At 42.1% G+C, this 71,939-nt stretch overlaps 4 protein-coding genes across 5 annotated transcripts in view; 1 reads left to right on the top strand and 3 right to left on the bottom strand.

Annotated features, from left to right (window-relative positions):
- The window catches only part of ipo4 (importin 4), a 13,755-nt gene extending 9,122 nt beyond the window's left edge, over positions 1–4,633 (top strand). The window contains exons 27-31 of the mRNA XM_017469691.3: positions 30–256; positions 414–546; positions 3,148–3,252; positions 3,350–3,419; positions 3,539–4,633. Of these exons, the coding sequence (XP_017325180.1) occupies positions 30–256; positions 414–546; positions 3,148–3,252; positions 3,350–3,419; positions 3,539–3,669 (666 nt within the window). The 3' untranslated portion in view covers positions 3,670–4,633. The remainder of the gene's footprint in view (positions 1–29; positions 257–413; positions 547–3,147; positions 3,253–3,349; positions 3,420–3,538) is intronic.
- On the bottom strand, positions 3,997–6,142 carry si:ch211-196f5.2 (uncharacterized protein LOC556372 homolog). Its single transcript, XM_047153625.2, has 3 exons — positions 5,339–6,142; positions 4,790–5,019; positions 3,997–4,605 (listed from the first exon to the last, which is right to left on the bottom strand). The coding sequence occupies exons 1-3, from the start codon at positions 5,458–5,460 to the stop codon at positions 4,520–4,522; spliced, it is 438 nt and encodes a 145-aa protein (XP_047009581.1). The 5' UTR covers positions 5,461–6,142; the 3' UTR covers positions 3,997–4,519.
- Positions 6,143–18,844: 12,702 nt separating this feature from the next.
- Positions 18,845–37,267, bottom strand: pdcd6 (programmed cell death 6). Of its 2 annotated transcripts, XM_017466749.3 has the most exons (6): positions 37,049–37,260; positions 35,757–35,818; positions 27,213–27,257; positions 23,188–23,346; positions 19,568–19,677; positions 18,845–19,439 (listed from the first exon to the last, which is right to left on the bottom strand). In XM_017466749.3, the coding sequence occupies exons 1-6, from the start codon at positions 37,123–37,125 to the stop codon at positions 19,341–19,343; spliced, it is 552 nt and encodes a 183-aa protein (XP_017322238.1). In that variant the 5' UTR covers positions 37,126–37,260; the 3' UTR covers positions 18,845–19,340. The 2 variants fall into 2 exon arrangements, with proteins under 2 accessions (XP_017322238.1, XP_017322246.1); XM_017466757.3 differs by lacking the exon at positions 35,757–35,818 and having other exon boundaries at positions 37,049–37,267.
- Positions 37,268–52,626: 15,359 nt separating this feature from the next.
- ciarta (circadian associated repressor of transcription a) lies at positions 52,627–68,002 on the bottom strand. The gene is made up of 6 exons (XM_047153313.2): positions 67,774–68,002; positions 64,373–64,611; positions 62,402–62,477; positions 58,229–58,307; positions 57,606–57,780; positions 52,627–57,337 (listed from the first exon to the last, which is right to left on the bottom strand). The coding sequence occupies exons 2-6, from the start codon at positions 64,607–64,609 to the stop codon at positions 56,840–56,842; spliced, it is 1,065 nt and encodes a 354-aa protein (XP_047009269.1). The 5' UTR covers positions 64,610–64,611; positions 67,774–68,002; the 3' UTR covers positions 52,627–56,839.
- Positions 68,003–71,939: the final 3,937 nt, after the last annotated feature.

Raw genomic sequence — 71,939 nt, 5'->3', positions numbered from 1 at the left:
ATGACTCTTTCTTTACCTCTGGCCTGCAGAAGTCTTCCTGCACGGTGGCAGATCGTTCCTTCTCTGTGGGCACGCTTAGCGAGACACTGCACTCCCTGGCTGGTGTGTCAGGAGGCAGGGCTGTCGCAGGAAAGCTGTCCAATCGGCTGCTGCCCGTGCTCGTGGCTGGTGTTAGAGACAGTGATGCAGAGGTGCGCAATAACAGTGTGTTCGGCTTGGGAGCTCTAGCACAGGCTGCTGGACCGATCGTCTCTTCGTATCCTTGACAGTATAGTATACCGTATAGTGCAGGTTACCGTTCCCCTATATAATATAATATGATTGATATATCTATATAAATGTATAAAAAATTTTACATTTGAAAAATCAGTTTTGGTTCTGTACCACTGGTCTTCCTCAGCATTTTCCTGCAGCGATTACCCAATGATGCTGTCTCTCTTCTCTAACCTGCTGGTCAGAGAGTCGGACAGGAGAGTGATTGATAATCTGTGTGCTGCACTTTGCCGGATGATCATGAGCCACACGGAAGGGGTGCCACTCGAGCAGGTATTGGAGTATGGCATGTTGGCCAGATTCAAAACATCAGTCACAGTGCTTGGTTGAGACCGTGCACATTTAAAGTTATGCACACACTACCGGTCAAAAGTTTGCGGGCACCCGACTGAAATGTTTCTCATGATCTTACAAGCCTTTTGATCTGAAGGTGTGTGAGTCAATGTTTGAAACCGACACATTAATTTCTTTTGTTAAAAAACGAACATTTTATTTACGGAAAAATATTTTTTTTTAAACGGATGACTCTGAGCAAAATATTCCGAAAAGCAGCCGATAAAGAGTCCAGCGTAGGTGGGAACTCCTTTAATACTGTTTAAAAAGCATCTCGGGGAAATTCGTCAAGAAATCCGTCGAGAAAATGCCAAGGCAAAAAGGGGGTCTACTTTGAAGATGATAAAATACAACATTTATTTATGTATTATCACAACATAATTCCCATAGCTCCATTTCTGTTATTCCAGACTTTTGATGACTTTATTATTCTAAAATGTGTCGGGGGGAATAAAATAAAGTCTAAACGTTTGACCGGTAGTGCACATTAGATTCCATTTGCCTTTGTGTGTGTGAGAGAGTGATATGGCCATTTAATAGCGTATAATATTGTGATCAATAACCTCACAGTACACTTTTCTGAATTCTTAAGCCTCAACCGTTTCTAGCAGTAGTGACTCGCACCAGAACTTTGCTTAATGACTTTTGATTTGCAAAGCTAACACGACGACAGAACAATTTATACCAAATACATTAAAACGCCTTTTAAAAGAGCATGGGAAGAACTGCTTTATGTGTCTGATGATGATGGATTGATCTCAGAGGAGTTATCCACTCATTTAACCAGCGACATCAGATTTATGTGACATAGCTTTGCGAAGAAATGGGAACAATCGATTAAATTAACCAGTGACTCCATTATGAGGACGTGGTCATTTACAGTGTAAATCAGTGGTCACCAACAATGTTCATGAACGATCAGCACTTGGATACGAGGTTCAGGCGTCTTGAAGTCTCCGATCATTGAAACAGTAACGAACAGGACTCGTACTTAAACATACCGGTGGCAGTCGGTCAGTCAACTGCAGACTCTGAGTGCTCAGAGGTGCAGTAGAGGTCCAGTCTTCACCCCTGTCCAGTTTTGGCTACCCCATTTAAAAAAAAATAAAATAAAATTATACTGTCTCGTGTGAAATCTTGAGGACGTGCATGAAACGTCAGTAACCGATGAGATGCCAGCCCAGATGAACCGCCATCCGGCATGTTGGTTTGGATCCGAGAACGATAAATTAGGCGAGGTCGCAGGTTGCGAGAGTCGTGACTGGTTAGAGCTACATGGTGCTAACACGGGATTTTAGAACAACCCGAATCAATACGTTCTCTCGGGGCTCTATGGTAACAACTTATTTTGGGAGCACTTATGCTCCTAATTACAAAAATTTACGAACAGAGTTGAAATTTATTTATTTATTTTGTTGTGTGTGTTTGTTTTTTTTTTTTTAATAAAGAGATGGTAACGTTAACGTGCCACAATATAACGCACAAGTAGGCAAGAGAAAACTTGAGCTAGTCAATTATGACAGAATTTAGGAACATAGTGTGAGCCATAACATTATTTTACCTTCTGATAAACTAAATTGAATTTTTTCAGTTCATTTTACAGGCTGAATGCAAAAAAAAAACAAAAAAACAACCGTTAACCTGTTCCACATTGTAAACAAATACAAAAAACCTCAATGTTCAGAGGTCTGCTCTTCTTAAATATATTTAAAGCTACACTATTAGCCATTTTCCAAATTCTCCAAAGCCAGTCCGCTCTGTGTATATTGTGTATACATCTGAATAATCTCATATAGAATGTGATTGGGTGAGCTTATTTACCTGCCAGATGCACAGCGCTTTAGTTTAATGTTCATGACTGATGCTCCGATCAGGATTTTTACAGCCGAAACCGGCTTCTTGTCCTCTCGATCGACCGAAACCGATCCAGATACCAATCTTTTTCTCTTTTTTTTGTTTTTGTTTTTTTGTTTAAGCTTTAATCAGGAGGTCTGTCATAAACAGTTAAATGTAAGCTCTCTGCTCATGGTCACTGTTAATTGAATTAAAAATAATAGCAATGATAAATGCTGTTGGTTAATTGATAAATAAACAAGCGTAAAATATTTCTTTTTAAATATTTTAAACAACAGAGAGTCCTAATTAAAAGTAGGCTAACACAAAAATGATCCATATTAGGAAAAAGGCTAAATGCTTTCTAAGGAAATGGTGAACTAAGATATTCAAATTGATATTAAATGCAACCCATAGTAATTAAACATGATTTCATTTCACTTATATTTTATGAATTTATTATAAAGTCTGTTTTTTATATTGTCCGCTTTAAGAAGCCCAGTGTTCCTGGGCTGTGTTCTGGATCCACCACGACCCTGACCGGGATAAAGTGGTTATTGTAGGTGGATGGATGGATGAAAATGAACGAATAAAACCATTACTGTGTTTGAAATGGTACCAAACTAAAACCCACCGGGTTTTTGCTCCATTTATAGATTCGCCGAATTCACTCAGGCTGAATTAAAATGTTACCACTTCATTCTCCAGGTGCTTCCTGCTCTTCTGGATCGTCTCCCTCTGAAGGAAGACCTTGAGGAAAACAAGACCGTCTACAGTTGCCTGGCTTTCCTCTACTCCCATAACCCAGCACTGGTAACGGCCCGTTCAGTTCTCTAGCCTGCGAGGTTCTCCTCTTTTCTCCTGTAACGTCGTATCAGTGTATTGATCTCTCGTGTATTTATCGCTGTAGGTTGCTAGCTATATGAAGCCGGTCCTGTGTGCTACAGCACAAGTACTAGGAACAAAGGATATCGATGCGGGTGAGGGTGCTAGGATTCTTGTTTCATTCTGCGTTTGTTATTTGCTCTTGTGCTTGTGTGCACATGCAATGGGTATGGTTTTTAACTCCTTATCTACACTGCATGGTTTTTGTTTTTAGACACCCAGAACACCCTCGTCATGCTGCTCAGAGACATCAGCCAACGATACTCCACGGAATTTGAGAGTGCTGTGATGTCACTTCCAGTTGAGCAAAGAACAAAGATGACCAGTTCTGTCGCTCAATCCTAGGGAAGTACCCACTAAGTGAAACGTGGGGTGGTGCGGAGGGGGAGTGTAGCAGACATTTAACAATCAACTAGTCACTATGTTCACTTCAGCACTTCTTTTTACTATTTTGCTTTGCAGTGTTATAATTTATTTCTTTCTTATTTTTGGTCTTTGTAAGAATTTGACATTTCTTTTATTAACCGTTATTTTGGCTTGTTTCGATACTAGTTTGATGTGCTGCATACGTAACAAGCTCGGGAAATCCTATCCTTTTGAGTATGTTCGGAGGTTCACGTCGCGATGAAAGATGCAGTTCTTCTCAAACGCCTAGCATTTTTCTCTAGACGGCCACTCAGCACGTTGAACCCTCACTACAGCGACTCGGGATGGTTATTTAAAGAGAAGACGTATATTTAGGAAATCGTTTAAATGTATAGAGGCTCGTGTTGAGATCGGCAGTTCCACAAAGCATGTTCAGAAGAAGTTGATCTCCTTGCACGTTCCTGGGACACACCGCTTAATCTTCAGTTTTCTATACAAAGAAGAGCAGAGGTGTTTTTTTTTTCTTTTTTCTTCTAAGCCTTACTTGCTTCTGTTAGAAGAAACTCCTTTAAAACACGTTGATCGTGAAGAAACGATCATTACTGTTATATTACTATCTTTCCATGCGGTTATCAGTGGTTAACTGTAACCACATTTGGGGGAAATGTTCGAGTATTTTTACACCTAGACAAGGATTTAATAAAATCCCAGAAATAACAGTCTGTATTTAAGCGGTGTTGCAGTAAGAAGCAGGTTAGAGACCGGTCATATCTTAAAAAGGTCAAATAACAGCATGATGTTAGTGTGTTATGATGATTATGATCTATGTTCATTCCAACTGCTCTTCTGACGTGTCTTTTGTGGTATGGGATTGTGTATCCAAAGCCAGGGTCATTTCCACCATCTCATTGTCAACTGCAAAAAATAAATAAATAAATAAATATTGTTAATTGGTTACAAGGAAAATTCTTCACAACCATACTGATAAATCGCACCACACGGTCTTCCAGTGCGGGGATATCGGTTCTACTGACTGAAATCCCGAGTGTCTGGTGCGTTAGTTCATCTCGCACAAAACGAAACTTCAGGGTTTCCTAACCTGTTTGAGCGCGTGTCCACGGCTGGAAGATGATGCCGCTGCGGCAGTAAGAGCGGTCCGTGTGTGACTCGGTGCTGTAGAGAACCTCCTGGCATTTGGCTTGACCCGGCAGTTGTGCTTTCACTCGTACCTCCAGCACCGACACTTCCTTCTCTTTAAGTCTCCCCGATCTGCTCCTCACCTTTGTGCGCTTGGTGTCCACCCACACCACACGCTCTTTCACTGCCGATCTGCACATCAACACGATATTATTCACACCGACGGAATGACGGAACGTACCCGATGAGCGTTACAGACACCGGGTAGTAAACGAACAAGCAGGCGAGGTGTTTATGTTCGGCTCATCCCGGACATTTCATACATCATCTGCTAATAGTTGCGATCGTGATTCTCCTCGTCATAGCTTAATTTGTCGTTATGCATTGCAATGTTATTAAGCCAGACAACTTTTCATTTAGCAGATACAGTGTATATATAAGATGTATTGCCTGTTAACATTAACGTTGTCCAGAAACATATATGCAAACTAGTAACGACGTAAGGACTCACTCGTCAATGCCCAGATCTGCAAGTGTGGTGTTGAGGAAAGGAAATGCCTGGTCAGGACTCATCACCTCAATAGGCAGGGACACACGCATGGGAATCTCCTTCTCAATTTCAGTCACAATCATTTTCTCTTCTTGGGTGAATCCGGAAGGTTTTTTCACAGTGTCGCCGTTTTCCCGAATGCCACCCTCGTCCTGGGACTGAAGATCCCTCACCCGGCCCGCCAGCTTGAATCTTGCCTTTGTAGAGACGCTTAAATCTTTTCTGGAGTTTCCTGTCGTTCTTTCAGAGCCGTTTTTCTCCCCACGATCAGTCGGGTGTGAAATCGGTGCTCTTTTGTACGTGGAACACGCACGACTTCTGTACAAATGAAGTAGTCGAGCTTTCTTTCTCCTCCTCTTGTTTTTCCTCTTCGGAGCGTGTCAGGGTGTGGAGACGTTCTTGGAGAGATTCTGAAGCATGTGCCAATTTAAATGGCGCGTGCGAATGTGCGCAATGTTGAACTAGCCTGCGAAGTATACCAGGCTGTCAGACACAGATAACTGAAAGTGAAAAATGTTTTTGTTGATGTATGTTGTTGGGCATTTCTAGTTGGCGCCGGGCTCGTGCCCATTCCAGGAGGCTTGCTTCGTAACAAATCGGAGTTGCTGACGTTTTCTAAAGCGACATGCATTCGCTTTTAACAATTGAGATTGGGCTCAACTCATGGGTACATAAAATGGTTTTATTCACGATTACAGCAGTGATATTACCTAAAATGAACGATTAACCCCTCACACTTTTTTTTTTTTTTTTTTTTTTTTTTTTTTTTTGCAGTGATGCCGCTTCCGTTTAAACCGTTACACAGCCCTTCCTCTAGTAAGCAACCCATGCATCAGATTACATACAATATCAAACGCCAAATTTAAGAAAAGCCCGAAATCTAAGCCCATGTCATTTCAAAGCTTAGACGGTTTAATACTTTGGGATTTTAACTGACCAAATTCGGACATTTTAAAACCATCGACACTCTCATAGAGACTTGATAAAAATAAATGAAAGAAGATGAACAGAAAAGATGTTGATTCTTTAACTCCGCCCTTTGTCTAACATGTCATGGTCATGTATGAAATGCCTACAGGCCTTCAATCTTCTTCTCATTTATTATCCCCCCCCCACTTTTCATGTGCTACATAACCGTGTGCATAATTTTGGCTCCTCTGCTTTGTTACAGTACACACCGTGACGACGATAAGTCAAGTCAGTTCGAATAGGTCATCTGACCACTCTGTGGTTTGTGTGAAAATGTCAAAGCTGCATTTTAAAACCGACCTGTGACGAGTAATTTGCTTTGTGGATGCTGTATTTACTAGAAGCATGCATAGTAGAGGGGGCATGGTGGCTTAGTGGTTGGCACGTTTACCTGGCACCCCCAAGGGTTAGGGATTAAATTGCATTTTCTCCTTGTGTGTTGGAGGTCTCCTCCCCCAGGCTGATTGGCATTTCCAAATTGTTTGTGTACAATTGTGCCCTGCCTTGTTACCTAAGTTCCATGGGATAGGCTCCAGGCTTCCTGTGACCCTGGGTAGGATAAGCGGTACAGAAAATGGATGGGTACATACTAGCATCTCTCTGACAGTTATACTGAAAACTGCTTCAGGAATCTGGATGGGAGTTACCACCATAGAACAAACAATTTCAACAAGCAAACCTTTTATGGTTTCCCTTCCAATGAAAGACGAAACGATGATGCTAGAATTCAAAGCGTAGTAAATTATGTACAAGTATCCTTGAAAGTTCTATCTATGGCCAGGTCTGAACCTCCTTTCAGAGACCACTAGGGTTTGGAGTGAAATAACCCTGGTACCAGCCACAAAGCAATAACGATCCACCACGATGGTTAGCGCCACCCTTTCCCACCTGCTTTGAAACAAAAACGAGTCAACTAAATGCATAAAGTGGGGACATGCCACAAACTCTGACCTCAGACCAAGTCAGAACACCTTAAAAGCCCTTTCTATCAGTCTGCATAAATATGTTTTGTTGAACGTACACAACTGCGAAGATAAGAAATGTATTTTATATGGAATATATATTTGATATATTTTATATACAGGTACATAAAATAAATAAATAAATATATATATATATCGTGAAAAAGTGCAAAATTTCAAGCTTTTTTTTTTTTTGTAAGAATGCAGCTTACAGCTCCATCCATCATCTACACCGCTTATCCTTTTCAGGGTCACGGGGAACCTGGAGTCTATCCCAGGGAGCATGGGGCACAAGGCGGGGTACACCCTGGACAGGGTGCCAGTCCATCGCAGGGCACAATCACATACACACTCATACACTATGGACACTTTGGACATGCCGATCATGGACATCAAAGACCATGCATGTCTTTGGACTGGGGGAGGAAACCGGAGTACCCGGAGGAAACCCCCGCAGCACGGGGAGAACATACAAACTCCGCACACACAGGAATCGAACCCCCGACCCTGGAGGTGTGAGGCAAACGTGCTAACCACTACGCCACCGTGCGCCCCGGCTTAATAAAGAACTTATAACGCCGAAATGTTGACCTTGTGAAAAATCTGCACTTAATAATTTATGCACTCAGTGCTTGGTCGGGACTTTAATTCTTTTGCATGAATCAGCCTCGTATGGTTCGAAAAAAACTGAAATACAAGCTGCTGCCTTGTTGTACTGATAAAGATGCTGAAATTGTGAGAGCTGCACTTTCAAAGACAGAAATGCATCATAATACTGAATGCATGTTGTCCAATCCTGGCAAATTACCAACAGGCCAATGTGTGCTTAATGGAATTGTAGCTGCTTATTTGTATTTTTTTTTTCCTTCCTTATTTTTTTTCACTCCTATAGTAAAGGATGTTCTGAACATGCAGTATGTGCAACCTCATATTAATATTGCAACCCTTGGTATAAATGTGAACTTATTACTGAATGAATTTTACGGTTATAGTTTGAACAGAGGAAACAATTATAGCTAAATCACTTTTAAAGTACTTTTTTTTTGTTTTTTCTTTTAAATTGTACAGGCCTGAAGGTGACAGTCTGCAATTTCCACTACTGACGTGATGCTGACAAAGAGCGTTATCGTAGGCTGGTGTTACATTCCTGCAGCATTGTTCATACTCTCTCATTTCACTGTACCCTGAGATCAGACACTCATTTCTGACAGCAAGTCACAGCTCCAGCAGAAAAGCCTGTGTGTGGAAAATGAGGTCACGCTCCATTTGTCTCTTTCTGCTGCTCAGCTGAATTTAATTGCACTACTCGTACCAGTTTCTTCATTCTAATTAAGAACAAGAAAGGGATGGATTGCCCTATGATGGATTGGCACCCTGGCACCCTTGTGCCCGATGCTCCCTGGGATAGGCTCCAGGTTCCCCACGACCCTGAACGACAAGCAGTACGGATGGATGGATGGATGGATGATCATGACTTTCCCAAGCAAGACTATATGGACACTTGACCATCACACCCATAGGTGGTTTCTTCCCCAAACTGTTGCAACAAAGTTGGAAGTCTTTGTAAGCTATAGCATTAAGGGCCCAAACATGTTCCAGCATGACCATGCTCCTGTACGCAAAGCGAGGTCCATGAAGATTTGGTTTGCCAAGACTGGAGCAGAACTTGAGTGGCCCTGACCTCAACCCCACTGAACACCTTTGGGATGAACTCAAACGCTGACTGCACCCCAGGCCTCCTTGCTTGAAATCAGTGGCTGACATCACTAACGCTCTCGTGGGCAAATCCTCACAGCCGGGCTCCACAATCTAGTCCCCAGAAGCCTGGAGGTTATTATAACAGCAAATCCAGAATAGTATGTTCAATAAGCATATCGTTTGGGTGTGACTGATCAGGTGACCTTTGGCCAGATGGAAGCTCTTGACTTGATTTCTTTGACATGGCCCCTTCAACATAATCGTATAACGTAACCTGTCTGTACATCTTTGAACTACAGCCCTTCCTCGTTTTAGCTGGATTGGTCCATTTCGACATGTCAATGGGGGGAGATTCAGTTATCCTGTCAGCTGGCAGATTGGACTGTTGACATCTGTGGCGGAGAGTCAGCATGAGGTATGCAGTAGTAATGGCGAAGTGTGGAGGTTGTGATTTCTGCCAGCATGGCTCACTTTTTCATGGATGTATCCAAGAATGAGAGCGATGACTGACCGTTCTTTGGCAAAATTCCTCGGTCTAAAGTAAATAAATTCTAAAAATCTCAAGGTCTATATCCAATGGATAAAGTTTGTACAGAGGACTAGATCCGTGTGCACACGCCTCTTCTCTCTTCTGCACTGAATGATTATTGCAGATCCATTTATTGTCACAAACAACCTTTGGCTCATCCGTCTGGGACGTGTGGAACGATACAGCTCAAAAGATGTGAACAACCATCCTGTGTTCCAAAAAATATCTTTTGGGATATCTCCATTGGGGAAACGGGAAAAGTGCAAAAGTTAACGTCTTTTCCTGGTACTTATACCTGGTGAAGCTTCTCTAACAGTCATGAAGGCAAAGGGACCTTGACGAAATCGAAGCAGAACACCCATCAGTGCTGGATTTTGCTGATGGAGTCCACTATATTCACCGGTGATTTCCAAAGCTCCAGAGCTATTGGAGCATCCACACCCTTAAGTAGTCCAATGCCAACACTGATGACTTCATAAACTTTTCCTGTTCCGTGGTTTTCAAAACGGTTTCCATTTTGAATGCTACTTTCCTAGATTCAAGCGTAACAGGTTGTGAATGGTTTGGGTAAGGAGGAGGGTTGGGACGACAGGTTTGACAGTTGGCTCGTGTACTTTTTTTCCCAAGCATCCAAAACATAATCCATTCGATTTCTCCTCATTAGATTTGTGCTCAAATGTTTCACAACTCTTCATTGCATGGCCCTTTCCATAAAACAGATCTTTTGTGATGAGTCCCTCTTGCGGTGGATTTGGAGCGAGGAGTTTTGCGACCATTTTGATTTTGAAATACCTTTTGTCTAGTGCGTTTTGGATCTCACTAGACGTTACAATTTCCGTTTGGTTTTTCGAAGAGCTTCAGACTTTGGCTTTCAAAGTAGGTCTTCAAACCTGACTTATGGTTTTCACAAGCAATTTTGCCATTTGTCACAAGGTTTGATTAATTTGGATATGGTGATCTTATAATGGATGGGTTTTCCAGTTCAACGTATTCAGCTTCTTGTCTTGTGTTGTATCAGCTTCCCAATGTTATTTATTCTCATGCTGTCACACTATTTACCCTCTTCACCATACATGACACCACAAATTGTCATTGTGATTGACCGAGAGCATGTCCAACTTTGCAATTTCAGATAGATAGATAGACAGATGGATATACTTGACTGATCCCCAAGGGGAAATGTGGGTGCTACATTAACAACTGACATTCAAGTACTAGACAAAAGTATAACATTCGACATATGTTAACAACACCGTGTAAAGAGACCTCGGTAATTATGTGAAGAATTGACCCCCAATGGGACTTCCTTGAACGTCGTGGCTTAACAGGGCTTAATGTGCTACTGTAAAAAGTTTCATGGAGTGTTCATGACGGTCTCCAGTTTTACTAGAAAGATCCCATGTTCCCACTTCCATCACAGGCTCATCGCTCCTTCTTCCTGACTGTCTTTCCATAAAGAAATGTTGTAATGGAGAGAAGCATCTGCAGTCTTTCTGGAAGGACACCTCTCTGGTGTTCGTTATTCCTGGTTCTGTTGACATCAGCTGTAAAGTACACTTAAGGTATTGAAAACCACTTTTGAATTACTTGATGATTTCTCATTGTTCCAGGTACTGGCACCCTCCACTTAATATTGGCACCCTTGGTAAATATGAGCAAAGAAGGCTGTGAAAAATGATTTATTGGTTAACCTTTTGATGTTTTCTTTTAAAAAAAAAAAAAAAAAAAAAGAAAAGAGAAAAAAAAGAAAAATACTCTCATGGATATCAAACAATTGCAAACAACACAGGTTTATCAAAATAAAAGTCTTTTTTTTTTATCAAAACAATTATCGGCAATTCTATGAATTCATATGAGAAAAATAAATGTATTTGAATATCAGTGATATTTACATTTTGTTTTACTACACCTGGGTGTGTAGGAACAGGAAATTGTTCAACCATGACTTCCTGTTTCACAGGGGTATAAGTATGAGGTAACAGGCAGGCCAAATTCTTCTAGCCATTCATAACAATGAGTTACTCATTAAAATTACTCAACCCCCATTGCAAATCAGGTTTATTTTCAAAATTTACAGACTTTCAGCTGTTTGCACTGAACAAATCTAGCAAAAGTGATTGAAATAGTTCAACACAACGAATGCTTCAAGTGGTTTCCCCAAATTCAACTGAAAATGCAACTTGCAATGATTTCCCAGTTTTACAATTATTCAACCCCTGGATAGAATCCCTCACGACAGCACAAATATGCAAAACGGGTGTTATCTCAAGCACACCCGATGCAACTAATTAAGGGCTTCATTAATTGCACCGGTTGTGCTTGAGCTAGAACACGTGAAATATCTGAACTGGCTAGGGTCAGAAAAAGGAAGCCGTCAACGGCTGTAATCTGATCTCTGAGAAGGCAGGTTGTGGAAAAACCCTTGCATGACTGTAAAAGACCTGCAGCAAGACTCGGTGCAACAGGCTCTGAGGTTTCATTGAGCATAGTAAGGTGTGTACTAAACGCAGAAGGTTTCTATGCCAGAACTCCAACACGTTCACCACTGCTGACCCAAAAGCACAAGAAAATTGTCTACAAATCGTATAAATAAGCCACAGAAGTTTTGAGATTCTGCTCTGTGGAGCGATGAAATAAAACTGGAACGATTTTCGGCACGATGGATCAAGGTCGGAGTCCCGCCGGGGCCATGTGTGTGCGGAGTTTGCATGTTCTCCCCGGTGGTTTCCTCCCCCAGTCCAAACACATGCACGGTAGGCTGATAGGCGTGTCTAAAGTGTCCGTAGTGTATGAATGGGTGTGTGAGTGTGTATGTGCCCTGCGATGGATTGGCACTCTGTCCAGAGTGGATAGGCTCCAGGTTCCCCGTGACCCTGAAACGGAGTAAGCAGTCGAAGATGGATAAGACAGTGCAATTAAAATCAAATTTCCTCACTTTCGGGTTGACTAGCGCTGGTGGGGGACCAGATACAAACCTGAAATTTCGACAGAAATAAGTCCTCTATAGTAGCATTCTTCTGTAAAAAGTGAGAGATCGAGGTCGGAGGTGAACTCTGCAGGACAGTAGACCTCGAGGGCCAGATTTGAAGAACCAGCCTGGTTTATCATGTTGGTTCAGGTGTATAGTTGGCATGCGTGAATAGATTTTTCTCCAAACAGTGTTTTACAAATGAACAGTGTCATAAACAGACCTTTTGTATTGTTTCTATTGTGATAAAAGCAGTAAGTGGCTACAGCTTAGAAGTTGAGACGGAATGACCCATTCGTAGCAATTGTATATAAATTATTTAATTAAGTAACCATTAATTCAATTTATAATAATTCAATTTGGCTTTCACTGCCTACTCCTAAGAGACAGATGAGACGAGCTTGTGTGACCAAATGGTGCAATGTAACTGTTGTATAGTAAGCAGTTAGCTTCAGTACACCAGGGGCCAACACCGTCATATAGCCATTCTGACACTATAGAGAAAATGTTTTGTTGTTTCTTATTGCTCGTTGAATAAAGCACATGACTCGGTGCACAAAGACAAGTGCTCCCGATAAATCCCTTTAGTGGGATTCCAATTCAATTCAATTCAATTTAATTTGTATAGCGCTTTTTACAATAGACATTGTCTCAAAGCAGCTTTACAGAAATATCAACATGGTATACAGATATTAAAGGTGCGAACTTATCCCGACTGAGCAAGCCACTGAGTGGCGACGGTGGCAAGGAAAAACTCCCTAAGATGTTTTAAGAGGGATAAATTTGTCACTCATAGTACTCCATAGTTGAGTGCTACCTGACTGAAATGTGACACACGAGATTACATAGTCCGTCAGTGGTTTGTTAATGAGGGTCGACACAATTTTATCCGTCCATCCATTTTCCGTACCACTTATCCTACACAGGGCTACAGGGGAGCCTGAAGTCTATCCCAGGCAACTCGGGGCACAGGGTAAGGGACACCCTGCATGGGGTGTTTACCCATTGAAGGGCACAATCGCATTCATTACAGACACTTTGGAAATGTCTATCTGTCTTTGGACAGGGGGAGGAAACCGGAGTAACAGGAGTAAAGCCCCAAAGCATGGGGAGAGGTAGGATTTGAACCCCCAACCCCAGGGTTGTGCCCCCACACAAGTTTATATGTTCGAACATAATAGTTACCTAATATTTTCCTTTCAGCCCTTTGTACACGTTGCTATGTGATTTGAGACACAAGGACGTACTCGAGTAGAACTAAACCCCAACTAACAGTTATGCAACGTAATGGTGTCTTGTGCTTAACTTGCAAGGCATTCTGTTCTGTCTTGATTCAACGCACAGGCTGTGCACAGGGGGAGAAAACCACAGGTGCCAGTGCTCTGACATAATGAGTAAAGACGGGCACACAAGAATGTGACAAACAGATTCATTATAGCCCAGGGAGAATTATATAGTAAGGCCCTGGGTGAGGACAATTTCAGTAATATAAGTAGTTTGGATAATATATATATATATATATAAAAAAAAAGTGTGCTTAGTTTCATCCACTATCTTGCTCTCACAGACCGTCACCTCATGGAGTTTTTAATTATTTATTTATTTGCTAAATTTGGACAAGCAAGCATTTGATCCTCTTTGAAACAGTGCTTGTTAATTAAGGTGATGCGCATTGAAAGGACACATAACGGACATTTTGTAGTCACTTCACAATCGAAATTAACAACACATCAGATCAGTCGCATGGGAAAAGTAAGTACACCCCTACATTTATATCACACCTTCAGATGGATAAAATTCTAATCAGGTGTTCAAGATGGGGTGCCAGAGATTAGAAGCTGCTTAGGGAGTGCGGGTGGAACCCGGTCTTATTCATACTCCTGTCATATGTATCAGGCAGTACATGCAAGAAAACTCTCAAAAATCTTGCAACTGAAAGAATATTGCATGGAAGATTGGTCAAAAAAAATTCCAGCAAGCTGATGTCAGAGACTTGTGCAAAATGCCTATAAGAAGTTATTTCTGCTATGGGGCAATATTAGCTTCTGAGGTCAAGGGTGTACTTACTTTTTCCACAGAGGAATATCAAATGTATATTGATATTTTTGTTGAATAAATGATTGAAAAAGCAACTTTATTAATAGGCACCGTGTCAAAGACGATCAAATGTTTGCTTGTCCAAAAAGCCACCAATTTCCACCATGGGGTGTACTTAATTTTTTCAAATGACTGTAAATTTGGATGCCCACAGAAATACACAAGTGTGAAATACACTCTATGACCAAAAGTATATGTGTAAGTATGTAGACACCTGACCATCATATATATATATATATATATATATATATATATATATATATATATATATATATATATATATATATATATATATATATATACACACACACACACACACACACACACACAGGTGTATCTAAAAAAAATTAGAATAGTTCAATTTCTTCCCCATAATTTAATTCAAAAAATGGAACTTTCATAAAGAACATTCTAGACTCGTTACACAGAAAATGAAATATTTCAAGCCTTTGTTGTTGTTGTTTTAGTTTTAATCATCATGATTACAGCTTACAGCTGATAATATTCGAATAAAGAATTTTTAATAGAGAAATGTCGACCTGTGAAGAGCTCTAACTGGCGAATGAACTAAAAACACCTGCAAAGGTTTCCTGAGCCTTTAATCTCTCAGTCTGGTTCCAGTACACAACCACAATCACAGGGAAGATGGAAGTAAATGGTGCGTTTCATTTGGAAATCAAGGTTCCAGAGTCTGGAGGAAGAGTGGAGAGGAACAGAATCCAAGCTGCTTGAAGTCCAGTGTGAAGTTTCCACAGTCGGTGATGATTTGGGTTGCCATGTCATCTGCTGGTGTTGGTCCAGTGTGTTTTCTCAAGTCGAGAGTCGATGCAGCGTCTACCAGGAGATTTTAGAGCACTTCATGCTTCCATCTGCTGAAGAGCTTTATGGAGATGCTGATTTCCTTTTCCAGCAGGACTCGGCACCTGCCCACAGTGCCAAAACTATTAGTAACTGGTTTGCTCACCGTGGTATTACTGTGCTCGATCGTCCAGCCGACCCGAACTCGATAGAGAATCTACGAGAGACACCAGACCCAACAATACAGAACACGCCGAAGTCCGCTATCAACGCGACCTGGCCTTCCAGAACAAACACCTCAGCGGTGCTACAGTCCGATCGCCTCCGTGCCACGCCGCATCGATGCAATAATTCCTGCAAACGTTTTGAGCGCATACATTAACAAACGTTTCAAAACGTCGACATTTCTCTATTGTAAATTCTTTCTTCTAATATTTTGAGATGCTGGTTATTTGATTTCCCTGAGCTGTACGCCGTAATCCTAAAGATTAAAACAAAGACGGCTTGAAATATTTCACTCTATGTGTAACGAATCTAGAATATATGAAAGTTCCACTTTTTGAATTAAACTATGGGGGGGGAATGAAGATGCACCTTCATTTTTAGATGCACCTGTATATGTGCTCGTTCTATCTAATCCCATTCCAAAGTTGGCTTCCTCTACGCTGCTAGAACAGCATTCTTCTGGGAATGCGACTGTGGGTGTTTGTGCTCATTCAGCCACAAGAGCATTAGCGTGGTTATGCACCGATGTTAAGCCAGAAGGCCTGGTGCACAGCCGGCGTTTAAATTAATCCCAAACCTATTTGTTCTTCCACACCAACATGGCATTGTCGTTTGGGAACAGGTTTCTTAATACCACTGCAGGGAAATCTTAAAGCTAGTGCATACCAGACCATTCTACACGATCGTATGCTTTCAACATTGTGGCAGCAGTTTGACCTGAAGCCCACATATGCATATGATAGTCAGGTGTCCACATACTTTCCCCCATATAGTGTACGTACGTTTTACGAGTGTGTAACAGGGGATTTGATTCGGAGTGAGCCAAAGCAGATTTAAGGGTGTGGAACAGAGCGGCCGTCTCTGGATGAACACATCTAGTCCGATTAGAAATTTGTAACGGTCCTTAGATTTAGACCTAAAACAAACACGCGCTCACATTCACAGTGCCATGAGAAGGAACTATCGGGCCTCGTTTATCAATCGTTACGTAAATGTGATCATGTACTACACCGTTATAGAAGGGAATTATTTATAATCGTGCTATCTGGTGTCACCCAGATGAGAACGAGTTCCCTTTTGAGTCGAGGTTTCGTCCTGATATCGCCTCTGCTTTGGGACACATTAATTGTTAAAAGGACTATACAAATAAACTGAATTTAATAATAATAATAATAGTGATATTGATCTATTTATTCTCTTTAGCTATTTATTCGTGGACAATACATCTATAACACACTGTGTAACCTGAGTAGCCCATGACTGTTTCAAATGCCAGTTAAAATCATGGATTACACCTGCTGCCCAATAAACTGCCGGTATTTATAAATGCTTATAGCTGCCCAACACTTACTTCGGCTGTTCTCATCATCATTCCCTTCACTATTGGACTAGTACCATTACATTCACTGAATCAATCTAATCTAGGAAAATCACTGATAACTTAAGAACTAACTTTTAACTTCCGTCTGATGTTCAACTGATCTAGTTCAGATGGAAATGAGAAACCTTTTCCGAAAAGTCCATCGCCATCGTCGTCCCGATTCGCTGTCTGGGTTTTCCGGAAACATCCGCACTGGTGTAACTCCATAATGAACGACGCTTTTAAACAATGGCAAATTAGCAGTGGTGCTACGGTTGACGTCTTGTTATGGTTAATACAAGAATGAATTTAATGGCAGGTAAAAAATGAAGCACGATTAGAGATACTGCGTGTAGGAAACGTGTATCCAGCTATCCCGGTCTGTGTCATATCGCCTGACTTGAGTCGCGTCAACACATCAGGTCAGCCTCGGAATACGTGTATAGTTGAGGGAAAAGGAGAGAGAGAGAGAGAAAAAACAACCTTAAGTGCTGCTGTAAGAGTCAAAGTCAAGTTAAGCTACAGTTTGAAAATGAGCAGTCCATCAGAATAATTAATATTATTACCATTGACACTTTTAATAGCAGCAGCAGTATTGATAGTACTTTTTCTTCATTGTATGGCATTTTGGCAGACGCACTTATCCAGAGCGACTTACATTTATCTCATTTATACATCTGAGCAGTTGAGGGTTGAGCGCCTTGCTCAAGGGCCCAACAGTGGTAGCTTGGCGGTCGGTACAGGGGGTTGAGCTCACGACACTCCTACTACGACTACTAGTCGTCGTAGTAGGAGTTGTTGTAGTGACAACGGCAACAGCAGCAAAATAAATAAAAGTGTAACATTGTTACTGATTAGCATTGGTGGTATGGCGCATTTATTACTCGAAGTTATTTTGAAATGCTTTGAGGGGGAAAGAAAAAAAGAAGTACTGTTTAAAAAACAATAATAAAAACGATCGATTTTTTCTTCAGCTAAAACTACTGGCATTTTCCCCTCTACACGTCTTTCAAGCCCTCGTCTTGAACGGGAGCTCAATTAGCTATAGGGCTAGAGTCAAAATTGAGGCCACGTAATCAAAGTTTAAAAACCAAAACAAACAAACAAACAAACACTCTCGCTCTTCATAGATTTTTGGATGACAGAAAGTAGTGGAGCATGTTACTTCAGATAACATTAACCAGCTAGACTTTTAGAACCCCGACGACGTGGTGCAATGTTTTTAAACGCTATTCAAACATTGTACTAATAGAAGAAATTATTTTCCTTCCTTCAGTGCTTCTGGATCTGCTCCACATGTCCATGCATTCAGTAATATCATTAAATAAAAGCTTTTAATAAAATATGTTTCTTCTATTTTACACAAGGCAAATAATAATAATAATAATAATAATAATAATAATAATAATAATGTACTGTATTCTGCTCAAGTGCTCAATCAGGTTAGACTAAATTAACCTGACAAAACTGTTAAAAAAACGTTTAATACAATTCTTACTGCGCTTATTTGCAGTTTATGGGTTTATGGGTTAAGTGCTAATAGAACTAGCCAAAAAAAATTAAAAAAAATTCCAAAAGGCATTATAAAGAATTAGGCTTTAAGAAATTAGCCATTACAAATATTTATTTAGCAAAGAGACAAAATTTCCACATACATATCTGCCGCTGATTGGTCAATCAGTACACAGAATTTATTTATTTTTGTTTTCCTTTGGTGAAATGCAGCGAATCATATATATATATTTATATATGTGCCTGTAGCAGGAATGTCTCGCACCGTGTTCTTTCAGAGATTTTAAAAGGAAGTCGAGCCCGCAGAAAGAAATACAAAAAGGCTAATAAGACATTATTGAATGGTTCATTTTTTTTTTTTTTTTTTTTTTTAATAAAACATTGAGGTTTTTGCAGTTGCAAAGCTTCATGCACACAACAGTACAAAAGTGCCTGTTCCTGCGATCTCAAATTCTTCTGCGTGTTCAAATGCACCTCTCAAAATGGTCATGGCTTCTAATAGGAAACGACAGAACGAGCTCGAGCATGCTTTCACAGTAACGGCGTGTTTTACGTCAGAAGGCATGCATCTGAATGTTACTACGACACGATGCGATTTACCACGCAGAGTTCTTTAATATGAAAAAAGGGGGCTTAGTATTACCGTCTTTTCTTTTTTTTTTTACATGAATTAAGTTTAACAACGTAAAGAAAGATGAAAACAGACAGACACAAAGATCCATTCACTGAAGTGCAAATCTCCTGTCCCATAATACTTCAGTGAGGTGTGTATGGTGTCACTGGCAGAAGACCAGTGGAAAGAGAGACATTTGTTGTTTGGCACTGGTGTGTGTGGTTGTGCTGTGCTATACGATGTTGAAGACCATCGAGAGATACTGCTCGTAGGAGACCTGGATCCAGCCGTCCTGGTCCGTGTCGTATCGCCTGAAGACGTCAGTTAACCTCTGAATATTTTTGGGGTAGAGGGAAAAGGGAGAAAATTCACCGTTAACGTATGTGCTCTTAAGGGGAAAAGCTGAATGCGCAAACGCGATTTATTTATTCAGTTAATTTGTTGCCTTGTGCGTTTTACCTGTAGTACAATGCAGCACTGTATGAAGTCGTCGAAAGCTACCTGCCCTTTCCTCTGCCGGTCAAACTTCTCGATCAGCGTGTTATAGAACTGGTCTGAGAGACGATACCCTGGACGAGGAGAGCAAACATGAAGCTCAAACAACAACAGAGGCAGGTGCGACGTCGATCAAAGACAAGTTTACTAGATAGACACTGCCCTCCACTAATATTGGCGCCCTTTGGTGAATATGAGCAAAGAAGGCTGTGAAAAAACGTCTTTATTGTTTAACCTTTTGATCTTTTGTTCAAAGAATTCACAAAAATATAGTCTGTTCTCGTGGATATCAAACAATTGCAAACAACACAGGTTTATCAAAAAAAAAACAAAAAAAACCTTTAATTATTTAGTGGTGCAACAGTTATTGGCACCCCTATGAATTCATACATGGGGAAAACATATATGAAGTATATTCCTATTGATATTTAAAAAATTTTTAGTACACCTGGGTGACTAGGAACAGGAAATTGTTCAACCATGACTTCCTGTTTCACAGGGGTATAAATATGAGGTAAGACACAGGCCAAATAAAAATGGGTAAGAGCGAGGAATACAGCTGTGATGTACCGTAAAAAGTTGTTGAGCTTCACAAAATGGGGCGTGTCTATAAGAAAATAGCACAAGCGTTGAAAATGTCCATTTCACCATCAGGGCAATAATTAAGAAGTTCCAGTCGACTGGAAATGTTAAGAATCGACCTGGAATTGGACGTGTGTCTGTATCGTCTCAACGCACTGTGAAGAGGACGGTTCGAGTGGACGAAAAATCTCCAAGGATCACAGCTGGAGAACTGCAGATGTTAGTTGCGTCTTGGGGTCAGAAAGTCTCCAAAACTACAATCTGAAGTCACCGACATCACCACAAGCTGTTTGGAAGAGTTTCAAGAAGAAAAGCCTCTACTCTCATCCAAAAACACACTCGAGCGTCTTCAGTGTGCAGACACTACTGGAACTTCAAATGGGATCGGGTTCTATGGTCAGATGAAACCAAAATAGAGCTTTTAGGTAATAAACACAGAGGTGGTTTTGGAGCACACAGAGAGGCAGCCGTATGGAAAAGTACCTCATGCCCACGGTTAAATATGGAGGAGGATCTTTAATGTTTTGGGCTGTTTTTCTGCCAGAGGACCTGGACATTTTGTTAGGATACATGGCATCACGGACTCTATCAAATATCAACAGATATTAAATGAAAACCTGACTGCCTCTGCCAGAAAGATTAAAATGGGCCGTGGTTGGATCTTCCAGCAGGACAATGATCCAAAACATCATCAAAATCAACACAAAAATGGTTTACTGACCACAACATCAAGGTCCTGCCATGACCATCCCAGTCCCCTGACCTGAGACCCATAGAAAACCTGTGGGGTGAACTGAAGAGGAGAGTCCACCAGCGTGGACCTCGAAATGTGAAGGATCTGGAGAGATTCTGTATGGAGGAACGCTCTCACCGTGTATTCTCCAACCTCATCAGGCGTTATAGGAGAAGACTCGGAGCGGTTATCTATCTCATATCCATGAGAGCAGAGTATTTTTGTGAATTTCTCACAGCCTTCTTTGCTCATATTTACCAAGGGTGCCAATATTAGTGGAGGGCGCTGTATTTAAGGAACAAATTTGAACAACACTACGAGAAATACATAGTGACACAAGCTGAAGAAAATGTTTGAGCACTGTATATTACTAAGCTTCGATGAAGTAGAATACAAGAAATTGTATTTGGTGAGAAATTCATAAACAAATATTCAAAAGAAACTAGGAATGAAATGAGAATTCATTGGATTTTTCTTTAAATCGCCGTTTTGCTGTATATTAAACTCCCCCCCCCCAAAAAAAAAAACTTTGATATATAAAAGTGACAGTTTGTGCCACAACATTTCTTAACTATTTACACTAACCGTTTTCTGTTTATTTGTTCAACTTATACATTCATTACAATACACAGGGTGTCTGAAAAGTCAGGAACCAAGGAGTGTAAAATTACATACACTTAATTTATTAGTTACAACATATAGTCTACATGTTCACCAGGGGCGTTGGCTGGACTGTTAATCAGCTCCATCAGAACACTGTAAAAAATGCACGTCAATTAGATTTGCTCCATGCATTTGGTTTTTCTTGCATCAAAAATGTGAAAAACTGACGGATTTATCATAAAACTCACCTCGGGTTTTACTCACTGTTTTCAGGACTGTCAGACCGATAAAATAAACTTACGGAAGCTCTAAGCAGCCATGCATTATACATTTCATATTCTTTGTTGTTTTCTCATGATACAACTTGATGTTCTCATGATCACGACATAACCAATAGCCGTTTCCTCACCACATCTCTCACACATCGTGAATGGGAGTGGTGTTTCATGCACCTTGGCGTCTTCGCCGTCATAACTGTGATAATTCCGCGCTGTAGAGATGGACTTTGTCTCCACATTAAGAGAGAAGGGTGTCCCCTTCCCTAGCCTGTGGGGATGAGGTATTTTTGTAGGCCACCCCAGGTTCCCTCGACGAAAAGCCATAAGGATTTTCCCATTGGCTTTTGGATTATTGCAGAAAATAAACTCTGTGACCAACAAAAGTTTAGGATTCTTACACTTGCTTCCAACACCACGTTCAATCTTTACTTAAAAAAACAAAACAAAACAAAAAAAAAAAACACTACCTTTGGAAAACAATATAAATGGATAAAATCTACAGGTTGGAAAGTTTGAGTTGGAACGGTTTGTAAGAGTGTGAGTATAAACACAACGAGTTTGCTCTGTTCGGCGCGATGACGTTTAACGTCCCCGGGAACCCCTGTAGTCCCATTTAGCCACTTGTTAGCAACCGCCTTTTTCAAACCACGTAAAAGCTTTAAAAAAAAAAAAAAAACACTCCCGAGTGGTGTATTACGGATGTGTTTTATGTCGTAGAATAAAATGTGAAAATATCGTGAGCTCGTGTGAGCCACAGACCTTATTTCGGGCATTTAACCAAGAACGCCATTCAAAACACAGAGGATTGTCGAGTACACAGAAGAATGAAGTCGAGATCAAGAGAAAACAAGAAAGGAAAAAAAATGAATAACGTATGGCCGGTTAGGGCTTCCGTACTATCTGGCACTAGACAAGGCTAGTTTGGTGTCGTTAGCCAAGGGGAGGCACGACTAAGCGCTCACTGTATGGATTTACGTAGTGACAAACTGCTCCAAGTGGAGAAAAAAAAATCCTCGGGGCTACCGCCCTGAATGCCCAGGCCATGATGTTCACCCGAACACTCTACGCGGTTTATCAGCCACTGCATCGTGTTTTTGCAGATTGATATATTTGCTCAACATATTCTAGAGGTTCCTGAATTTTTGACCATCCTACATTTGATTATATATAATAAGCCTTATATATATACACACTTCTTATATATATATTTAGAATTCAGCACTGGAATGCCATGCTTTTAAATTGATTTCTAAACCTCTTATTCTGTCAACATCAGCTTCAGCGTGTGCCAAAAAAAACTAAGCAACATCCCATAGCATGGCATTCACCTGTTCGTCGGGCCCGCTGCCCCACGCTCTGATGAATAAAATCAGCATTATTTTGCTTACCGAAGCTGGTGAGAGCCTGTTTCAACTCATTCTTGTCGATGAACCCTGAGTTGTCACGGTCGTAAGTGCGGAAGATGTTCTGCCAGTCGGTGATGTACTTCCATACGCCAGCAAACTCGTTAAAGTTCACTCCACCTTTGTTATCGCGGTCGAACATGGCTGAGCAATCGCAGAAGAGAAAGAGAGGGATGAGAGAGCATTTATAGTGCGTGCGGTTTCACTTTTCTCCTTGAGTGTATAAGTGGGTGAGTAAGTGAATATATGAGTGGGTGTGAACGAATAGTACAGTAATAGATAAGTAATGGGCGGGTGAATAAATGGGTGGGCGTATGAGTCAGTAAGGAAAGGAAGTGATTTGGAGGGATTAATGAATGATGATCTTAAGTGAGTGGGTTTGAGTGTGAGTGACTGAATTATTAGGTAAGGACGTGATTGGGTGAATGATGGGGGAGAGAATGGGTGGGTGAATAAGTGAGTGCGTGAGCAGATGGGTGAATGTGTGATTAGGTTGGTGTGAGTGAGCGAGTGAGTTTGTGGTAGTAAGGAAGTGATTGGGTGAATGATGGGGGAATGGGTGGGGGAATATGCGATTAGGTTGGTGAGTGAGTGTGTGAGTGAGTGAGTGAATGAGTGAGTGTAAGGAAGTGATTGGGTGAATGATTGGGAGAGAATGGGTGGGTGAATATGTGATCGTGAATGTGATCAGATGGGTGAATGTGTGATTAGGTTGGTGAGTGAGTGTGTGAGTGAGTGAGTGAATGAGTGAGTAAGGATGTGATTGGGTGAATGGGGAAGAATGGGTGGGTGAATAAGTGAGTGTGTGATCAGAAGGGTGAATGTGTGATTAGGTTGGTGAGTGAGTAAGGAAGTGATTGGGTGATTGAGTGGGGAAGAATGGGTGGGTGAATAACTGAGTGTGTGATCAGAAGGGTGAATGTGTGATTAGGTTGGTGTGTGAGAGTGAGTGAGTAAGGACGTGATTGGGTGAATGATTGGGGAAGAATGGGTGGGTGAATAAGTGAGTGTGTGATCAGAAGGGTGAATGTGTGATTAGGTTGGTTAGTGAGTAAGGAAGTGATTGGGTGCTTGAGTGATTCGGTGTGTGGCGTGTGAATGAATGGGTGAATGAGTGATTGAGGTAAATGGTCATAAGAAGCGAACTGTCCACACAGCAACCATTTTAAGGCATCTGGCATGATTGTCTTCATCTAGTTTTGAAACCAGAATCGATCATGGACACGCAAATATACTGTACCACTTGCATGATTTGTTGCAAAGGGACGGTTTAGTCCTATAACCAGATCCTGTTTTAGAAATAATTAGTTAAAGTGCCTGTGAAATGGCTTGAGAGCCATTTATTGATTCTGTATGTCGATTCATTTCCTCTTAAGGCAGTCAGGAAGGGAGCATGTCAAAGGGCTTGGCTGACTTCCACAACAGCTACTACCAATTCTAGATACTGTCTGATATTTTCCCATCTCATCTGCAGCCCTGGTTTGAAAACCTCGTTCCTATGTTCTGGGAGACTACCTCAATTTACCTCCCACTGGTAATATTTCACTTTTCCTATTTTTGCGTACTGTATAGATTTCGTCCTGGAGAAAAGTTAAGCGAGAGAGGGCTGGAATGTTCTGGTATACATGTTTAAATGAACGTCTGTACCTCTGACAAGCAACTAGAAAGGCTATAACTACAAAGTGTGCAAGATGAAAGAAAACCCTGAGCTAGCAGAGTTGTCATACGGTACAAAAGCTTGGCTGAGGCTGTTTGCACAGCAGGTGCTTAAAGTTCATTAAAATCCTCCAACACTTTTTTCATGCTTAAAAGTCTTCGTTAAAAAACAAACATCGAGGGTCGTAGGCGCTCAAAAAGTCACTAGTACTAAATCAGTAGTACGTCAGCAGATCATGGCTGCTATATAGTGAGAAAATGATGATGTCATGTGTTTATTGTTGCTGGCTATTTGGGTAGAGTGAGAAGAAAACATAAATCACTCCATGAAGTGGAGGTGGCTACAGTAACTGGAAAAATATATCAGCTCACTTAAGACAGCAAGAGTGGTAGAAGAAACGCACAAAGCCAGCAATCAGGAATCGGACTAACGGGTTTGAAAGCACTCAAACATGCTCCGATTTCTCCAAATAGTCACTGGATTGCCAGATCATACACAGCGGTATAACAACTGTGCATCACTGCATGTAGACAATCATGGCCAGTGGATACCTGTAATACTTTCGGAGTCATACCGTGTTTGATTTTGGAGGGGGAATAAGTACAGACACACATAAATGAACTCAAATCATCACATAAGGGCTGGTTTGGAATGGAAATAACGTGTGGGAAGCTGCACGACCGAAGCTACAGGAATGACCCAACCGTTTGCTAATGTAGGTTGGTAAACACAGCTTTTTTTGGAATGGGTGGGAGATGTGTGTTCTAGAGAGCATTCGATTGCATACAAATTGGATGAGTATAGAATGAGTCATCGAAAACTTTTCCCAGTTTCCCAGAGGCTGTCAAAATATACCCACTAAAGAACACGTTTTCATCCATTACCCATGTTCGCCATGTTCGTGCGAGTCATGGTATGTACGGCGGATATAACGAGTCTACACACTCCTGTCACAATTGCACGTTTTTTTTTAACGTGACAAGATTAAAAAAAAATCATCAGATCTTTTTCCACCTTTGATGTGATCTAGCAACCAACAAAATCAATGTGGAAAACAAACAGGAATGCTTCATGGAGAGAAGAAAAAAACAAAAACAAACAACAACTTTAAAGTTGCCTGGTGAGCATGTGACTGTGCTCTGAATTAACCAATCACATTCAAACTCAATTCCGTAGGATTTTCTTCACGTTTTTTTGGTTTCATCCGACTGCTGAAGCCATGGTGCGCAAACAGCTAACCCAGTTTGTACTGGATCTCATTGTTGAAAAGTATGAATCAGGGGGAGGGGTACAAAAAAATAAAAAGTTTCCCAAACATTAGATGTACCTTGAAGGCCATCATCAATAAGTGGAGAAAAATGGGGCACTACAGTGACATTACCCAGATATAGGAGGACAAAAACTTCTCTGGGAGGTAGTCGATAGATATACAGCAACATTCAAGGAGCTGCAGCAATACCGGGCAAGTACTGATCACTCCCTGCATGTAACAATCTCATGTATCCTTCACATGTCTAGACTATGGGGAAAAGTGGATAGATGATCTCAATTTTGCCAAAACACACAAATGCACACAGTAATCTCAAACCATGAGGTAAAATGTGTTATGGTCTGATGAGACCCATGGAGAACCTTCTGGTAATAATATACCAGATTCACGGTGAAGCATGGTGGTGGAAGCGTCATGCTATGGGGCTGTATCTCTTCAGCTGGGACTGGAGCACTAGTCTTTGCCACAAAACCTGCAGGCCTCTCTTCATTCCAGCATGACTGTGTCTACCAAGTCAACAAGGGAACGGCTTCAGAAGACGATCGACATTTTGGAACGGCCCAGTCCGAGCCCAGATCTAAATCCGATTGGAAAAACCTGCGGAATGATCTGAAGAGGGCTGTGCGCTTGTGATTTGTTAGATCTGGAGTATTTTTGCAAGGAATAAAACTGCCAAATCATGACGTGTGAAGTCGGTAGCCAAAAAGACCACCAGGTAATTGACTGTTTTTTGTTGTTGTTGTTGATTTATTTTCCTAAAAGTTTTCTCTTTGCTTTTCACTTGATTTTTGCTGGTTGCTAGATCACATTAAACGTGGAAAAGGATGTGACACGATTAACATGGTGGTCATATTTTACATCACAAAAACCGCTTGGTTTAACAGGGGAGTGCGGACTTCATATCCGAGGGACAAATACTGGCATATTTATCTCTACAAAGCTCTAGAACACCCATTTCAATTTCACAGGCGCTATAATTAAAAGACCTTGGGGAAACTAATTAAGGGACTCGCACCAAGGGAAAACAGTTCAACGCAAAGCTGAGGCTAGACACCCATGCTAAAACACGGAAGATTTCCTCACCTATAATCGATCTGACAGTCACAGGATTGAACGGTGTCCATGTGCCTGTGAAAGAAAAGGCAAACATTTTAAAAACATAATAAGACGGAAAGGGCATTAGAGCAGCACAATGATAATCCGAGTCTGTGTCATAACGGGAATAAGCTTTCATTTATCAAATGTACATTACAGTATTGTGAAATTCTTTTCTTCGCATATCCCAGCTTGTTAGGAAGCTAGAGTCAGAGTGCAGTTTTTAAATCTACAGTGTGCCTTGATCCAGACCGGGCCAAAGACTTGTTGACCCAAGAATCACTCGAATAAATGAATATTACCTCTGATATACGACATTTGTATTAAGGATTATATTTAGTAAGGAAAATCAAGGTCAAAGACCACAAACCCGAGTCAGAACTGCCTTTCGGTGTATGAGTGCGAGCTAAAATCATACAGACCTACCCATCCATGATAGCATCCAAGTGAAATTCTAAATATACCCTTTATTATATATTATGTATTATGATAAAGATCAGTGCTCTTATTGAAGAGAAACAAAACAGCAATTTTACCAGTAATAACTTTGTAAATCCTGGGCTGCACATCATCCACTCCCCTTCCCATTGCCGCTCTCAATGGACAGAGAGGGGAAGTTCATTCCACAACCTGTGTGCCAGGACAGACATGATGACAGTCTTGATGCTTATCTTCCTTGCATCTTAAGGAATGGTTGGTCAAGTCTAGTTGTTTAAGAGTCTTGAAGGAAACATGGTTCAGAGCAGGCTTCGATCAATGCCTTCAGATAGGTCAGGACTGGTCCGTTGTGAGTTCGTGGGCAAGCATCCGTGTTTTGAATCCGACGTGAGCAACTACAGGAAGCTAATGGAGTGATTTGGGAGAATTTGAGGAGGATAAAAAGAAGTTGAGCAGTTGCAATGATGAATCAGCTGCAGGCCTCTCGTGGCACGCAGGAGAAGAGCTTCCAGGACCAATTTGGAACAACAAGCACCCGAGTGGCCTCCATGAAATGAAAAGCCTAGATCCTCCTGAGAAACTCGCATGGCCGAAACAGGTTATGAATATAACAAGAGACGGATAGTTGGTGGTCCAGAACTTTCCGATAGTTGTAGACTGTCGGATGGCATGGTCACCAGACCCTGACATGGGGTATAGAGCAGCTCAGTCTTGCTGGGATTTAGTTTCAGACGATGAGCTGACGTCCATGATGAGTTGTCCATCAGACAAGATCTACGAAGAAACACGAGTGTCTGAGGTAGGAAAGGAGAGGAAGGGCTCGGAGAGAGCAGGTATGGATAGGTACTGAGAGAGCAGGTATAGATCGAGGACAGAAGAGGACGAAACACTTGTGGAGCACCAGTGGAAAGTCTACATAGCGCAAATCTGGATCCCTCCGTATGCAACTGTCCCTCCAGGTAAGCAGCAAACTACCGCCATGCTGGGCCTCTAGTTCCACGGCTGGACGAGAGAATCATGTTGAACACTTCAGAGACGTCATAGAAGATGACAAATGACAGTTTGGCTTATCTAGCAGTGTGAAGCTTCTCAGAAACAGCCACAGGGGCCGTTTCTGCAGAGTGTGTCACTTTCGAGTTTGAACAGATCCTGGAGGTTGTCCGGGGTTAGAAACAGCAAAAACTGACTGTCTTTCAAGAATTTTAGAAAGAAAGAAGTGCTATTGGAGGACAGCCGCTGGCTGAGGTGTTTAATGTGGGCTTTTCCACGATCGCTTTAACACTCGCTGTCTTGAGAGCAGTTAGTACGTGTTATGTATGTTAATGAGGTCATATATAATAGAAACGATAACGGGGAGGAGGACTTGAGTGATGGTCTGGAGCACTGTAGAAGAGATCCATCGAGCAGGTGGAAGGACTGCTGGAAGCAGGAGCTGTAGGAGCCCTCTGTAGCTTACAAGTCCGTAATTTCCAGTTATTTGTGGAACAAAACATCATAGTGTGCTGAATCTCCCAAATACTGTGAGGGGAATAAGTATATGGACACTTAATATACTTCCACTGCATGAATAAATTTACACACATAATGTCTTTTGACTTCTGTGCTTTGTGTATAAATATGAACACAAAGATATGGTATGTATTCATAAAGATATGTTTTGTATGCATGACATTGAAAAAAAAAATACTTTGCCATTGGTTGGGAAGAGTTCATGCAACGAGCAGCAATCAGGGTAAAGGTGAAGGAGCTTCCTATGCAAGATTTTACAACAAGCTCTCAGACAAATGATAAGGAAGGTAAAGCAGAAGGTACATGCCATGCAAAACCCCTCTGCCAGAGACGAAAGACATTCTGAGACGGGAGGCGAGCCAGATAAGCTTTTGGCACGACAACTCAAAGGGGCCCAAGCATCCAGGTCACTTCACAGCATCAAGTCGGGAGGATGGCACCCTGTTGACTAACCCCAAGGATATTAATGATCACTTTCACAGTGAACTTTACACTTCCAATAGTAATGCCACTCATCCCGACCTGAACGAAATGCCTAAACTGACACTGCCAGGGAAGACTTAGACGCTGATTTCACTTTAGAAGATGTAGTCTCTGCCATTAAGTTGTTTCCGCCTGGCAAGACGGCGGAGCCAGACGGATTTAGATCCGAATTCTATAAAAGATCCCGTGGCATCCGTGCCCTGCTCCTTTTCAGAATGATGAATGAGTTCATTCTAAGGGAGAGAAAATTTTGCCTAGTATACTGTAGGCCGATTGCACTTCAAAACTGTGATATAAAAGTAATCACTGAAGCATTGGCTTTTCGACTAAACAAGCATTTATCATCCATAATTCACCCTGACCAGACCGGGTTCATCCCAACCAGGTTCCCTTTACACCGCTCACTACAGCAGGGTTTCCTCCTCTCACCTGCCCGTATCGCCACTGCGATAGAACCTCTCGCCCTAAGCATAAGAGATCATTCAGATGTAAGGGGTCTTGAAGTGGGGAGTAGGAAAACACTCATTAGATAATATGAGTAGGTAATATTGTACTTGCAGAATTCTGAGGGATCAAGTCCCATTCTCTTAGACTTCTTTTGGTAGGTCATCGGGATATACTACTAATTGGACAAAAATGAATTTTATGTCCCTTTCTGATGTTTATAAGCCTGGTTTCCTCGGAAGTCCTCCGGTCAAAACTGTTAAAGACCGTTGTACCTATACAATGGAATGATAATACCCAAAGATCCAAAATGAACAAAGTTCGTTGGAAAACTTAAACGGAACATAGAGAATTGGAATATTTCGCCTTCGTCTATGATTGGGATGGGTATAAATTCAATTAAAACGATCTCTCTCCTCAGATTTCTCTATCTTTGCCAGAATCTCCCTATTTTTCCTCACATCTGCTTTCTTTAGGGAACTGGATTCCATAATTCTGTCCTACATCTGGAATAACAAGACCCGTAGGATTTCGACAATCCAACTGCAAGAGCCCAAGTCTGAACGTGGCTTAGGTTTACCCATATTTAACATTACTATTGGGCTGCTTCTGGGGACCTGATCTCTGAGACCCCCTGTGGGTGCACATGGAGGCTAACCTGGCTGTCAACTCTTCCCTAACAGCTATGCTGTTTTCTAATTTACAGAGGCCCAGAGCTTTAAATAAACTAAGCTCTATGTTGAAAAATTCAAATCGGAATTTTAAACCAGGTGAGAATATTTTTGGCCCTACCGGAGATTTCTGTCCAAACGCTAATCTGCTATGTTCACTCTTTTTTTTTTTTTTTTTTTTTTTTTTTTTTTACTCCCATGGGCCGACAGAACCCATCACACCTAGAGAGAGAAGTTTCATGCTCATACACACCCACACCCACACGCACACACACACACCCACGCCTGCTCGCATAAAAAATGCAGCTTAGTCTCTGCTACATTCAGCCTTTCCTCACTGTGCTAAAGTATTTACTGCCATGATTGAGAAGGTCATATTCGGTAGTAGAGAACACAGGATTGAAAAACACATCCAGATCTACAGAGAGCTTTATGACTGAGAGCACGACCAGCTAACAGTAGAATAAAATCAGACACACGCCTTTATGAGTCATGCCAGTAAAAGCTTAGCCATGTTTAAACTCGTCACATTGTAACGCACAGCTTTTGCTTCCTAAGAGTCGGAAATTGTATTGAAATCGGTTCAAGTTTGAATCTTAGGTACCGTTACACATCAATTATCTAGTGTTGTAGTTGACATGAATGAAACTTTGGTTGGAATTTCTTACTATACTATATAGCCAAAGGTTTGTGGACACCTGACCGTCACACCTCATATGTGTTTGTTGAACATCCCATTCCAGATTTAATCTGGAATAACAGCATTTGCTGTTATAATAACCTCCACTCTTCTGAGAGCGCTTTCCAGTAGATTTTGGGGCGTGGCTGTGGGGATTGGTGTTCATTAATAAGTGAGGTCAGGCACTGATATCTGGGTGACGAGGTCTGGGATGCAGTCGGCATTCCAGTTCATCCCAAAGGTGTTCAGACGGGTTGAGGTCAGGGCTCTGTGCGGTCCACTCGAGTTCTTCCGCTCTAACCCTGGCAAATGTCTTCATGGACCCCACTTTGTGGCATCCTGGAACAGGTTCCAGTTCCAGTGAAAGGAAACTGTAATGCTAAAGCTTACAAATACATCCTATACAATGGTGTGACTCCAACAGTTTGGAGACGACCCGCGTTTGGGTGTGACTCTCAAGTGTCCACAAACTTTTGGTCATATCGTGAACATTCTTTTGATATGTGACGGACAATATCTCAAATCTCACAAAATCCCCAATGTATAAACGCAAAACAACATGTCATCAGTGCATTAACACTCAGCGGTAATCTTCAGTGTCCACTATTGTGTATTTATTTCCTCTGCAGTGAAACTCTAAACTTTATTTTATTTTATTTTCTGCCCCCTAGTGGACACATTCAAGTTATGTGCAAAGTATGATGTCGGACACTGATCGGACTGCCCACACCCGACGCACTCGTGTGTTTGCAATTACGTGGACACAGAAGTATATACCCTGCGTAATTTCGCAGTAAGGCCTTTTATATTCCACAGAGGAAAGGGGAAAACGACTACCGACGCATAATGATGCGGTGAAATGAAACCATGAGCGCAGACACATACAAACTCCATACATAAAACACACATTTCTCATATTGTTCATATATACTGGCTTACTTATGTCTACGACAAAAATGACTCATAGGAAATGCTCTAAAATGCCAAATTTCTTTTCATGGACACTTTAATGGGAAACAGGGACTGTCATGGCAGGGCTTTGGCCACAGGCTGTGCTGGATGTAATTACTAAACATGGGCAAAGTACACAATAAATCCACTCATTTTCTGCTGAGTCAAGCGCTGTGCTGTGAGATGGACTGCAGGGGTGACAAACGACTTTCTACATTCGATTCCTCCTGCGACTAGAAAACGTTACAGCAAAAACAGACCTTTCAGTGACAACTGAGGAGTCTGGTTCCTTTCAAGGTTTCTTCCTCATATCATCTTAGGGAGGTTTTTCCTAGCCACCATCGCCACCAGCTTGCTCAATTGGGATCGATTCACACACTTAAAATCCATATCCTGTGTTCATATGTTTCTGTAAAGACGCTTCCAATGTTCATTGTTAAAAGTGCTATACAAATAAAAATTGTATCAAATAAAACAAGAAATTGTGCACCGAGTGTATATAGAGAAGATAGATTAATAAATTGACTATTATACCAGAACAGAGAATACCAGTTCGTTCTGGCTACATCTGGTGCCCAATACGAGTCATGTGGGTTCTCCTGACACAGTGAGGTCAGGAAATGTAGTGTGTCTTGGGAGCATGTAGACATAGGTGTGAGTCTGTCTGCTAATAAGTTGGTTAGCAGGGATGGAATCTGGCACAGCACACTGGACTGGCCTCAGAAACAAAGACGCTTTTATGCAGTACACACTGAACCTTCTCACTGCTTTGCTGTGCTCACGCACCACACCACAGCAACGCATACCACGGACGAGAAATAGCGGAGTAAAAAATAAATAAATTCATGAAACAGATTAAGTCTGGCATATTCGATAACGATATTAAATATTTATTACTCGCAAAAAAATTTTTTTTTAGCGTGTTTTGGAGAGAAAATCATGACTAACCAATCACAGGCGTTTTGTTCCTAAGCGGTTGTAAGAAGCTATAACATTCTGAGATGATTTTGCAAAAGTCTTATGCATTTGCATAAGCAAAGATGCCTTCAATTATAAATCAAGTCTTAAATGAAAGCCCTTGGTCATGCGAGTATGAACTTTTTTTTTGGGGGGGGGGGGGGGGGGGGGGGGGGGGTCATGTACGCTTGCACACGTCGATCCTTACTCATGCCAGTGTTGTATAATGGGTGGATTTAACCCTGCATTCACACGGGCAGCAAAGCGACAAATTGGGATGGAAATAATTACTTGTAAATGGGAGCGGGTAATATTTCATTATAGAAAGGAGAGTTGGCAAAACAAAGCTGGAGGGGAGAGCTGTTGCGATAAAGTTGAGCAGAGTTTGATATATGAGAAAATGAGAAGTCAAGCAATAGTATTTCAGACCATTTGGTATGACAGTCAAAACTGAGCCTAAATGCCATTCAATCAATGGAATAGTTTCAAAGCAATCAAAACTCTTTCTAGAGCTGGAGCCCAACCAAACTGAGCAAACTGGGGACCTGGGCTACAGTCAGGGGTGTAACCTGGCCTGGGCATTGGGGCCTGTAGCCCTGAAGATTTTTTCTTTAGCCCCGAACAATTCTCCACTTGGAGCAGTTTGTCACTACGTAACTGAACGTCAGTAAAAGACGACCATCTGTAATTTTATATCTTCAGTGAACGGAGGCGAGACCGATCAGACAGGGTTTACAGGAAAACACATGGAAATACTCGTGTCTTATTGGCTGACAGTCTCTCAATTCTACCAAGCGCTAGCTCAGACCGTCAGTGTGAGGGAAAATGGATGTACGCCGATTTTTTTTTTTTTTTAATGAGTAAAGAGGTTGAAACTGAAACTGTAACATCCTCTCATGCGGAAACAAGGTGTGTAAAGGTCTATACGAGTTCCAGTTTACGTGACCATGATATAAGCAGAGCATAAAGAAAAGAAATGTACTTTGCATGTAGCAGCTTAGTTGTGACTCCCCTTGGCTAGCGACACCAAACTAGCCTAATTAGAAAAGTTTTATATTTTACCCGTCGGGTAGTCCTACAAACAGTGACAGCACCCGAGGCAAGTTTTACGATAAATCCAACTGTTTCTGATCGTGTCATATACTGACAGCTAAGTTACTTCAGCGTCCAGAAAACAAAACTTTGTCTACTAGCCGAGATGGAAAAAAAAAAAACGTGTGGTGAAGAATCTGGGCTCAGCTCTGGATGATTAACAGTCCAGCTAACACCCCTGGATATAGTCGGGATATCCATCTTCTCAGTGCTTCACCAATTGAGCCTTCATGTTAGAGTGGTCAAAATGACCAGGATTACATCTGGATGAATCGAGACACCGCTCATCCGGTGGTAGCTACATCATGCTGTGGGGTTATTTTTCATCAGCAGGTACTGGGAGGCTTGTCGAGATTGAGGGACAGATGATCTTATAAGCGTACAGAGACATCTGTGATGAACTTGCCCGAGAGTGCCAAGACAATGCAAAAGTGGCTTATCAATCTCCTTGAGCGGCTCAGCCAGACACCGGACTTGAACCCGATTGAAAATCTTTGGAGACACCTGAAAAATACAGTGAATGCGAGAAGGTGTAGCCCAAATCTAGGTGCTCCAAGCTTGTAGAATCATACCCAAGAAGACTTAAACCTGTGATTGCTACCAATAGTATAAATACTTGTCAAAGTGTGATGTACATCTTTTTTCTCATTCTTAATAACCGTACAATGCTTTGTGAAAAAGATTGATCATTATGGATTTATGGACTGCGTAGGGCGCACGGTGGCAGTGGTTAGCATGTTCGCGTCACACCGCCAGGGTTGGGGGTTCAAATTGCACGTTCTCCTCGTGCTGTGGGGGTTTCCTCCGGGTACTCTGGTTTTCTCCCTCAGTCCAAAGACATGCATGAAAGTGTATGAAAGGGTGTGTGAATGGGGATGCGATGGATTGGCACCCTGTCCAGGGGGTACCAATGCTCCCAGGGATAGGCTCCAGATTCCCCGTGACCCAGAAGGATAAGTGGTATAGAAAATGGATGGATGGATGGATGGATTTAGGGACTGTGTATATTTTAGAGTAAGGCTTTAATGTAAGCAAATGAGGAAAACATGAGGACTTCACATATAAGCACATTCAAGTTTAAAAGAAACAGGACTTTTTTTTTTTTGCATTATGGAGGTCACATTCCTAAGTGACGATTTAATACAGAACTTTATTTCTCCATGGTAAGGCTGATTTTTGAACGCAACGTCCCGGATTTTGAAACGGTCTTGTGCAACTTGTGCACTCAGATTTCCCCCGGCCTTTTTTTTGTGCTCGACCAACGCTGCCTTACATCAACAGGCGTAACGAGTATCGAAACCTACGTACCATTTGACAGAGCTTGCTGAAGCTCCGTATCGGAGATCGATCCACTCCTGTCCTTGTCCACCCTATGGAAGAAATCCACATTTTACTTCAATGAAACGGTCATTTGGTAAAACGTGCCATTGCCACAACAATTTAGAGCTTACAGGACAGTTAACTGGTTTACCGATACAATTCCTCACATATTCATACACAATCTCCAAACGTACACACATACTCAGTTAAAGTTTTTAGATATTAGGCAATTGTATTCTACTGATCCTTATAAAAAGATGTTAATCGGTGGTATTTTCAGCACTTAGAAATGGCTTTCCTACATAAATTTTTCGCTGTGATGTAAAGGCCTTTTACACACTCCGTGTTGAATCTTTTTCAGTACTTCCACACACACACACGGACAATCTTAAGCCGAAACAAGTTAGTTTTGTGAATAACAGTTGCAAATATACTGCACGACGCTGTACATTATATATACTTATATCCCGAGACGAAATAACATCCACCCTACGATCAGCGGATTACAATTCGTCTCGGTTACGAACAAAAACTAACTGTTGTTAGAAATTCTCCAGTGAGTCACACATTTCCTAGCAACAACCCGTGCACACCAACAACAACTATAATTGCCCTGAAGGAAGGAATGGATGGAACATATAAACCTCAAACATTTTCAACACACACACACAAATCCATGGAAACTGGCTTTCCAGGGACATTTGAATCATTAGTTGTCAACAGGATAACTGAGGACTTGTGGGAATTTGGACTTGTTGTTGTCTACTGCTGGACCTTTTCAGCGTTAGGGGAATGAATGCTCTTTCACTTAGGTAAAATCATCTGGTTTGAAGAGATTAGAAGCACCACCCTGCTTCCTGCTTCCTGCAAATCCCGTGAAGCTTGTACGACATTAAAACCGCATTTCTAACTCAAACAAAACAGCAGCTTCAATGGAGAACTGTCTCACACCGTGTGTGCCTCTTGATCAAAGACTGATAGTGGTATGTATTGAGAGAATGCGGCGGATCCAGATGTGTGACCCAAACAGGAAACGACTAGTTACACCAAATGACGCGCAACACTCTTTCTCTCGCGTTCTCTCTCCTTCTAACTTCTGATTTTTGTACACAGGCTCGAAGTTCCGTAAAAGCATTTAGTCGTGAATTGTGCCGTGAATCTAGTGAAACTAGTTCACAACAACTTGACACGCAGGTCCACGAAGCAAGCTCGCAGCCGCCGCAGGAGTAGTTCAGGGTCTGGGCTCTTAATGCGGAATCTCTGGCTGTGCTTTCACTCACCTCTGAAATATATTCCACAGGAAAGCTTGGTCAGGCGGCGTGCTGGTATATTGAGGAGGTCTGTACTGGTACGCCATTTCCGCATGTAGTCCGGCTGTAAACAAACAAACAAACAATAATAATAATAACGCTAAAAATCGAAAGCGCTCGCGACGTTCGGAACTTGTCTCAATCTGACGATGACATTCTTCACGCAGAGGCGTGGCGTGAACCCAACCTTTTCCACTTCTCATCACATATTCTAAGACGTCACTGGACCGCCCACATCACGGGCCAGCGTTCTGATTGGCTCGCAGCCTGCCAGCGTGTCAGAACTGTGCTAAAGGGGTGGAGCCGTAATCCTTGATTGACGGACGGACGGTAAAGCTCGGCTGGTTGTACTATATGTTTTTCCATTATTAACATTTCTCCATTACTCCATGTGCACAGCTTTGGGGGAGGAAAAAAAAAAAAAGCTAACAAAAGACCTGTATTTCATTCAAAGCTTTAAGAACAGTTCACTTGTAATAATAAAACATTTCTATGTAAGGGGAAATCTATCCTGGAGGACTTTATGGGTCCCCAATGGCTGTTTTTGTTGTTGCTCCCCATGAGATTTAAGGCATGTATAGCAATTTTCAGACATTTTGGACTTATGGGGCAGAGGGAAAATCATGTAGATTTCTTTGGGCGTTGCATGTAGCGCCACCTATGGGCTCACGTGGGCCATTTGTGGTGTGGAAGTTACTCGCGGCCTGTACTATCAATGTACCAAATTTCTAAACTTTTTACCATAGAGATCTTGAGTTATTACGCACTTTATGGAGATAAGGAGAATAATAATAGTAAGAGGAAGAAGAATACTAACAATAACAATAGGTTTCCTCCTGACTGAGGAATACTACTACTACTACTACTACTAATAATAATAATAATAATAATACACCCAAATCAATATGATGGGCTCATTACAGTGTGGTTGCGCTAATGGGTCTTGAAGAGAAGCGGTGTCATGAAGCAAGATTTCTCACCTTCTGTCTCACATCATTTATTTTATAGCTTTTGGACCGGTCAGCTATTAGAAAAACGACATTATTCTCTGATGTAGAATGATGGTACCAAACTACCAAGCTAAGTGGAAACACATACAGTAATAACTGCTGGAAAGTGTTTGGATTTAGGAAGATAAACTGTAAAAAGATTACTCCCCTACCAGTGCCAAAGGCCTTCCCACATCTTTATTTTTTATACAACAATTAGGCTAGGAACAACCACACAATCTGATTGGTTGAAAAGCGTTCTGTTGAAACCATGCTGTTGTATCTGATATCATTGTTGTTGTTGTTTTTAAACCAAATCTTTATCAATCTTAGGATCACTGGTTGCTAAGTAACAGCAAGTGAAGTATTACACAAGGCTGCCTCGAATCATTAAATAAGTAAGTATGTAAAATATATATTTTAAGTATATATTTTTATATAAGAAGAAGAAGTGGAAGAAGAAGCAGAAGTGGAAGAAGAAGAAGAAGAAGAAGAAATGTCACTAATTGTCACATTATATATATATATAAGTGACATTTCTTCTTCTTCTTCTTCTTCTTCTTCTTCTTCTTCTTCTTCTTCTTCTTCTTCTTCTTCTTCTTCTTCTTCTTCTTATTATTATTATTATTATTATTATTATTATTATTATGGGGGCATGGTGGCGTAGTGGCGTAGTGCTTAGCATGTTTGCCTCACACCTCCAAGGTTCGGGGTTCGATTCCCTCCACAGCCCTGTGTGTGTGGAGCTTGCATGTTCTCCCTGTGCCTCCGGGGGCTCCCCCAGGTACTCCGGTTTCCTCCACCAGTCCAAAGACATGCCTTATAGGCTGACTGGCATCTCTAAATTGTCCGGAGTGTGTGTGCCATTTTGCCCTGCAATGGATTGGCACCCAGTCCAGGGTGTCCCCCACCTTGTGCCCCGAGTCCCCTGGGATAGGCTCCAGGCTTCCATCGTCCCCATGTCGGATAAGTGGTACAGAAAATGGATGGATGGATTATTATTATTTAATTATTTTTTTTAAATAACAGTAGTGCCTACAACTTTCAGCACTGTGATTACAGCCATGAGTTAATAACTTCTCAATGTCTCTGAAATACCATTACATCATATATATATGTGTATATATATATATATATATATATATATATATATATATATATATATATATATATATATATATATATATATTTCCTTTTCTTTTCATGAAACATCATAACTTCCTTTGAAAACAATGATTATATATGAACGTGTGAAAAATGAAGATGACTAATTTGAGGTTTCTATAAAGTCTCTACACCATTCGGGTGCAGAGATACTGTTCAGGGTCACATTAGACCCTGTAGTTCAGAAAGGCAATTGAGAACGTGTCAGAGTGTGAAATTTTATAAGGTTTGACACACTCACCCGCATTCGCATGTGAGTCAAATGGGTGGAGTTCTGTTGTTGTTCCTTCAGGCGATAAATGCCATCCAATTCAGGGAAATGCTTACTGAAAATATGGGTGGCATGTGACACCTCATCCAGTTATGCCTGGAATACACAGGTATGCACGTGGAATCCAGCTGGTGGAACATCTGAAAGAAAACATGGAATGTGAGTGGTTTTAGATATGACACAAGGTCTGAGGGGACACGACATCACCTGTGAACATTTTTTCACATCCTATAAACTTGGCCAAAAGAAAATTGACCATGGTGGTGTTGATGAGTACACTGTATAAAGATGCAGCAGGAAGTGTCCTACTGTAAGGTAAATAAGATCATTATGGACAGTATGGTGGTAGAGCGGGTTGTTCATTAATCGTAGGGTTGGCGGTTTGATTCCCGGCCCACATGACTCCACATACCGAAGTGTCCTTGGGCTAGACACTGAAACCCCAAGTTATCGCGTTGCATGAGAGCTCTGCTACCATTGGGGTGTGTGTGTGTGAATGAGAACCAGTGTAAATCGCTAAGGTTAAAAAAGCGCTATATAAGTGCAGACCATTTACCATTACAGTAAAATAAGTTGTTAATGGGTGAGTAGCTGCGAAGAAGGGTCAAATGAATCTTACCCACAAACATCAATAAGGTTCATAATAAGTTAGTCACTCTTTGTGTTTTACCACCCTCTGTGACATTTCATTATTCGTACCGCTAGATGGCGCAAAAATGCCATGCCAGTTCACCAGTCTGTTGGAAAAATGTTTCCCCAATACTCTGAAAGAACCTGCATCACGGCCAAGAGCGGTTCATGACAGGAATGAACTTGAATAAACTATGTGCATCAATTTTCAACAAGAGAACAGAAATATTTAGTCTGGTCTAAAAGTCAGGGCCCCGGCACAAACAGACAGCATATCAAAAAGTCAAATAATACAATTATTTTTAGACCTTAGTCCCTAACTCCTGTCCCAGACCCCCAGACTTGCACAGTTTGAAGTTCTCCCTACCCTCAACACACCTGGTCCAACTCGTTAAGGGCTTAATAATTAGCTGATCATAAGGATCCAGTGCATGGGGAAAACGTAAAACTCTGTGGGGCAGGGAGGTCCCATCTAAACTAACTTTAGTTGAGCAAACTAATCATCACTGACATAACACTGGCGCCTCATCTGTAAAGAAATTTCTTTCTTACAAATATTTTCATCATGGCTTGATGCAGTGGTTTGCAGTTAGCACCTCTTGGGTTGGGGGTTCGAATCCCGCCTCCGCCCTCTGTGCATGGAGCTCGCTGGTTGGCATTTCCAAATTGTCTGTAATGTGTGTGATTGTGCCCTTCGGTGGGTTGGCATCCTGTCCAGAGCGTCGCCTCGGATAGGCTCCAGGCTCACCTGCGACCTTGTAAGGTGAGCGCAGTGAGGGTCTGTGCACGGAGGGCAGAGGCGGGAATCGAGCCCTCTACCCTGGAGGTGTGAGGCAAGCGTGCAAACCACTAAGCTCTCCTGTGTTAAATAATGCTAAATAATGCTAAATAATCATTTTTAAAAATAAATAAAACCCACAGAGCAGTCAGGATGTTTTCACTTTACACAAAGTCAGATTGCCTCGTTTAGGCTGTGCTTTAGTTTTGTTTTCTCTATTGACAGTTTAGGTTTAGGACCCACTCTACAATATTCTTTCAAAATGATCAAAATATCCAATAACTCGACATACTGTACGTCTATACGTTCGCCTCACACCTCCTTGGTCGGGGGTTCGATTCCCGCCACTGCCTTGTGTGTGCGGAGTTTGAATGTTCTCCCCGTGCCGCGGGGGTTTCCTCCGGGTACTCCGGTTTCCTCCCCCAGTCCAAAGACATGCTGATAAGTAGGCTGATTGGTGTGTCTAAAGTGTCCGTAGTGTATGAATGGGTGTGTGAGTGTGTATGTGATTGTGCCCTGCGATGGACTGGCACCCTGTCCAGGGTGTACCCCGCCTTGTGCCCCATGCTCCCTGGGATAGGCTCCAGGTATAGAAAATATATGGATGTATGTATGGATGGATGGATGTGGCATCCACACAAAGTGTATATTTGACTTACTGGGTTAAATTTACTATTATTTTGCAAGTGCTTACAAAACTAGAAGAAAAAAAAAAAAAAGAAGTAATGTTTACTTGAACCGACTGCATGTTAAAGTGGGGGTGTGGTTTTTGAATTCGATTTGCATATGCGTTCACAGAACTTTAATCTGCATTCATTTTGAGTGTTATGGATGGGTTGTTTTCAATATTTATTGTTTTGTGTCAGCTTTAAACCTGAGGCTCACCCTCCTTGTGCTTCTCAGACAAGTCCCAAGTCATCTTGGGTTCTTGCCAGTTCAGTGTTTATGAAGGCTGATGTGACTGCACTTATACTCATTGGTGTGCTGTTTCTGGTTGAACCCATTAAGCAGCAATAAAAATGTGCAGATGATGTGTACTTTTTACAGTGTTGAAATGTATGCAGTTCATTTAACTCAAACTTGATTAAAATGTACTTATGAAACAAGAAAATTGTCACTTTTTTCATTTGAATTTTTTTTTAGCAGAATGATCCTCGGTCAAATTTAAACCTTATTTGAAATAAACTTAGTTAAAAAAAAAAAAAATCGTGGAAGTTTACTTTTCTTGAGTAATTTTCACTCCAGTATTTTTCAGTGCATATACAAGACTGTAGCAGTGATTTTTTTTTTCACTGTTTCCGGTTGTGAAGCAAATTATGTACGCTCTCAGGAACGGGGATTTTATATATCCCAGGATTTTAAAAAAAAACAAAAAAAAACAAACAGGCATGGCAGAGAGCATGTTTTGGTCAGACATAAATAATACATATATAAAATGATTCATGAGCCTTGTTAAAAACACAAGATGGCCATTTATGTTTGAAAAGTTAAATATAAGGTGAAATATACAGTAGCTCATATACTGTCTTAGTTACATACTTAGACTGGATATTATACTGAATATTATATTTTATAGTGGATAGTGGAAAACCATTAAGGTGAACGATGCGTAAGTGGGACTATGCGTAAGTTTTTGGTAGATTCACCATCTCAGGCAGTGGTTACCTTCAAGGTTCATCTGCAACATTACAGCTCTTGAATTACTGAGAATTCTCAAAATCCATCCATCTTCTATACCGCTTATCCTTTTCAGGGTCACAGGGAACCTGGAGCCTATCCCAGGGAGCATCGGGCACAAGGCGGGGTACACCCTGTAGGGTGAATTCTCGAAATGTTGAGACGTTTCTCCTTTCTCGGAATGTATTCTCTTGTATTTTTATTCTTTTCAACAGTGGCCCTAAATGCCTGGGTAGAACGCAGCATTATCCCGTTCTCTTATCGTGACCTTGCTTGTTTTGACTTCCCGGTCCTGTCTCTGCCTACATCTTATCATGTGCATTTCATCCTATTTGTTTCCATCTCTTTTCAGTTTAGCTCTTGATAACTCGGGAAGCTCATGTTTGTCTGTCTCACTGTGACGTCTCGTCCTATAGACGTGTGTTTCTGAGCCCTAGCTTCCTAGCTATCTGGCTTCCTAGCTATCTGGCTTCCTAGCTATCTGGCTTCCTAGCTATCTGGCTTCCTAGCTATCTGGCTTCCTAGCTATCTGGCTACCTAGCTATCTAGCTTCCTAGCTATCTAGCTTCCTAGCTATCTAGCTTCCTAGCTATCTAGCTTCCTAGCTATCTAGCTTCCTAGCTATCTAGCTTCCTAGCTATCTAGCTTCCTAGCCCTGTGTTTCTTGGTTTTGACTCCGGCCTGTTGGAAGAATTGACTATAGTTTTGGGCTGCACCTACAGAAAGGAAGAGAGATGCAAAGGAAGAGACATTGAGAGTGGGCTGAGAGAGTGAGAACAAAACAGATGGAGGGATGTGCTTTTGTTTTAGTTTTTACTACTTTTTTTTTTTTTTTGTCTTGTCATTGGAACTAGGAACCTGTTCCTAGTTTACCCCTCATTACATGTGTTTATACTCATCCGTGTCCTGACGTCGCTGAGTCTTTCCTGTTACTCTGTACAGTCTTCGGTCTGCACATGATCTTACTTTTTTGCCCCCTTTTTGTTTTTGCTTTGGTCTTACCAAAAGCAGGCAGGTATTATGCTGCGTTGGTGGTACCTTGTAAATGGTAATTTGCAAATTGATGAATGAAATCCCCCTCTCATTACCTCCCTCTCTCCTTCTGTCGAGCCACATATGATTTTATGCAGATGCCAGAGACATTGACCCTTTATGCCTGATCCGTCCTGATGCCCTGACTCTGGATGGAGCTCTCATCAACTGGAGGCTATATTCTGCCACTGAGGACGACCCCAATTAGTGCAGCCTGGAGATTGCTGAGGACGGTACCACTTGAAGTACCATAGAAATGGTTTTTAACTTCAATTCCACATGGACGTTCTCGCTGTGGTCGCTGGGACTACAGCTGCTGCGATGGCCTCGGGACTGCAATTACCACATACAGTTTTACACTCAGGTCTCCTTTAGTGAACAGTGGACTAGATCAACAAACAGACTTCATATAAAACCATAACGAACTTTCTTTTACTTTCCCACTATCCGTTGTTACTCAGATGAGTTTGTGAGTCTGATGACTTCTGAGTCTGGTTCCTCTCAAGATTTCTTCCTTATATCATCTTAGGGAGATTGTTAAAAGTGCTATACAGAGTAAACTGAATTGAATTCAATTCCCAATTCAACATGATCGATGTGGCGAGTGGGCAAACAAACAAACGAACATGCACGCCTCAAAAGTATGTCTTTTGTTTTCTCTGTCAGAGCAGGCAAAGCTCATAAAAAAGCTACATTAACCACATGTTTACAGTTACAGACCTGAGTGGCTATTGGTACTGTTCTACTATAGTGAGCTGGCAATAGCATGTAGCATTAGCATTAGCCATATGAGTAACTCTAACTTTGGTGAGTGTGAGAGCGGTGTGGCGTGGCGTGGGAGCCTGGCCTCGGGTCACGCTGTAGGCCTATAGTAAGGTGAGCAGTACTTTAGAGAAGTAGACATGAGTATAGCAAGCTGTTGTGTAGTATGGCAAAGTAGACACAGTGGTGTAGCATGCAGTTGTCTAGTGTAACCAAATAAACACATGCTTGTGTGTATAAATAACTAATATATCTAAAAACATATTCACACTCAAGTACATATATATATATATATATATATATATATATATATATATATATATATATACACACAAAATATAAATATATACTTGTATATAGATATATACACACACATATGTGCATATATATATAAATGGTCCACTGCAGCATAACCCCTGTTTTCACCTGTCCACAAACCCCAGGTGGGACAGACTGGCTTTTCTCTCTCTTTCTCTGCCAGATCCCAACCTGGTTCCTGCACTTTCACCTTACCCAAGCCAAGCCTCAAACCTGTGTGCTTCAAGCAGGGACAGGATGGACTCATCTTCAGCCTTCTGAGCTGCCAGTGCCTTCAACTAACAACTGTTCCACAGGGGCTTTAACTTTTCCCTTGCATCACTTACACAACAAGTCTGACACATATATATAAAAATCTTGCCTACCTAAGGCTGGCCTTGAACCACAGTCCTGACATTACATTTGTGAAAACTCACTCAGACCACTGCACCACCCAAACTGATAAACAGAGGTGTGTAGGCACGTCACCACATTCACACGCGAACAGGGTTTTTGACAGCCAAACAATTAAGTATTAATGGTGCAACAGGTAGTACTGCTGCCTCTTAGCTACAGGCTCCCGGGTTTGAGTCTCCGGTTACTGATTGTGTATTTCACATGAACTACGTGGCCAAAAAGGAATATTATGTAAATAGTACTTAACACTACTTAACCACAGCTGTACCTCTGGTGGTTACAATACTCTGACACTGGACCTTCTGAAAAGAGGTAAAGCCAATTCTGCTAATAAACTCATTGAGAAGTAGAGAAGGGATACTTTACACTCTTCTCAGTGTGAGCAGCCATGTTGCTTTGACCTCGTGCTGCAAACAGGGAACGGTGCCTTGCTCACTGGTAATAAGCAGGTATCGTGGCTCAGTGGTTGAAGGCTCTGGGTTACTGATCAGAAGGTCAGGAGCTCAAGCCCCAGCACTGCCAAGCTACCACTGTTGGGCCCTTGGGCAAGGCAGTTAACCTTCAATTGCTCAGATGTATGAATGAGATAAATGTAAGTCGTTCTGGATAAGGGCGTCTACCAAATACCATGAAATGCAAATCATTTCCCACCTGTGGATGTTCGACATGAGAGGTGGAGAAAAGAAAAAGCAACTTCACATGGAAAACAGCATAAGTGTCACTGCTGTGCCGAATAATATCTGCACACCGGTGGCCCTATGATGGTTGTCATTAATGGAGAGGCCTGACTCATCGGAAGAACAGTCAGAGTTGAGTTCTATCCCCATAGCAACAGTAAGAGAAGCTTTGATAGGTATGAAAGAGGAGGGGAAAGCGAATGGAAGGGGAAGATGTCCCCGATCGAGCGTCCGCTGCCAAAACACCGCAGGCGTTAAAGCAGAACGTTTCGATGGATCCGTGTTATTGTGATCCGCCATGTTGCATTTGCACGGAATAATTGTATATATTTATTAAATGGTCACTGGTTTAACAGGCAGAACATGAACAAACCAACAAACAAACAACAACAACAGCAAATCACCTTGCTTCTCTGTAATGTCCCCCCCTCACACACACACACTCTCCGGCCCCTCCATTTGCAGCTGCCACTGTTTTCTATTCAGTTTAGAGAAGAGAGAGAGAGGGAAGGCAGTAGGATGGGGGTCTGCCAGAAACTGCATGGAGACAAGGGGGAGGGGCAGGTGTGTGCATGTGCGTGTGCGTGTGAGTGGTTGGCTGTTGGTAACATGCATAGTGCATGTTGTGTAGGAGAGCCTACCACTATGCGAGCCCTGATCTGCAGAACCGCACTGAAACATACACAGACATAATGGAACGCACAAAGGGTATTTTTGTTTAGGTAGACAACATACCACTCTGAAAAGCAAAACCTTCAATGCCTTCAGTGCACTGCTCAGACGTGTGCTCGCTTTCATTGGCTTGCACGATACACTCAGCTGCGATTACGCACTGTTCCAGGATGTTACATGCACAACACGAATACAATAATTATACGCATACGCTCGGTAAGAGCGATCGGCCGGAAAACAGCTAAAAATAAATCTCAAAGTACGCTCAAAAAAGATTTGCTTTCAGGGGAAACTTGGTGGTGAGCCCTTAAACCAACGCTGGGGCCGAGTATATCATACACTATGTTATGAATCTACAACAACAACAAAAATCAAGACTGAAATAATAACTACTATACGTATTATCATGATAACATGGTATTAGCAGACAATTCATTATATAATAGCAACTACTCCACCACTCTCACACTTTAATTGAATCTAATTTCCATGATCAGTTATGAGTAATTACAGCGCCCTCCACTGATATTGGCACCCTCGGTAAATATGAGCAAAGAGGCTGTGAAAAACGGTCTTCATTGTTGAACCTTTCGCTCTTTTTGTTTAAAAAAATTCACAAAAAATACTCTGTTCTCATGAATAGCAAACAAATGCAAACACAACACAGGTTTATCAAAAAAAAAAAACTTTGTTAAATATAGGTGTGCAGCAATTATTGGCACCCTTTTAGTCAATACTTTGTGCTACTTCCATTTGCCAAGATAACAGCTCTGAATCTTCTCCTATAACACTGATGAGGTTGGAGAATACATGGCGAGGGATCTGAGAGCGTTCCTCCGTACAGAATCTCTCCAGATCCTTCACATTACGAGGTCCACGCTGGTGGACTCTCCTCTTCAGTTCACCACACAGGTTTTCTATGGGGTTCAGGTCAGGGGACTGGGATGGTCATGGCAGGACCTTGATTTTGTGGTCAGTAAACCATTTTTGTGTTGATTTTGATGTATGTTTTGGATCATTGTCCTTCTGGAAGGTCCAACCACGGCCCATTTGAAGCGTTCTGTCAGAGGCAGTCAGGTTTTCATTTAATATCTGTTGATATTTGATAGAGTCCATGATGTCATATATCCTAACAAAATGTCCAGGTCCTCTGGCAGAAAAACAGCCCCAAACATTAAAGATCCACCACCATATTTAACCGTGGTACTTTTAACTGAGGTACTTTTCCATACGGCTACCTCTCTGTTTGCTCCAAAACCTCCTCTGGTGCTCATTAGCAAAATTGCCATTACTCTATTCTGGTTTCATCTGACCGTAGAACCCGATCCCATTTGAAGTTCCAGTAGTGTCTGCACATTGAAGACGCTCGAGTGTGTTTTTGGATGAGAGTAGAGGCTTTTTTATTGAATCCCTTCCAAACAACTTGTGGTGATGTCGGTGACTTCAGATTGTAGTTTTGGAGACTTTCTGACTCCAAGACACAACTAACTTCTGCAATTCTCCAGCTGTGATCCTTGGAGATTTTTTGTCCACTCGAACCGTCCTCTTCACAGTGCGTTGAGACGATATAGACACACGTCCAATTCCAGCTCGATTCATAACATTTCCAGTTGACTGGAACTTCTTAACCATTGCCCTGATGGTGGAAATGGACATTTTCAACGCTTGTGCTATTTTCTTATAGACACGCCCCATTGTGTGAAGCTCAACAACCTTTTGCTGCACATCACAGCTACATTCCTCGCTCTTACCCATCGTTATGAATACCCAAGGAAATCTGGCCCATGTGTAACCTCATGTTTATACTCCTGGAGTGAAATTATTATTATTATTATTTTAAAATATCATTGGGAATATACTTCAAATATATTTTTCCTATATGAATTCATAGGGGTGCCAATAATTGTTGCACACCTATATTTAACAAAGATTTTTTTTTTTTTTTTTTTTGGATAAACCTGTGTTGTGTTTAAACTTTTGACACTTTTTGCTGTTGAGATTCAGTTCACAGACAGATGTCCTGACATTTTCCTTTAGAATTCGCTGGAATGTACCTCAGAATTCATTGCTCCATCAATGTTGGCAAGCCGCCCCGGCCTAGATGCAGCAAAACAGTCCCAAACCACCATACTACCACCACCATGTTTCACAGATGGGGTAAGGTTCTTATACTGGAATGCAGTGTTTTCCCTTCTCCAAGCATAACACTACTCACTTAACCCAAAAAGTTCTGTTTTGGTCTCATCTGTCCACAAAAGATTTTTCTATTAGCTTTCTGGCTTGTCCATGTAATTTGTTTAGCAAACTGCAGATGAGCAGCAATGTTCTTTTTGGAAAGCGGTGACATTCTCATTGTAACCCTGCCTTGCACACTACTGTTGTTCAGTGTTCTCCTGATGGTGGACTCATGAACATTAACGTTAACCAATGTGAGAGAGGCGTTTAGTTGCTTAGAAGTTACCCTGATTTCCTTTATGATTTCACATACTATTACACGTCTTGCTCTTGGAGTGATCTTTGTTGGTCTCCACTCCTGGAGAGGATAACAAACGGTCTTGAATTTCCTCCATTTGTTTCCTCCACAATGTCTCTGACTGTGAATTGGGTGGAGTCCAAACCCTTTAGAGATGGTTTTGTAACCTTTTCCAGCCTGATGAGCGTCAACAGCTCTTTTTCTGAGGTCCTCAGAACTCTCCAATGCTCATGCAATGATGCACTTTCACAGACGTGTTGTGAAGATCAGACTCTGATAGATGCCTGTTATTTAAATCAAACAGGGCGCTCAGTCACACTTGATCGTCGTCCCACTGATTGAAAACACCTGCCTGTAATTTCACCTTCAGATTAAACTGCTAATTTTAGAGGTTCTTTTTCTACTTTTGTCACTCACAGATATGTAATACTGGATCATTTTCCTCAATAAATAAATGACCGAGTAGAATATTTTAGTCTCATTTGTTTAACTGGGTTCTCTTTGTCTACTTCTAGGGCTTGTGTGAAAATCAGATGATGTTTTAGGTCATATTTAACAAATATAGTTGCAGAAACTTCGAAAGGATTCACAACATTTCAAGCGGCAGTGTAGAACACAAGGGTACGACGCTCGGGTTTTAAAAAAGTTACGTCAAGTCCTTGAAAAATCCACCTGAATAAAATCCACCCTCCAGAGGTTTAGCCCGTTCTGCGATCCACTATCAAGTTTTCTGTTCAAGTTATCCGACGTTCTGAGTCTTAACTAGCTATCATCAAAAGCCCAGGTGACTGCATCTGCGTTCCCTCCCGTTGTTAAAACTTAAACCAATAAACACAAGCCAAGTACGACTGACACACGGTTAAACAAATCGACACGCCTATTTCAGTGAAGGACTGAACTTGGACGCGCCAGTATCAATATTTCTTTTGAAAATATAGACCTGATCGCTGGACTTAAAACCTAAATTTTTATTCATAGATGTTGATTAATTTGGGGCAACATTTGGTCCAGATGGACTGTAGACCGTGTGGAAAATGATGCCTTCACAGATTTTCTCCAATTACCACCAGGCCTCAAAGTATGGCTTAGGGCTGTGATTTCAGTGTTTGTATTTTAGTATGGCACGATTCCGACTCACTGATGAAAGTGAAATGTGATGCAACTGGGAATTACATTCACTTCTGATGTGAAGTCAGCATTGAATTATTTAAAAAGCAGACTGGTGGACTGGTATTTCCTGGTATTTCTACAAAACTCTCTTCCTGTATATTCCAGATATAAGTGGATCAAGTTGATGACTGCAGTTCTACTGCAAACTCATTAAAGGGAGTTAAAGGCGCATGGCTACCTCAAGACCAGGGGTCTCATTTATCAAACTGTGTGTAGTTCTCTATTTGTGCATAAGAACCAGCAGTGCACCCAAGAAAACTGGTATTTTATCATAAGTGTGTATACGCAGCTGTACACAATGGCCACTGATGAATCCCACACATTCTAACCTGATATACTTGTGAAAATCACCTAATATTGTAGTATAGTCCATAATAAATTGGAGTGTGCCCTCTAATTTGCCTGACAGACACAGAAGTCACACCTCCTCCAATAGAACGTGATAAACATAGAAACCACACCTCCTTCAATAAGTCTGATAAACATAGAAACAATGCCTCCTTTAATGGGTTTAGTAGACATATAAGTTAGTATTCCTCAAATAGGATTCATCGCCATGAAAACGGAGACGGAGCACCAGAGGGGACGTTCTGACTTCACCGTTTCCTTCTGATGGAATTTCCTTCGTCAGTTGCAAAGACGAATGAGCTGTATCTCCCATGTCGACCAGCCATAGTCCCGCATCCTTCACTGAGATCACAAGGAAAAAGAACAATGGGGCGCAAGTCCAACATGACATCTACCAACCTGGAAGGGTGGGGCTAGCATCTGCTTCCAATCGTTTCCTGTTCAAGCAGCACAACAGGGCAGCATAATGATATAGTGCTCTCTGCCTTATTTTCCAAGCGCGTCATTCCATACAGGTCGCTCGACCGTTTGTAATTAAAATGTATTTTTGAGTAATGTATTACCTATATGTATTGGCATTGCAAAACCACCATTTTTATTTTATTCGGTTTAATTACAAGGGCCATCCATGTGTCACGGCCCACGACAAATATTGGATAAACGGATGTTTACAGAAACCTCACTGCCTCTGCTATACGAAGCGATCGATCTATAAATATGATTGATTTACGCATGGAAGGGTTCGATTTCGCTCGCTTTCGGTTTGAATAGCTCTGGTGGGGGACCAGATACGCACCGGAAATTCTCACAGAAATAATACCTCTATAGTAGCATTCCGCTGTAAAAAAATTGAGTTCGAGATCCCACTTGTTGCAGAGCCGAGGCTAGTATAACTCTGTGAAAAGCCTGCTTTATTCATGCACTTTGAGAAATTAACAGATGTAATATAAGCAGATCATAACAAACGAGCAGTATTCTACAGTAATTATATTTTCTGATTGACATACAAAAGGTTTATGCTTGAAAACGAGGTCTAAAATGTTACTCCTTTTGATATTGGTAACAGCGACGCATGACTCAGCACATGGTTCTTCAAATCTGCAGAGTATAGCTCCAACAGCAAACCTCCCGTCTGTAATTTTCTAATAATCCACAAGCTCCGTTTATGACGCCGTTCGTTGGCAAAATCACCCGACTGAACATTGTTATTCCAGTCATTCGGATAGAATCTATTCACGCATACCAACTGTACACCTGATAGATCAGGGTTCTCCAAATCCGGTCCACAGTGTCGTGCAGAGATTAGCTCCGACCCTAATCATAATCATAATCATGATCATACACACCTAAAACAAGCTAACCAAGGTCTTCGGGATTACTAGAAAAATTACAGGCAGGTGAGTTTAGAGGTCGGAGCTAAACTCCGCGGATTTGAAGAACCCCGTGATGCAGGTTGATCTGTGTGTGGATACGTGTCCTGACGCAGGCTTCAGAACTCCCGGACTTTCAACGAACAGTGAAAGTCGAACGCACAGTCGAACACGATTACAAAGAAAATCACTTTCCAAAATTTAAATCTGGCAAGTTCGTTGTGGCTTTTGCGAACATTGACGCACACCTCTACTAAAAGATTGATAAAACGAGGCCTAGCTGGAGGGCAGAAGAGAAAGTGAAAACAGCAGAGGTCCAATTGGAGGACAGGATATATTCATTGAACGAACTTCCAGTCGGTCGAGTCCACGAGGAGCCAATTCATCAAGTGAACTGGGGCGGTTGTAGTGGCGGCTCGAGCACCCTCACATTACATTAGCAAATACATTCGTAGGACTTTGAGTTAATGAAAGCGTGCACTCGAGCTGGCATGGATTCAACGTACAAACCGAGTTCAAACCCTGATGATCCACGTTAGATCAAATCCACCTGCCAAGTGAACGTGGGATTCCGCGGAAGAAATAAAGACCGAAGAGAATCGGACGTGTTTTTTTTTTTTTTTGTATCGGTTGTGCAGAAAAATGTACTTATCAGAGCTCCTCTCCAATCCTTCCTCTATACGTTTCAACGCACGATCCTTATCCGAAGCGAAACTCTCGCCTTTGGTCCCCGTGAGCCTGGTGTTTAAGAGAGATTTCGCAGAAACGCACACTCAGAAAGAAAAAAATAAATAAATAAATCACACAAATGTACGTCAGAGAACGTTTTCTCCAAAACGGTTCGTTTATTAAAAGACTGAAAAAAGTAGAAAGAACAATAAAAATAAAAACAGAGATAACAGATAGACGGGACAAAAAGTTAGTAGGACTGTGGAGAAGAGAAACACAAAGATAAGTGCAATCATTAGTTACAAAACCATGACGTGTTTGGGGGGTGGTGGTGGTGGGGGTTCAAGAGCAGACGAGACAGATTGCATTAAGGAGCGTTACAAATCGCCCCCCCCCCAAAGACTGTAGCAGTACATCGAGTTCTGCGTCATTCAAACCAATACAATGCTGTGAAGTCGGAGTCCACCATCAAGAACCGCTTTTATCCCACAGACGATTCAAGCGCTCCAATCAGTCATTCGAGAACGTTTAAGAATTCAACACGGCGAAACCCAGAAAACTAAAAAGGCGTATCCGTAAGCTTATACGCCTCAGAAATATCTGAGTATATCGTCGCTTAAATGAAAAAAAATTTAAAAAACGTCTTCCAACTAGCCCTGTGCTGCTTATCAGTTATGCAGACAAGGAATAATGATAATCGACACAGACCTAACTGGACGCGAGGACAGGCTCGGTGAAAGGGATTCAAAATTTGGGGGAAGAAAGAAAGAAAAATCGAGACCCTCGGTCTCGTCTAAACATCGTGTTGCCATTTCTGTCTGTATTACGTCAGTGAAGAATAATAAGAGTCTTATTTGAGAAATAAGTTAGGAGATCAAGAAACAGCTCTAGTGGACTCGGACATCTGAAGCAGATGTGTGCAGCAGTAAGCATGTCCCGGGCGCACTAAAGACCACAATCAAAAACTGCGCACGCGTATCCTCTTTTGATGAAAAGGCACAGGTTTCCCTTGCTTTCTTTCCATTAAGATAGACACTAATGTCACTAAAATGTCAGCCTCTGCAAAAAAAATAAAAATAAAATAAAAATCTGTACAAGAAGCGCCCCTCACGCCAGGGCCAACATAAATAAATAACCAAACGAACATTTTATATATAATAATAATAATAATAATAATAATAATAATAATAAAAAGCATTAATGAACGTATGAATAAATAAAGAATATGGGTTGGCCTTGAAGAGCTGATGGAAAGCCTGAGCTCTGTACAACCCTTACTTTCTTTTTGCCTATTGCAGCTTCATTTCTGAGGCTTTCATCTGAATAGGATTCTTTGGGAAAACAAAAATGATTGGAGGTTCCAACACACTTGAACCAAAAAAATTCAAGACCATCGAATACCTGGTACAGGTGGGCTGGAGCGCCCGTGAACGGATTTCGGACACACTGGCTTTTTGCATGTTTTATGCTTCTTCTAGGTTTCTTTTGTAGTTTTTTTTTTTTTTAGAATACTATTTGCATCATATTATAAAACGCAAAGCTTTTGGATTTCCTTTTCTTCTTCTACCCTGTCGCCTCATTTATACAGATCTATTTTCCCTTCCATCTTTGCTTGAACATCGACTAGTACGATCAGTCCTCAATTTTTTTTCTCTCCCATTTATACCAGCGTTTCCCAAATGGTATTTTTAAAATGGTCTGGGGTTGTTGTTGTTGTTGTTGTTGTTGTTTTGCCTTCTCCACTAAACCAACAATCAAGATCCCACACTACTGAAGACTTGCTATTGTTCTGCTGGCTGAAGGAGAACCTGAAGCACTGCTTTGAGTAATCCAGATCCGGGTTCCCCTGACTTGACCTTTCACCCCAGTGATCTTGGGTTTCCTGAACTGTATTATACCTCTACTTATTGCACTTTTTTTTTTTTAAACAAACATCATGTGCGCACGCCTTTTGCTTCAAAATGGGACGTATTGTTGTATTCGAGCTAGCTCTGAAGTGGGAAGTCTAAGCTCGGAATGATCTTCAACCTCCGTGCGTTCGGGCTACAAAGTGGGAAAAACCATGCATGGCGGACATTTGTGATGTGATGTTTGACATCTGTGATGAGTGATGCATCTTTTCCACCTCGAAACAGTGAGACACACGTACACACCACAATTCATTTAGAGGCCAGAAGTGCTACTTTGTTTATTGCTGATGCTGTGCACAGCCATTGATTATGTCGTCACTTCCTGAACTCAGAGGAACCTGTAGTTGAGAGGACTATCCCGATTCCACGAGTAGGAATTCTCGTTTTCTTTGTATTTTCCCGGTTGGAGATTGGGAATTACAACCTCTAACTGAATGCAGCATATGACTTTAACCTTTGCCGTATCCCTTTCTGTACCACCACGACTCTTCCTTCCTTCACTTATTAGGACACTTCAATTCCTTCCTCTCTAACTGCAGCTTTTACTGTATTCTGTTCATCTTTTCTCATCTCTTAATCCTTTTTGCACATTTGCTTCATATCCCATCTCTTGGCCTGACCCTTTTCTTTTCTCCCTTTTCACCTAATGCAAAGTTTCATCACCACCATAATAATAATCCAGCTTACACATGCGTTTTGATGACTTGTCCTTTAGCCATTACCTGAAACTGTACAATCCTTCCTCACGGTTTGCATATTGAACTATTTATTTATTTATTTATTTGCACAAACCTATTCGACCGACTCATGGGTCCAGTATAGGTGATGTCTTTTTCGCTACATTAATATCACTGGTACAATAAATGGCGAAAATAAACAAAACAAAAAAGGGAGAAACACCTCCGGTCCATCACTACGAGGTCGGAGTACGTCTACTGTAGATGATAACCGGGTCTCTTTTACATACAGACGGAAACGGTAGGATTTCCACCGACCTATTTTTTAATCTGAATTTTTAACAGAACAGGAAAGGACGGAAATTCAAAACTATTTTTCCCCTTTCATGGCAAGAGGAAAACAAGATAAAAATTTAGCGAGGGCGTGTTCTACTTTGTGTGCGTTTATGATGACGCGGTCTTGCTGCTCAACATGGTCCTAGCTTTCTACCGACTTGTCCGAATGCTAATTCGGACCCGCCAACCCCGAATGAACATTAAACCTTGTAATTGTTGCAAATTGCTCTGCCATTCGTTGCCATGAAGAGGTGTACTTAGTCTTCAACAATGTTTAGGTAGATGGTACGTGCCAAAGTAACATCGACAAGACCCAACATTCCCCAGCAGAATGTTGCCCAGAGCATCAAACCGCCTCCACCGGCTTGCCTTCTTCCCATAGAGCATTCTGGTGCCATCTCATCCCCAGGTAAGCGACGTCCACGATTCATCGGACCACGCCCCCTTCTTCCAGTGCTCCAGTTCTGATGCTCGAGGGCCTTTTGGTGGTGGACCGGTCTGACCAATCAGCAGCAATACAGCCCCGAATGCAACAACCTTTCTATCAGAACCAGCAAGAACTTTTCCAGCAATTTCATTAAGACCCTACGGCACCTCATACAACCACCAGTGCATCCACAAAGCCACGACCCCTCTCATGGACTCTTCACCCTCCTGCCAGAACGTACAGGGACATCCTGAAAAACTTTTCGAGAACCCAGTAGGCAAAACTGGTGCGTTTGAAGGCGACATGAGTTTTGACGTCTTCAAGCACTAACGACGCTAGCGTTAGCGTTCGATAACGTTGCGTGCTCGGGAAACTGCTCCATTCTTGTTACTAAACTATGCTACAGCAGTGTGCCATTAGAGTGAAAAGAAAACATGTGAATAGTGCTACTCTTTGTATTCATTGGAAACTTTGTGCAGTCGTAGTCATACCCGCCAACGATTTCCCTTCTGAAACAAGGACGTTTTACAGACAGGACAAGCATGGTCCTGTGTATCTTCTTACTGAAGGCCAAATAAAAAAATAAAAAAAATAAAATAAAAATAATAATAATAATAAAAAAAACACTGCTACTGCACTGTTATTTTTCTAAATAACAAAACGATGGTTATCGAATATTTTGAGGATTCCGTCCACCATGATGAAACGTCGGCCAATCGCTATGAGGTAACTTAATATCGACACATGCCTACAGCCAAGTTCCTAAAAATGGACACGCGCACACACACACACGCGCGCTCATTCATCTGCTGCATCAGCAAGTCACACTGCTGCTGATATTTATGTGCCTCCACTGCTGTTTGATCTTTTTCAAAAGCACAACATTGCAAAGGCTAAGCTGCCTAAATATTCATAAAAATATTCATTTAAAAAGAAAAAAAAAAAAAAAAGAATAAAATAAAATAAAATAAAAAAGGTTTCCAAACAAGTCTGTCTGTGTTGTGTTTCGGACACATTAAGTTTGTAACAGGCTTGAAAGCTGCTCTGTGATTGGAGGAGACTGACTCCGCCGCGCTGTCGGAGTCACCATCTCTGGCTGGATTTGGTAGGTCGCTGGCTCGGAGCAGGGTGTAGTCGAGGAGATGGAGCTGTCCTGCATGGCTGGACTGCTCCTGCTGGCGGGAGGAGGAGCTGCGAGTAGAAAGTGGCTATTTCCGATGTCTTTGCCATCACCTCCTCGCACGTGGACGGAGGGACAAGACTTGTGTGGAGAAAGGATCGGGGCGACGTGGACCCAGGTCAGGCCTGGCTCGGCGCAACGGAGGCCGACGGGTCTCGATTTTTCCTCGCCGCTGCTATCGGATTGGCCGACGCTGTGGGACGCCGGCGCAGAGCTAACGCACAAACCCTGGCTTTGTTGTTCTTTCTCCTGACCTTTTATGTGGAAGCACTTACATGGAACAGGAGTTGGAGTAGGGGAAGAGTCTGCGTCTGACCAACTCAGCCTTCGCTTCTGGAGAGAGAAAGAGAGAGAGAGAGAGAGGAGGGGTGTGTGTTAACAAAATCCTTAAACTCATCTCGAGCATTTACTTGATTAGCCCATTTGGACGATTCTGACTATTTAGATGAGCGGCACAAAGACGCGCGCTCGTATTTCTCGTAAGTACGTCTGCTTAGTCAAAACTGCGGGTTTTATCGGACATTTTGTATTTTTAAACGGTCAAAACCGGTATTCACCTGCTAACGGAAACTCTTGTGTGTGTGTGTGTGTGTGTGCTGACCTTAACCGGAATGTGCAGTTGGTCTTTCTGCTTGTGTGGAGGCGTGCTGCCGCTGGGTGGGCCCTGTCCTGAAAGCTGTCCTGACGCACTTGTACCTGTAGCTTGAAGGCTCACTTGAGGGAACCAGAGCTTTAGCATCATCTCCACCTGCAGCAGAGTGGGCAAATACTTCTCCCTGGGGGAGGAAGAAGAAAAAAGCGATCGTAAAACCAAGAGAGTAACACTATGTGCAGCAGTAAACATTATCTAATCTGGGTTTTCAGGTAATAAGGTCCGGTGCGTTCGAGGGTACAAGCGCTTGTCGTTGGGAGTCTTTCATCCAGAGGGCCCTGATATGTACCTTTGATGGAAATTTGACATTATTTGAGTTTTTCCTTCCGACTGCAGTTTCGTGGGCAGATTTGCGCTTTCACCCTCATACTGTGCTGCAAAAGCTCCGGGCTCTTACTAGGAACATTACACATCAAAAACCGCACTTCAGGGAACATCTCCCAAAGGTGCTGGGTCACGTGACCGTTATCAGCTGTGCGTCTTTTCTGCAATGCTGATGATTAATGTGTCCAGGACCCTACTGAATAAGGTCTTCTGGCATATGTAGACCTTATTCTGTTTAGTTAGCTTACCCGATGTGTGGCTTCTGCAGCACTCCTACGATCCTCTGGATTCGGTCCATGGCCACACTCTGCTGGAAACTGCTTAGGCCTGTCAAAAGAAACATATGAGCGATAGTAAGACAGATGCAAATAATATTATTCAACAGTAATGCCTCGTACAAGACAGAAATAACCGACATGAGGCTTTTACTCTACATCTCTTCGGGCGATCTTAAGCAGTGTTTTCACACCAAGACAATAAACCTGAACACTTACACGGTGTTAAATATGGTTATTACACGTTCAGACCACTTCTTTCTGGACAAAGACGTCAACAAAACACACTACAGCCAAAAGTTTACGGACACCTGACCATTACACCCATGTGTTCTTGTTGAACATGCCATTCCAGATTCGGTCGCCCATTTGCTACTGCGATAACCTCCGCTCTTCTGGGAAAGCTCTGCGTTAGAATTAGGGGCGTGGCTGTGGGGATTCACCCGTCCAGTCACAAGAGCATTAATGAGGTCAGGCACTGATGTCTGGGATGCGGTCGGCCTTCAGAACATCCCAAAGGTCTTCAGCGGGGTTGAGGTCAGGGGTCTGTTCAGGACACTCGAGTTCTTCCACACCGACTTTGGCAAACCATGTCTTCATGGTGCTGACTTTGTGCACAAGTGCATCGTCATGCTCGAACAGGTTCGCGCCTCATAGTTCCAGTAAGGAGACGCATACAATAACCTTCTATACAACTGTGTGCTTCCAACTCTGTGGCAACAGTTTGGGAAAGAACCACAGAGGGGTGTGATGTTCAGGTGTCCACAAACTTTTGGCCATACAGTGCGTTTTCCCACAGTCACGAATAAATAGCAGGTCTCGTCATCAAGCTTTGAGTCGATCGATCCCTGGCAGTATACTCAGTATAACTCAGTATAAGCTGGCTCATGCTTAATTCTTTTGAGCCATTCTGAGTTTTCACACATTTTTTTCGTAATAAGTCATCAAGCTAATCAAACAAACGGAGTACTCTACAAAAAGTCCAATTGTTTGGAAGAGATGGAGATTGAGCAGGTGAAGGGTATTAAGGATGTATAGTTTTATGGCAGAAGAGCAGATTATAATGATTGAAGCTGGGGTGCCAGTGATTAGAACCTGCTTAGGGAGTGCGGTTGGAACCGTTCTTATGTATACCCCTCTCATATCTAGTGTCTGGCGTTCCCTTTGTTATTGAGGGGAGTGGTGTCATCATGCCGAGATCTAAAGAGCTCCGTCAGACCTTCAGAAAAAAAGCCTGTGGATGCCTATGAGTCTGGCAAGGGATGTAAAAAGATCTCCAAATTATTTATAAATACATCATTCCACTGTAAGGAAAATCATCTATAAATGGCGCAGATGTGCCAATTTGTCCAGGACTGGCCGAGTCTCAGAGAGCCCCAAAATTTCATCACAGGATCTGCTAGTAAGTCTTGCAACTATTGCTGTCAAAGTGCATGTGTCTACAATCAGAAAGAGATTGCACAGAATTGGCCTGCACGGGAGGCGTGCCAGGAAAAAGCCTTTGCAAGACTACAGTTTGCTGATGAGCATATAGGCAAAGACCAGGCCCTTAGGAATAGTGTGCTCTGGACAGACGAATCAAAGATAGAGTTGTTTGGCCACAGTAACAGCAGACACTTTTAGCACAGATGCACTTTTAGCACAGGAGAAGCGTCAGGAGAAGCACCTCATACCAACTGAAGCACGGTGGTGGAAATGTTATGGTTTGGGGTTGCTTCGCTGCCTCAGGGACTGGACAGCTTGCATTCATTGATTTCAACTATGAATTCCGCATCGTATCAAAGCCTGCTTGAAGATAACAATCTGTCCGAAAGTGGACCTTTCAACTGAATAGTGATCCTAAGCACACCAGCAAATCCACCGAGGAATGGCTCGAAGAAGAAAACGGGGGGTTACGGAACGGTCTAGTCAAACCCCGGATTTGAATCCCATTGAAATGTTGTGGGGGGGATTTGAAACGGGCAAGAAAGCCCTCAAAGACCCTGCGCTCTGACCTCAGCTTGTTGGGGGTATGCGAAGAAAAGAATTTTCACTGTGCATATGTATACGTGACAAATAAAGACTCATTATCATCTTGTAACTGAAAGAGCGGTCAAAAATCCCCCACAAGCCTGGTGGACAGTTATGCAAAACACCTACAAGAAGTTATTTCTCCTAAAGGGGGAAATACTACCGTCGCTTCCGAGGCCAAGGGTGTACTTAGTTTTTCCACAGAAGAATCTCACATCTATTGATATTTCTGTTGGATAAATGATTGGAAAAAAAGCTCGTTTTCCTTGCGGTTTTGTTCAAGTACATCAACTTTATTAATAGGCACTGTTTCAAAGATGATCAAATGTTTTCTTGTCCAAATACATTAAAAAAGCGCCAACAATTTCCATGGGGTGTACTTATTCCCCCCCCCCCCCACCCCCACCCCCACCCCACATGACTTGGTTCCCTCATTGCAAGTACTACGTCTTAACATTTTTGGTTTATGGGCACATCAAGTCAAACTTCGCTCTAATAAATCTTTGAATTTGATAGTTTACAGTCTCTACTCTTATGTACTCTCTTTAACAGAACCGTCAGAATTATGATACGCCCAAATTGATCGGCGCTCGAATTAAAAAGGGTTTCGATTACATTCCTACCGCATCACTGTTCACAACCCGATAATAATAACTGGTTGAAACCCAATTTGTCGTCGAGTAAACATCAAACGTGGAATTAGCGAATTTTTATTTTAGCGCAGTTCTAACCGAGGCTCAGTCCAGAGAGATCTCAGCAGAAGGAATCCTGTCAGCTCACTCACGCTCAACCGCTCAAGCACACACACGGCTAATTACAGACCTCAGCCGTATCCCGAGACTGCACCACTCAACACATGAATGGCAAAAAGACTATTAATAAACTTGAGTTCAGGTTACAGTACGAAAGAGAGTTGTTTACATGCGACTCATTTCCTGCGTTACCTGCTGAACTCTGTGTTCCAATGCTGCACGGGGTCCGGTGAAGGCTGAACGCTCACAGCAGCCAAATGTAGGGTCAAGGCTGCGCAACTCAGTCATTAGCTAGCCATATTATGCTTGTCCCCGAATTCCAATTAACTAGGCTACTAACAGGATTCGAATTAAAAGTGGGACGGTCCAATGATGTGCATAAATATTGTATCGAATGGAATTCGACCGACTGAATGTCAACTGAATCCTTCATAGAGATGCATCGTCCTCTTCCTGATGAGATCTATGGTGATATCGTGGCGTATAATGGTTGTGAAGGCTTGTGCAATGTTGAAACCCCCCCCCCCCCCCCCCCCCCAACTGCGAACTTTCTACTCGGAAATATCGCAATAAAACACTGCAGGTTTAAGAAGAGTAGCGAGAGGCGTTATATCACCAGCTGTGCAGTTGGGAACTTCTGCAATTGCGCAAAAGAAAAGAAAAAAAAAAAAAAGATTGATACAATCTATCTAGTACAATCTATCTAGCTGATATTAGCTAGGCTGCTCTAATGTTTACAGTGTACAACTAACAATTTTTCTCAGCACATTATGTCCTCCAGTGCATTTTTATAAGGAATAAAATAAAAAAAAGTGTGAAAGCATCATAATGCTATCAACATAGAAAGAGTACGTAGTTTCTATGATTTCTCCAGGGTTACAGAACAGGCCAATAATAACTTCAGAAGAAGGTTCATCAACACCCCTGGTTAAAATTTTCTTAATTAAGGTACGATAGTGGTTTAAGATGAGAGAGTATTTTATTAATCCCTAGATGGTGAAATAAGAACGTTAAGTACTTTCAAATCTAAATACTTTTTTTCCCCCCCCAGTACTGGTACTCTTCTAACCTTTTAGGTGGTTTGGTTGAAATTAGTCAGCGATTGGATCTGGAAGGAGCTGCATCTGAAAACCTGTGAGCAACAGGTCTTAAACAGACAAGCGGTGCTCGTGGTGTCAGAACACCCGGTGTCATCCGAACACACCCTGTGACCTGCACCTGTCCCTCATCATTAGCCTTATTTTCTCCCATTAGTCTGCATGTAAACAGCTCGGTTTGCATCTCTGCCAAGTCGTGGACTTTTCGCTGGTTTTCTAGTTTTTCCAGTTTTCGAAGCAAAGACGGAAACACAGCCCGGGAAACTTTACACACGCGCACAAGTCACCTTTATCAAATCGTCCTTTCTTCAGCCCGTTCAAAAGTTCCAGAAGCGGCCGGACGAAACCCTGAAGCTCCATACACTGAGAGACAGAGACAGAGAGAGAGAGAGACAGAGAGAGAGAGAGAGAGAGAGAGAGAGAGTTACATGCATTAAGGGCAGACATACAAAACTAGCCATCATACTGGGTTTAAAACAGTAAGAAATCTAACCTATGATACCCGATATCGAACAAACAGAAATCATGACGCTTTTTTCCATCAGTGCTCCAGAGTAAAGCAGCGTATTCTGGAAATACATGACTGAGATTTCGTTTCATCCACCAAGACTGTATTGATTGTGGAAAGTGGGGGGTTGTAGAGTCTGCAGCCAATGGTGAAGGACAACTGTAAGTGGTAAACCTTACATTTTTAAAATAAGAGTTTTTCCTCATTTAAATAACTAACTAAATAAATAATAAACATACACGTATGACTGTATACTCAGTGTGCCCAGCTGTGAGGGAATCTCCTGTGCACAGCCTTCAAGTCATTCCATGGGTTTTCTTTAGGATTTAGATCTGCACTCTGACTGCAAATTCCAAAACACCGATCGTCTTCGGAAGTCATTGCTTTGTTGACTGCGACTCATGACTCCATCTAGCGTGACTGAAGCCCCGGTCCCAGCTGAGCAGAAGCAGCCCGACAGCTTCATGCTGCACGGTATGTACTGTGATCTTTGGTTGATGAGCCGTGTTGTTTTCGCACCAAACATCTCTTTTATAATTATGCCCCAAATGTTCTACTGTGCTGAGAGCGGGATACCATCTAGCCACCCTACCTTATAAGCCCCGGACATGTGAAGAGCACAAGGGGAGTGATCAGTACTTGCCACTTATTCCTGCAGCTCCTTTAACGTCACCGTACATCTCTTTCGGAGGCCATCACTGATAAGTTTTCATCTTATCCGTTCTTGGTAACGCCGTGATGGCGCCCGGTTTTCTCCACATGTTGATGATGGCCTTCACGCTGTTCAAGGGTACAGCTAACGTTTCGTACATTCTTTTATACCCGCTCGGTTGACGCCTTTTGACAGTGAGATCGGGTGCGTGCTTTTGAAGCTCTTTAAGGACCGTGGCATCGGCGGTTGGATGAAATCAAGATGATGATGTCAGGAAACGTTTGAATGCGAGTGGTTCATTCTGAGAACAGTCACAGGCCCTATTATTAAAGGGTGTGCACACTCGTGCATGTTTTTTCATTGCTAGTCTTGCCTTCTTGTGCTTTGAGCGTAACCACTGTAGGAAAAGACCATACCTAATAACATAGTCTCACTCTTTCAACCTCTCTCTGTTGAGATAAACATCACTCCTGCTGCCTGATGAGATGCCAGTGACGCTGCCTCATCCACCCTGATCTACTTCTGCTTGGAGCTTCCTTCACCTGAATCACTCGCTGATACATGGATAGCCTAAAGACTGTCATGAGACTACCCTGGATCGTACTCTAATGACTTCTGGGAACGGTGTCCAAGTGTGATAGCCTAAAGATCGCACTTACACACCTAGTGTCATTCATTACCCAGTGAATAACGTCACTTGGATAATACAGATGTAAGACCCTGATGCTCATACTGAAGTACCTTTTAAACTCACTCGGTACTGTTTGACTTTAGATCACACAGCTGTGGAAGAGGAACGTTCTCATAAGACACACTTTCACCCGGAACAGGATGGGTTCCCTTTTGAGTCTGGTTCCTCTCAAGGTTTCTTCCTCATGTCTGCTCAGGGAGTTTCTCCTTGCCACTGGTCACCTCTGGCTTGCTCATTAGGGATCTAAATCTATATACAAATTTCTGTAAAGCTGCCTCATGATAATGTCCATTGTTAAAAGTGCTCTCTCTCTCTCTCTCGCATATACATTTTATATAAACAAATAACTGAATTGAACGGATAATAATATAAATTAAAAAAAAAAAAAAAAAGTTATACATCCTCACTTTCTGGGCAAACTGCAGGTCTCCCTGCGTGCCTCCGACCGTCTTGTTCTCCTTCTCTCGCTCGCTCTCTGTGCTGCTCCAGCCCAGTCCCGAGGAAGAGGAGGACAAGGCTGATCTACTGTGACCTCCGGTGACTTCGGACCTCTCATCCTCTGACAGGAAGACCTCAGAGTCGTCGTCGGCAAAGTTTAGACAATCGGGCGACACCCGAGAGGACGTGCTTTCTACTGACTGCATGGCTGTGGGATGTGGAGAGAGAGAGAGACAGGATTTGAAAACACAATAATAACAATAATAATTTAATCACTTAAGGTCATTTACTAGAAAAAAAAAAAAACAAGTAAGAAAATAACCTCACACTACACACAACCAGTAAATAATAAAAAAAAAAAAGAGATATGTATATTAACAGCTGCAGGATGCATTCAGCGTCGGTTCAAAGGGAGTACTGCACCATGGCTGAACCTCTCTGAGAAATGGAAGCGCGTGTGCGTGTGTGTGTGTGAAGTGCAGTGAAGGGGCTCTAGAGCCCTCCGGCACAAACACACATGCGCGCATGCACATACACGCACGTGCAAACACGCACACACGGTCTACTCCCATCCCCCACCCTGATTTGCACTCTCTTCGTTGTCTCATAAGGCCAAATTACACTGTGTCTGTGGCTCAAATGTGACTACAAAACAAGAACCAGCTCGGTCAGTGCAAGTGGAATGCCAGTTTCTCGCGATGTATGGAATGAGCGCACATGATGTGGAAATCAAGCCAAGCCCGTCTGACACCGAAAACCCTAAATATGACGGGTATACATACTTCTGTTCAGGCTTTGTGGCGGGTCGCACGGGTAAATGTGATCACGTACCGTAAAAGAAATCAACGCAACCGGCTAGGAATAAAAGGAACCGACCAACGGTCCCTTCATTTCTTGAATCGCTTCAGATTCCAGACATTCTGCTATGTTCCTATGCTAACGTGTTAAACCTTCTGTCTCGTATTGCGTCAGTAGGTGTTGGATAAAAATTTTTTTTAAAAAACATCAAATCAACAAGTCATTCTATTTCTCAGTAAATTAGTGTCAATTGCTCACACAAATAAGGTCCTCTCTAAAAGGTCTGAGGAATCGTGGATGTCACCTCTGGGTTGCATTCACACCCAGCCCCTTTCTTTTGCTTTCAGCCCTTCTGGCTCTCCTATACCCGTCAGCTGAATCAGGAGAGCTCCCCATCAGCACTGCTACCTTTGCAAACCACCAGCACACCCAAGGAGAAGAAAACCTTCTGACCTCAGCTTCTTGCAGCGGCGTCTCCGATTGAAGACTTGAACATGGACAATTCAGACGGAATACCCCTGAGCGCAACCAGTACAAGGGAAAAAATCCTTTTGGACATGGGAATTCCCAAAAGGTTCTCTCCGGTATACCAGGTAAATATGGATGGCGGTCTGTACGAGAAATCCAACAGGCTCAATTCTGATCATCACAGAATCGATAGATCAACCTTTGGCCCAAGGCACTCTGGTACAACGGATGCTTATAAGCTTGAGCAAAGCGTTTGTTATTGACAATCCGTAGCTTCGATTATCCATGGCTTGCACGGAAGTCTGAGAACATTTCAGCTTCCTTTCCTGAGACTTGAAATCTCACAAAGGTGACTGTCTTGACCACTAGATAAAACCAGAGGCCCTTTTCCTGCAGAAACTCCAGAGTAGCAGAGAGACCACCCCCAAATAAGAAGTTTGGTATCAGGACCTACGGCCAATTATATCCGGTCTTCACCCTTCACCGGTCTAGTCCAGTGGTCACCGAGCCTGTTCCGGGAGATCTACCTTCCTGCAGGTTTTATCTCCAACCAAAATCTAACTCGGATGTTTCAGTTGATCAAGAACTTCTTAAGACGATGATCGGATGGTCAGGTGGGCATAATTATAGTTGGAGCTGAAGTCTTCAGGAAGGTAGATCTCCAGGAACCACTGGTATAGTCCATCTATCACATGCCTATACCCTGACTAGCATTTCAGCAATGCTATGCTAAATTTTGCTTTAAAAAGGTCTTGCGCAATCGATTTGCATGCATCCGAGGTCAAAAAAAAACCTTTACCGTACTCATAATTTAAATTACAGCATTTAATGATCCGTTCCTAAGGATTCATTCATTCTAAACGCCTCCTTTCAGACAGCATACTCTTCTCCGATTGGTCAGACATCCGAGTCTGTCGTGATTGGTCTACGGCTGTCAGCGTGTGCCGAAAAGGAAACACCCACTACCGTAACAAGTTTCAGCTCCGTCTGTTCGCAAGCAGTCGATGAAGACCAGAGGCGGGGGTTTGTTTGTTTGTTACAAACCTACGTAGGTTAGTACAGGAAGTAAGTCTGGAATTACTAATGACTCGTTTCAGCTGTTCAGAATCGGTTCCTTCTTTTGGGAGTCGATAACTCCAGTTTGTCGTACGCTTTGATTTTCGAAACCTCGCCGACGTTTTTTTTTCGTTCGTGAACGGCTCTATAGCACGCTACATGAAAGGGAATACCTGGTAAAGAGCATAACAGGTGCACGTTAATGACTCGACACGGCAACGATCATTCTACAGTCAGATGTATTACGCCTCGGCCAATGTGCGTGGTGCAGCAGGCGTTCGGATTTTGAATACGTAGCGTGTATACGCATTAAAAGTCAGGAGGAAGTCGAGTGTATCCGCTTTCTCTGGTTAGTCAATCTACTTGTCTACTTAATAGCTCAGATATGAAATCTGCTCGGCTCGGGTCTAACGCTTGGTTCCTCGGAGGATGCGAGTCTCAGATTCTCGATACTGAGGAGCTTGGGTATTGGTATGGACACGCAGAGAAATAAACCAACATTGAAATATATACATGCCAGTAGACACGCAAACATCTTAGTGTCTCAGTGTCAAATCTTATGGTGTCACATGGCACCATCATAAAATACTATTTCACTTTGCTTAGTCCAACACAATAACTACTGCTGTTGTTGTGTCACCTCCAATTGTGTCCCCCTGATACAATGCAACACAACAGTGTAGTAACGCGTTCACTTTTCCTTCGTTAGGAAACAGGATATGGCGTGGACAGCTCTCAATGTAACAGAACAGGAACGGGAAACAAAGTTGCACTGCTAAACAGATCCCATAACACCGGAAGTTGTCTGAAAGATTCCCTGTGAGCGGAAGAAGAAAAGTAAAGCCGATTCGGCAGGAAGGGGGGGAAAAAAAGAAACGGTTTAACAGCTCAACCGGTCCATGTTGACACTGCACTGCAATAGAAAGAGCAAATTCGTCCACACGTATACATGTCAAATAAATAAATAAATAAATAAATAAAAGAGCGCACGTTAAATGTAATGGAGTCACTTTAAAACAAACAGAGGACAAAAGCGGCTGTTACTCACATGACTGTTTATCTCTCACGCGCGCCGTGTGATCGTCTTTCTATTCTGTGAGAACGGCGATATTCGTTAATTAATCTCAGGAGTAAAATACTGCACTATTCTCGCCGCAAACCCAACAAGTCCGTTCAGGCTTTGAGGCTCAGCCAGCGGGATTATAACTCGTGTTTCCTCCAGCTCGCTCGCTCACGCCCTCCCTCTCTCTCTCTCTCCTTTTTCTTTTCTCTCAACGTCAGCATGTGCTCGGATACACGTGCCGAATTTAGTCCCAGCCACGCGCGACCAATCACCGCCCGCTCTCCGGATGCAAACGCCTCACATTGCTGGAACTGCTAGCCAGTAATCGAGCAGCTCGCCTGGGATTGGCCGGTGCGCCCCAACACCACGTTTTGACCACGCCCACACGTGTTTGACGTGTGCTGAGAGCCCACACGCCTGGTGTCGCAAATGACTGTATACACTGCAAGCTGTTGTATTGTATCCTGCATAGAAAGGTTTAGAATCTTTTGGGATCTGCTTGTATGGAGCAAAAGCGTTTTTTTGTTTTGTTTTTTTTAAATTAAATTATCTTTTATTAAATTATTTGGTAAAAAACAATTTTTTTGCGAAGTTAATTGTACAGAAATCTAGCCAGCTGGATAGATAGATAGATAACTAGATAGATAGACAAATTATATGGCCTGTATATATATATATATATATATATATATATATATATATATATATATATATATATATATATATATATATATATATATATATATATATATATATATATATATATGGATAACTATAGATAGATAGATGATAGATAGATAGATAACTAAGTAAGCATGCATTTGTCATGTCTGAGGCAATGTTAACACGCTTTTTCCATATGGTATCCTTAAAATTATATGCTTTTTACAAGTATAGGAATCCTTTTACATATTACAAAGCTCAAAGAAGTACAAGACAGTCATTTTTTTGCCACACCTTCCCTAATAACAGCTTCATTCTCAGTAGGTTTAATGAAGATGAGTTATACAATATGTCATATGCACTAAACAAGTGAGTACCAAGGAATAAAACCTTCTAACAGTAGATATGTCATATGTGTTTCCTTATAATATTACTGTAACTGCAAAAGCATTGGACTGGATGGCAGAATCCTAAAAAGCGACACTATCAGTGTATCAGACATTTTATACCCTATATAGTGCATGTGTTTAGGGAACGTGGGATTTGGGATTCAGCCCATGTCACCTGGACGCAGATCACGTTGCAAATTATTCATTATGTAGGAAGTCATATTGAGTAGCTTTATCCCGCTTTCACTCAGTCTCTCTCTCTCTCTCTCTCTCTCTCTCTCTCTCTCTCACACACACACACACACACACACACACACACACTCCATTCCAATACCAAAATAAAGTTTTATTTACTTTACACACAATTTACTTATGATCACTGTAGCCAGATTGGTTCATCTGACACCTGGTTAATCATACATTTGACTTATATCTAAATGAACTACACAACTGACACATATAATCCCTAAAATAATATGGATAATCTAATATTTGGAATAAATCATATCTACCTTTGTGGACCGTTTAAAAAAAAATAATTGTGGCCTCTTTATCCCCAATCTGGCAACACTGCGTTTATCTTTACACGTGTACTCGAGCTGCAGCCCCAGAGATTTGTGAATGAACCGCGTAGCCACGCCCTCTACCGTAGAGCACGACCAATGGCGACAGAGGAAAGAGAACTAGCCACGCCTCCGTTGCGCCAACGCGCAGCCAGTTCCGGGTCTGACAGTTGTTATGTAACGGCTCGCACGTTTAAACTGACTGTTTACATCGTGCTGTCCAGACGAAAACGAGGCAGGCTGCGAGACCGTAGAGTAAACAAACGATGTCATGTTTGCACCAATCTGCTAATCTGACTAACTACAGCGCTTAGCTTAGCACACATCGCTAACGGGATGCTAACACTTAGGCGTCACGTGCTTGGCACAGCAGCGGAGGTGTATAGTTCAGCCAGGCGATGCTGGCAAAATTCCATTAAAGCCCCACTGAACAGCAAAATAAAACAACATGTAATCTGTAAAAGTGATTATAATAATGATTTTATCATTATAAAAGTGTGTAGCACTTTATATCTAAATCTACACAAGCCTGTGTTCACACTGGCAAATAAGACAGAAATGTAGTGTGCATTTTAACATACACTAGGCTATATGGACAATAGTTTGTGAATCACTGACCATCACAATGATTTGTCCTTCCTTTACTGTTATAATATGCTCCAGTCTTTGGGGGAGGCTCTAGATGGTGCTAGGTTTTGGAGCATGGCTGTGGGGATTTGTGCTCATTCATACATAAGGGAGGTCAGGCACTGGTGTTGGTTGAGGACGCCTGGGATGTGGTCTGTGTCGAGGGGGGTTGTTGAGGTCAGGGCTCTGTGCAGGACACTCGAGTTCTTCAACTCCATCCTTGGCAAACCATAGCTGTTCACTTTGTGCACATGCTACAGCAGACAAAGTGTGTATCCTATAAGGACAACAATCAAATATTTCATCCATACATTTTCTACACCGCTTATCCTACAGGGTTGTGGAGAACCTGGAAGAAAGGTTATCCAACACCTATCACCCCTGTGAAAAACTAATTGCCCCCTTCAACTTAAATTCTGGTTGTGCCACCTTTAGCAGCAATAACTGCAACCAAAATCTTCCGATATCTGGAGATCAGACTTTCACAGCACTGCGGTGGAATTTTGGCCCACTCTTCTTTGCAGAACTGCTTTAGTTCAGCCACATTGGAGGGTCTGAACATCGATTAGGCCACTCCAAAACATTAATTTAGCTTTTTTTTGAGCCATTTAGAGGTGGACTTACTCCTATGCTTTTGATCATTGTCTTGCTGCATAATCCAGATACGCTTGAGTTTCTACTCACAGACTGAAGACCGGACATTCTCCTTTAGGATTTTCTGGTAGAGAGCAGAATTCATGTTTCCCTCAATTATTGCAATTTGCCCAGGCCCTGAAGCAGGAAAGCATCCCCACACCATCACACTTCCTCCACCATGCTTCACAGTAGGTATGATGTTCTTTTTGTGGAATTCGGTGGTTGGTTTACGCCAGATGTAACGGGACTCCTGTCTTCCAAACAGTTCCGCTTTCAACTCATCAGTCCACAGAACATTCTCCCAAAAGGTTTGAGGATCATCAAGGTGTGTTTTGGCAAAATTCACACAAGCCTTAACGTTCTTCTGGGTCAGCAGTGGTTTTCACCTCACCACTCTTCCATGGAGCCATTTTTGCTCAGTGTCTTTCTGATAGTGGAGTCATGAACAGTGACCTTTACTGATGCAAGAGAGGCCTGTAGGTCCTTTTATATTGTCCTTGGCTCTTTTGTGACTTCATGGATATGTAGTTCCTGTGCCCTTGAGGAATTTTGGAAGGTCGGACACTTCTGGGAAGGTTCACTACTGTGCCGAGTTTTTCCATTTGGAGATAACGGCTCTCACTGGAGTTCTTTGGAGTCCCGGAGCCTTTGAAATAGCTTTGTAACCTTCCCAGACTGATGTATTTCAATCACCTTCTTCCTCATCATTTCTGGAATTTCTTTCCATTTTCCCATGGTGTGTTGCTGAGTAAGAGCTTTTAACCAGCTTCATGCTGTTGAAAAAGTTCTATGTAAGTGTTGATGTGATTGAACAGGTTTGCAGTAACAGGCCTGGTTGCGTCTAGTCCAGCTGAACCCCATTATGAATGCGGTTTCATACAGTAGATTTGGAGAATTAATAATTATGGGAGCAAATACATTTTCACACAGGCCTAGTTCATAACTTTTTTTTTTGCTTCAATAAATAACTATCATTTAAAAACTCTTTTGTTTTCACTCAGGTTGACTTTGTTTTAATTTCTGAAACAATTTAGTATTTAGTACCATCATTGGCCATTCCCAAGTGACATCTTTGTAAAATAATTATTAAATAAAAATAATTAGTAACATATCCTTTTGTGGGAGGCATGGTGGGCTTAGTGGTTGGCGCTGTCGCCTCGCACCTCCAGGGTTGGGGGTTCGACTCCCGCCTCTGCCCCGTGTGCCTAAATTTGCACATTCCACCCGTGCACGTGTCCTTCGGGTATACCAGTATACCATCCGGGGTGCCCCC

This window comes from Ictalurus punctatus, chromosome 1, assembly GCF_001660625.3.
Source record: "Ictalurus punctatus breed USDA103 chromosome 1, Coco_2.0, whole genome shotgun sequence".
Lineage (NCBI taxonomy): Eukaryota > Metazoa > Chordata > Actinopteri > Siluriformes > Ictaluridae > Ictalurus > Ictalurus punctatus.
Note: the sequence above shows the minus strand (reverse complement) of the source record. Positions and strands in the feature narration are given on the sequence as shown.

Bases quoted from the DNA above. Each gene is read 5' to 3' on its own strand.
- ciarta (XM_047153313.2), bottom strand. From the start codon at position 64,609: ATGCAGTCAGTAGAAAGCACGTCCTCTCGGGTGTCGCCCGATTGTCTA. The intron at 57,781-58,228 runs GTAAGCTAACTA...TTCCTCCCCCAG, and splicing joins CTGCAGAAGCCACACATCGG to GGAGAAGTATTTGCCCACTC. The intron at 57,338-57,605 runs GTCAGCACACAC...TTCTCTCTCCAG, and splicing joins AACTGCACATTCCGGTTAAG to AAGCGAAGGCTGAGTTGGTC.
- pdcd6 (XM_017466749.3), bottom strand. From the start codon at position 37,125: ATGGCGTACCAGTACAGACCTCCTCAATATACCAGCACGCCGCCTGAC. The intron at 27,258-35,756 runs GTACGTAGGTTT...TTTCTTTCACAG, and splicing joins TCAGCAAGCTCTGTCAAATG to GCACATGGACACCGTTCAAT. The intron at 23,347-27,212 runs GTGAGGAAATCT...GCGATTGCTCAG, and splicing joins GACTGTCAGATCGATTATAG to CCATGTTCGACCGCGATAAC.
- si:ch211-196f5.2 (XM_047153625.2), bottom strand. From the start codon at position 5,460: ATGATTGTGACTGAAATTGAGAAGGAGATTCCCATGCGTGTGTCCCTG. The intron at 5,020-5,338 runs GTGAGTCCTTAC...GTTGATGTGCAG, and splicing joins GCAGATCTGGGCATTGACGA to ATCGGCAGTGAAAGAGCGTG. The intron at 4,606-4,789 runs GTTAGGAAACCC...TATTTTTTGCAG, and splicing joins GTGGACACGCGCTCAAACAG to TTGACAATGAGATGGTGGAA.